This window comes from Dipodomys merriami, unplaced genomic scaffold (genome assembly GCF_024711535.1).
Source record: "Dipodomys merriami isolate MVZ:Mamm:240054 unplaced genomic scaffold, mDipMer1.0.p SCAF_15, whole genome shotgun sequence".
In the NCBI taxonomy this organism is placed as follows: domain Eukaryota; kingdom Metazoa; phylum Chordata; class Mammalia; order Rodentia; family Heteromyidae; genus Dipodomys; species Dipodomys merriami.
In genome coordinates, this window is record NW_027202826.1 from 3,124,042 (window position 1) to 3,196,130 (window position 72,089).

Below are 72,089 nucleotides of genomic sequence, written 5' to 3' on the forward strand. Positions count from 1 at the left end.
ATGGAAGGAACTGGAAGATTACAGAAGTAAACACTATTTAAACACCCATGTTAAACAGTACGGTTTACCACAAGTGATGCTGAAACTGAGCTTGTCTTGTTTGACAGTTGAGGATAAATAGCAATTAGAGTAAGTGCTAAGCATTATGTCAGTGTTGTTTGCTTTGACATCACCAGGTGACAAACTCTTAAAAGACTACTTTTATTATCAGTTCTTTATTATTCTCAGGTAATGGCAGGTAGAAAAGTCTAATTTTCAGTAATCATTACCTTGGCTCCCTCCCCTGGGAAATTCACTCAACAGGCTCAGATAAAATGTGCTCCTGGTGAACATTCTCAATCAATCTGGAGGGAGAGTGGAGCATGTCGCAGGAGGACTCTGGATAATGCAGGTGGTTTGGGGTGGGATTTGGGTTAGCTCGAGGTCCTCGCCAGGGTTGCGCAGCTGGGTCCCCTGACTCAGTTTCACATCTGGAAGAGTTGCACCGCGGCCATGTGACTTTGGGCCCCAAGAACCTCACACGTATCCTCCATCTCCTGCTCACTCCCCTCCGTGCACCCCAAGCTCACGAGAGCCTGGGTACCTCCAGATGAGAGGTCAAGGTAGCAGCTGGTATAGTGAGGTTGTAGTGTAGTGGCCGTGGACCCTGGGCCATGGTGTGGAGCTCTCCCCACGGGTCCTTCTGCCCACCTGCACACCAGGCAGGCTGCGAGGTTGGTATGGAGGGCTCCCAGAGGTGGGACTAGACTTCACCTCCTATGGCAGGCCCTGAGGGCTGAAGCTGTCAGAGAGAAGATAGTTCTGTCTCTTACCAGTCACTTCCTTAACTGGAAACAGGATTGGTTCAGTTCCCAGGTGAAAACAGTCTTCGACTTACCTGGAAGTTTTCAATGTCTCTCTAGAGCTACTCCATCTGCAGAAGCTCTCTTGTTACCAAAACGGTGGGTGAATATTTACATTGCTGGCCGACCCGACATCCAAAACAGTTTCCAAATTGTTAGAATGAGTCCTGCTAGGCCAGAAGGGTGCAGCTGGGCCTTCAGAGGAAGACACTGGTAAGATCATTTGAGAACTTCCCTAAGAAGTGAGCCAGACTTGGAGAGAAGTAGTAGTAGGAAAAGAAAAGGGGAAAGATCAATGCGTACTGTTACAAGCTTCCCAGTAAGCTATTACACAGGAAGTACAAAGTAATTGAATGTTAATACTCAAGAAACAGGTAATCATTACTCTCCTTAAATTATTCCAGAGCATAGTTTTCAATTTAAATTTTAAAGAATTTCTACATAAAGTATCAGGATCTCTAAATTTAATAAAATTGTAAATAAAACATTAAAATCCAAAATCTAATTAATGCTATAACGTGGCAATAATTTCAAAACTCAAGTAAGATATTCACAAGGTATAATTCATTTAGTTCCCATTGACCTCTCAAAATATATTTTGAGAGAGCAAGTTTTTATCCTTCACTTACTTCTATTTCTGTAAAGACAAATGCTACCCTTGATGAAAATAAAAACGGGGATTTGAATTACATGAACTTTGAATGACCTAATTATTATTTGTGTGACCGTAGAATACTATACTTGTCTAGGGATTTTATTTTCTTTTCTGTTTTGTTTTATACAGGCTTGCTCTGTAGCAAGACCACTCATGACCCCTCAGGTAGCCTGCCAGTAACCATAACGGAAGAGCTGCCCAGAATTAAGACTCAGAACTCTCCCTTAAGGAGTCTGAACTCCGAAAGGAAGAAGGGGAGCTCCAGGCACAGCTGCCTTCCTGCTTCTGGAGGCCAGGATCACCCGAAGACAGCAGCATCGAGATCGCTGAAAGACCGAGATGTTCTGTGCATTTAGGATTCTGCTCAGTTCTTAGAGTCTACGTCAGCAGTCCACTTTTGTACTACTTCCGGTCTACGCCTAATATAGAGTTGCAGACCACCAGTAAACACTTCAGCCTCCAGGACAGCCCTCCAGAACTGGGCAAGGTCTCCAGAAAAGGAGTGTGGCTGGAACCAAGGAGTTACATTGAGGAGGGACAAATGCTGCAGTGGCAGAATCTCTCGTTAAGGCAATTTATTCAGAGTGTCTGGGAACGCTTGTTGAAATTGGCTTTTGTGAAAATGGTAGGGGAAGAGTTAGTAGTCAAACATATATCTGGAATGGTCATTTATTTCACCTTTATCAATGCAAGTCACCAGCTGAGGGGGGGATTTGGTAGGTGAGGTTGGAAATGCGAAAATGGTAAAGCTATTTTTAAGTCATCTAGAAAAGTAAGTTAAAGAACTTGGACATATTCCTGAGGGGGGAGGAAGGTAAGAGAAAGAATGAGCGATAGAGAGAAGGAAATGAAGAACAAGAAAAACTTTGGCTTCTATCTCCAACTCACAATCTCATCTATTTAACTCTTTCCTTAAACTGACAAATCTATCTTCTATTAATAGATTGATATTGATAACCACCTAATTCTTCAAGCTTTCAGTCTCCTGTGATGGGATTGCGGAATCTTTGTAAGCACAATACTGCAGGAGCTGCCATTAGCAGTAAACACCGGGCTAATTCTAGAGGTCTAAGTAGGGGGAGGGGTGAGAACCCGACTGACCACTGACCGAGTTCCTACAGTGTGGCTGGGTGGGACAGCACATTTCTAACATAGTAAAGCCCTAGGCCCAGTGCTGGGACTCAAGAAAGAGGAAGGAAATGAAGTCAGGGAGGCTGAGCTGATGATAAAGAGGTAATTGTATAAGCAATCTTCCCCTTGCTAGGACCTGGAATAGTGAAATAACCTGGAGCACTCACAGCTCTATAGGTGCAGAGCTGCCAGGGAGCAGCAAGACAGTCCCTGAACACCTCCTACCAGCTGCTACACACGTGCCAGTGGATTCCTACAGACAAGAGGAAAGCTGCTTAGCTTTGAGGCATAATGGGAGAATGTGTCAGAAAGGATTCTCTGAAGTAAGATTGTGCTCAGGCCTGAGAGGCCACCAGAGGAAATCTGGATACAGGAAATCCAGACTACAGTTCCAGTGAGCATCTGGCTCCTGGTAATGACTGCTGACTTTCAAGATTTACTGATGATAGACAATGAGTTCTTTAGGTCAATGTAGAATTTCTTCTGTGTACCTGTGTCTCTCTCTGCATCTGTCTCTCTTTGTCCCTTTGTTTCTCTCTCTGTCTCTGTCTCTTTCTCTCTGTGTCTGTCTCTCTCAGTAACTCTCTCTGTCTTCTCTCTGAGGAAATGGAATTCAATGGCATTGTGATCTCTGTTGGTCACAGATGGTCCTCGAGCTATAAGTGTATCAGAATTGTGCCTGCTGGATAAATAAGAGCCTTGAGAACTTCTCATGTGCCAGATAAGCAGAAATGAAAGACACAATGGCACTGATCCTAATGATCCCAGAAAGTCAACTAGTGGCGGCACGCTGCGAACATCGTGGAGACCAAGAATTAGGAATGTTGCCAGCAGTTCTTAATTCCTGCTGAGGGAACAAAGAAAGAGAAAAACAAGAATAAAGCAGAATATGTATCCCCCAAGAAAACACAAATAATTCAGGAGAATTTTTAAAAAAGGGAAAAGGAAAATTTAAGAATATTCCCATTAGTATGCTTAGAGAGTTCTACAATTTCTCTTGTTATCTATTTAAACATATAGCTGGGTGCTCTGAAAAGGGAAAATTCACAGTCCAGAAGAGCGACTCAGCTGTTAAAACTGACTTCAACATTAAAAAATCTTTAGAAAAGTGTTATTAATAGCCTAGATGATTCAAATTTAATGAAAGTACAAAAATGGGGAAAAGAAAATCAAGAAAAGCTAAGCAAAGTAGAAAATCAACTGAAAATTGAAACGAAGTGATACATTAGACATACCCACATATGTGTATATTTATGTATATACATATAACTATATATTTTGTATGTGTATGTATATATGTATATACAAGAAGTTCAAGTTTACTGTGATGTAATAATTATGAAGCTTGTATTTATCCAGTAATAAAATATTTCTAATAAATAAGTACAGTATAAGAGTGAAAAGAGCCATCTGGACTTGGCATAACTTAGAATCTATCCTTTGTGACTGGTTACTACATACATCACTAAAATTCAGTTTTCTCATCTATAAAATGGGGCGAGGGGAGTTATAAAAACCTCAGGCTATCCATAACCATCACGAAAGATAAAATATCTGAAGTTTCTCTGTGAGTTCTAGATGCTAGCTAGTCTAATTTAATTTAATTAGCTAGAGGTCAGATTCTAGTGCACTTGACATCACATTCTTCCCCATGCCACTGAGAGTTAGGAAAAGTCACACACTAATCACAAGGTTATTATGAAAACTTGTTTATAATTCAAAAAAGGCAAATGTTAATCAGCCAAATTAAAAATGCCACACAAATTAAGAACACTTTCCTTCTGGTCTAAGGATTCAAGGCATGTAGAAATTCAGGGTTACATCCGTGATTTTAGTAGCAATGACTGATAATTAAATTAATCTAAGTTCTGTGCCATCATTTTCCCTCACTGTGTTTGTATATGTCTGTAAGAGCTCAGAACATAGTAGGAGATATAGGAATTTATTTATTTATTGTTTTATAAGAAGATTTGATACCAACTACCATCAAGAAATAAAACTTCATAGTTTTGGATAATTTTTTTCAAATATCATCAGAGAAATGAAAGCAAGAGCTTTTACATATTGCTAAATATAAAGTGCTTATAAAAGTGTTCTTTGTATTTAAAAAAAACCATTTCCTTATCTTCACAAAATTTGTGATAAAAGCCAAAGATGCTATTGTATGCAAGGGCTGATCCAATAGAAGCAAATATAACTAAATTATCAGTGTATGATTGGCTATCCTGGGTTGTCCACATGTTCTATCCACTAGAAGATGTAGGGTAAAGTGTTCACATGTAAAGCTGTCTTAAGTATAGCAAAGCAAATTGAATGCATTGATATTTTGTTAATTTCATTTCCACATATTATATTTGCATTCTCAGAATCCACATTTTTTTCTTTCAGTAATTCTATGTAGCTACTACAAATCTAACAACTAAGAACTCATCCTTTAAATGGGGTTGCAAACTTCAGATTTTCTACAATGTTAAAGCACACATACATTATCTCTGGTGGTAAATTGCATTGCAATTAATGAGTTGCACACAAAATTTGAAATTTTCCAATAGTCCAAAATAGCTTAAGCAAACTAGTCCGAGGATATGCTTAGAGATTTTGCATATTCATAGGTTTCAGGAAATAATAGAGGAAGCATGTGTGGGCAACACATGCAGTGGGTGTTACTGTGATAGTTCTGCATGTTCACACTACTTAAAATAGTTCTCAGTAGATGTATGAGCGCATGGAAACCATTCTGATCCTTCCACGATTCTGCAATGGTCAACGCCTTGGGATCACGCCTTCCTGTTTATACTCTGTGACCCCGACAGTGAGCACAGAACTTCCAGTGACTCCTGATTTGAGAGATGGACAATCGGCAGAGCCACACGAGGGGTCAAAGCCCAAGAGATACAAGTTTGCTTTGACCTCTTAGTCACCTTGTCATTTTCCGGAGGTAATATCAAATAAAAATGGATTTCAAAGTAAACTTTAATGGTGAAAGAGGTAGGAAAGTGAACAAAAGTGAACAAAAACACGAAGTGAACAAAAACTCCATTAAGAAGAAAAGTCTGAAGAAGTGACGCATACCTCTGATCCTAGCAAACTGGAGGGCAAAGTCAGGAGAAGCAGGCTGAGTCTACCCCAGGTAAACACGAGACTCCACCTGAAAATCAAACTAAAGCAGGAGTGGCTGTAGGTGTAGATTACTTGGTAGAGTTCTTATGTAGCAAATGGAAGGCCATGATTTCAAACGCCAGGATCACCAAAAGCAAGCAAGCAAGCAAAAAGAGCATGGGATTAGTAAATGAATAATAGCCTCTGAATTACCTTCACTTTCCCAGCTCACTTCTCTGATACCAGCTCCAGAGGTCAGGCGTTTAGTCCTCTGGAAAAGGTTGGTGAGCTCTCAGTAGACACATTCAAGCAGGGTTAAGACAAAGACCAGCCTTAGCTGCTTAATACAAGATCATGGACAGCTTACTTGTGATCGCCAATAAATGACATCATACTCTCATATTTCTATATTCATTTCAAGGAAATATAGACATGAATTTTAATATAAAAATGTGCAGCGTGAGACTGGGAGGGTGGCTGAGTGGTAGAGTGCTTGTCTAGCATGCATGACGCCCTGGGTTTGATTCTTCACTACCTAAACAGACAAAGTCAGAAGTGGCACTGTGGCTCAGGTGGCAGAGCACTTGCCTTGAGCACAGAGAGGCTCAAAGTTAGTGCCCAGGCCCTGAGTTCAAACCCCAGGACCAACCAAAAAAAATGTGCAGCATGACTTTAATCTTATGAGGATTTATACCAGTACTCTGTAGTCTATTAAATAAAAATACTAAGTAGTCATTCAAATGAGAGATGATAATATAGGAAGGTTAATCAATTCAAGTTTGAACCATTAAATATTAATGCACATTAAAAATAAGATTACGTGGTTATATTTATAAAGTAAGAATTTCTCATCATCTACTGCAGAAGGAGGAAGGCCCCAACAATCAGGTCCCCAATTTGTGCCAAGTACTGTTCTTAGTGTCGCTTGCTGGCTTTAGTTGGTTGCAGTAATGATATCAAGAGTATATTTTCTCTTTTATGCAGCCGAGAAGCTTTCTGTCTTCGAGCTGGAATGCAGGACCTGAGGCCATTCCATTGCCACTTGGTGTCTTTAGGCTTCATCTCTAACATGGGTAGCAGAAGGCTGTAAACAAAGCATCAAGAAAGCAGATACAGGCACAGAGGGCCTTGATTGCATTAATCTGCTGTGAAGAAAATTCCACTTGACACCGACTGGACAATTTAAATTTAGGCAATGTATAAAAATATTCAATCTCTGTTGGAAAAATTAAAGCAGTAAGTCCTCTTTCAAAGGGAAGTGACATACTAAGGCCTCCTCTGTGGGCTGCTGGCAATCTAAGCTGCCAATATGCAAATAGCCCCTTGTATAAATATAGGTAGCCTTCCATCTCTACACACGACTTCAGCTGAGATGATATATTAGGCATGTGGGACTCAGAGCTCCTGGGTGAAGATCTAATCACCTGTCACACCCAGACAGCAAATGAGAAGTGGGAGAGCTCGCGAGCGGCAGCGAGAGGAAGGTGCTTGCGAGTATCAGGATTTCTCTGACAGATGGCTTGATAGCTTATTTCTTTATATTCTGCGAATTCTCCAACCCAGCATAGTAAATGTATTTTAATAATGCCTCTTTGTGTCAAATTAATTTGTTGGAGTGATCAAGTGATAGAAGGTAGATTTATAAAAAGTTAAATATAGAACTGAAAAGGTGTTCTCCAGAGCCACGTACGAGACTGGAGTTCAGTGTTGAGAACACAAGGAATTCCTATCTGATCAGGCAATATACATGAGATTTGGGAGGAAAGGAAAGGTGACAGGAGAAGAATATGAAGGGCTGAGTGTGGTGGCTCAGGCCTTTAATTCCTGCTATACAGAAAACTTCTATCGCATCATCATGATTAGAGGCCAACCCAGCAACAGGTGAGGTTATATAGAAAAATTAATCACAGCATAAAAGAGGTGAAATCATGGCGAATAAAAGTAAAATACTTGCCAGCAAGCACAAATCTTTGATTTCAAACTCTAGCACTTTTCAAAAAAGAAAAGTGAGCTGCAGAGAATGACTAACAAGAAGACCCTAATGGTCAAACTGAATAGTTGAATAGCATGCCTGTCTGAGCACATTTGGATTACAACTCAATATGTAAGCAAATACACAGGAGCCCATACTGCTACAAATAGCTGAACTGAACACATACGCAGAGCCCAAAGCTCCTGTGCGGAATTGCAAATGATAGATCCAAATCTCCTCCCCTCCAGACGCAGTGTCCAGCTGCTGTCACCTGCTTTCTTCTCCAGGTGGTCTGCACTGAGTCACTTGCTTTCACAACTACAGCAGAGAAGGAAAACACTGTATCTTAGAAGCAAGACACTTGACACATATACCTTTGGAAAGGGGTGAATGCTGGGAGCCAGGGGCTCATGACTATACCACTAGTCACAAGGCTGAAACGTGAGGTTCGTGGTTCAAAGCCAGCCAGGAAGACAAGTATGAGACTCTTCAATTCATCAGCAAAATGGCAGAACTGGAGGTTGTCCTCAAATAACAGAACATCAGCTATGAGCAGAAGAAGCTGAGTTCAAGGCCCTGACTTCAAGCCTGATACTGGCACAAAAACAAAACAGAATAAAGAAACAGGAAGTGGTGAACGGGGAATGCCAGTCCCCCCTGGCTGGGTCTGGGGGCCTGGGCTGGGCTGGGATGGAAACTCACTAGAGGAAGTGTGTGGGTTACATCCTAATGTCCAGGAAAAATCACAGGTTCTTGAGATCCACACAGGAGAAGCATTTGAGGAGTCTCACCACAAAGAGAGTCTCCAATAGAGAAGAGAGAGAGACAGAGAGAGAGAGAGAGACAGAGAGAGAGAGAGAGAGACAGAGAGAGAGAGACAGAGAGAGAGAGAGAGAAAGAGATCCCCTCCTCCCATGCTTTGGTTTTTCGGTTATTACTTTCTGGCTTAATGAGTGAGTCTGGCCCCTCATTTATTTTTCTGTGCCCTCTTCTATGTATCCTGTCACAGAAAGAACTTCTCCTTCACAGTATTCTTTCCTCAGTCCTCCCAGAGCTAAGAACCTGGCTGGGCGGCCTTTTCCACCAGCTCAGCTCCCCTCCCGACTGTCAGGGTAATGAATGACAGGGCACACCTCCCCAGGGCTGCTGGCAGAGTGAGCTTCTAAATGCATATGGTGCCCTGGACCAGATCCTGAAACAGAAAAGGAACATGAGTTTAAAAAAGGAAAGGACACCTAGAGCAATTCAAATAATGACTGGTTGGCAGATAATAATAATGATAATCCTAGTTTACCAAGCTGAATAGTGATGATAGAAGAAATTAAACATGAGAAATGGTCAATAAGGGAAAACAATGAACAGTATTGAAAACTTTAAATGGATTTAAGTTATCCTAAAGTAATATTGTTAAAATGAGAAAAGTGGCCTATACCTTTTTTTCAAAAACAAAAATAGGTGTTAAAAAGTTTTACTTCATAAATATATCCTCATTATTTAAGTTTATGTGTATTCATATTTTATAGTTCAAACTTGAACCAGTTAATCTTGTGACCACCTCAAAAACCGCTAGTTCTTTCATGTTCCGGGAGGACCATCTATGGTTCATTCCATCCGAAGTTGGCCAATGGGAGAAGAGGATTTCAAGGTGGCCTTGGTACTGCTATACCAAAAGCCATTGTCTATTCACTGTCTGCCACTCCCTTCAAAGTCCCCCTCTCTAGATACTATTTTTCCACAGTTCTTTTCAAAAGACCTCTTTCTTCACAGAGGTGAAAATACAGTTTGTTGCTTTCTCTTAACAAAAGACACTGAAATACCTTCGTTTTCTCTCCTATATAATTTCCTACTAGATGCCTATGGTATAACATTTATCATTAGAGCAACATGAACGTACCTCAGAATTTTGTGAGTATAAAAGGATCAAATCTTTGCATTAATGACTTACATCAAAGGCAGTCATCTGAATCACAAGACATTAAAGGAAGAGCTACAGTGAAATAAAAAGCAACACTGTAATGATTGAAAATAAGAACAAAATGATGTTTGTGCAGAAAGAGAGGCTAATCAGAATTACTCAGATTCTCTTGCAGAAAGAAATGCTGAAGAGTGTGGAATGAATGAACAGCTCAATGAACAGGCAAACAAGAGTGATTAGGAAAACACATTCCCTCACACAAAAATAGAGCCGTGCCAAGTAAAGTGTACCGTTGGTACACATGCGTTGGTACACATCCCAGCATTTCTGCTGTTTTTGAGATCATCCTTTACAATGAGAACTTCCACATTGACCCGGTGAGCCCTTAATTGTCTCCTTTGCTGTTACAGATCAGTAGAAAATGCAGACCTTTGTACTCACCTCTACCTACAACTCCAGGGGGAAAGGCAAAGTAAATGAACACACATGCCCACCTTTCCACAGATAAGTCTCAATGTTTCATATATGTCATCTATTAAGAACTTATAAATCTTTCCCTCTTTCATTGCTCTTCTCTTCCCTTGTTTCTCTTTCCTTCTTGGTAACACTGGGTTTTAAGTGCACCCTCTTGAACTTGAGCTTGCTAGGAAAATTCTCTCCCACTTGAGGCCAACTGACAGGTTGAAGGTAGCTCCTCTGTACCACTACTCTAAGAAACATAGAAGTTGCCTATAAAGAGAGAGAGTTTCACTTTTGCCAAGAGTAGCCATGAACTGTCTACATTTAAATTCATGTCACTGTGTGGAAAAGTTGCTCATACTCCACAGTAAAATAGTATATAGAAAAATACATGGTTGTATTTCTCTTTTGAGTTTTGTCATTAAATTTTTTTGCTTGGAATCTATATATTGGCAGTCAATGCCCTGCACCCTGAAAAAAGTAAAGGAAGTGGGTGCTTGGAAGGCACAAATACACACACACACACACACACACACAGAAGCACTTTCCAGGTGCACTATTAGGAAGCAAGGGCAGTTTCAAAGATGTGTTTAAAACACTTAAGATGGGGATGTGGAAACAAAATCTTATATTACAGTCTCTTTTTGCACCTATAAAAGGGGCATTTAAAGGCCTCCTCCTATGTTAAGCTGTGCCTGTAACTTTATCTACCCAGAATGGTAAAATTCAGAGGCTCCTATTTGAAGACCAGCCCAGGCAAACAGGTAGTGAAATTTTCTGTTACTCAGGAATGGATTTGTGGAAGCTTTCATCTTGCCCCATGATGCTGATAAAGCCTACGTCCGAAGTCCTTGATAGGAAGCGGCCCCTGACCCCAGTCGCAGGAGGAGGTAGGATTGGAGAAACCTGCCCATCTGTCAGCTGAGCGCCCAACCCGTTCTCTCCCTGCGGAGAGGAGACCTGAAGACCTCCCCTCCACTCTACACAGTTGAGACTTCTTGTTGTCCCTCTTTTTGTGTTTTTGTTTTTGTTTCCTTTTTCCTGGAAAAATCTACTCTGAAGTCACTTAGGAGTTTCTGCTCACAGACATCTACAGGTCATCAGATCATGGACGAGTCTGGGCAGGGAGGCATGAGGATGCTGTGGACAAACAGAGAGGAGGGATCGGGGGACTCTGCTGATCATTTCTTTCCCTAATATTGGGACTCAGAGGTGTCCATGCTGAGAGAAATAATAAAGAGTCCAGTTAGAAAATTGTCAACACGGGCTGGGAAGGTGGCTCAGTGGTAGAGTGTTTGCCTCACATGCATGAGGCCCTGGGTTCAATTCCTCAGCACCACATAAGCAGAAAAAGCCAGAAGTGGTTCTGTGGCTTAAGTGGTAGAGTGTTAGCCTTGAGCTGAAGAGCTGAGGGACAGGCCCAGGCCCAGAATTCAGGTCCACAACCAACCAAAAAAATTTTTAAAAAGAAAAGAAAATTATCAACACCTCCAAGAGTAGCTTAGAAGGCTCAACACTTCAATGTAGCACAGCTCACACAGGGCTGTGTGTTTACAATCGGCTGCAATAAAGAACACCTGCTCTTTCTCACCACATTGGTCAAGTAGGTGTCGATTGTCTTTAATGTTTTAGGCAATGTTCTGTGGTTAAACGTAGGGAAGTGACTGAGACAAAATTTCTCTTCCCACTCTTTTCATCTGCTGTGTGTGTGTGTATTTCTGCATTTCTATCACTTATACAGACGCTAATATGATGAAGGAATGGACCCTTGTCTTTCCATACACTTTTTCCTCTACATGAAATGTCTTCTCTTCAGTTGGGACAGAGCCCAGTGGTAGAGTGACTGCCAACCACACAAGGAATTGGGTCTTATCACAGCACTGCAAAGAACCATTTTCAAAACTCCTTTCCATACTACAGAGACAAATCATATACTGTGTTCAATAGACTTTTGAATCAGTTCTCACACCTTTCATGAAAGAAAAGAATTAAATTAAATCCAAAATAATTTTTGATCAACACCAAAGGGACATTTGAAAAATTAAGTAATTTTTTAGGTTTACAGAGTGGAGATCCCAAATATTAATAAATCAGTAAACCCTGATGTGGTCAGGGTGTCATGGACATGGCTATAAACCTTTCCTTAAGTTACTAAAGTCTGTGGGATTTTACATTACATAGAGGTAGAATTCAGGAGAGTGGACACTTGACCCAACATTGCATTTAAACTTTAGCACTAGCATTTTGAGGGAATTGAGTACTGTTTAGTGAACACAAAGACAGAGGTTATGGAAAGAAGTAAAGGAAGAAACCATCAGCAAAAACACCCTGAGTTTGATGGTCTCTGATAGAACGAGTCACATTCCAAAATCTAACTCTCTCCAGGGTAACATGGAAGATTAAGAACTAATTTCAACTAATTTCTGCATTTCATTCTATTAATTTCAGACAAAGCAATGATGAATTAAAGGATACTTTTGCATACTTGACAATGTCACCACAGCCAACAGAAATAAATATATATGGATGTTTTATTGTTGCTGTTGGTTTATTATGTTCAGTTATTGTTACTGGATATATTAAATACTGAGTATGATATTCTTTCTGACGTTGCTCTGGCAGAAGCAGCAAATTGCAGGAGAGCTGAGACACCTAGCTCACAGAGTGTTTTTATTTTTTTCTCCTGAGAATTCTATCTCTGGTTTTCAGTCTCTCAAGGCTTCAATAATTAGTATAAATAGATAGCTTACATTTTAAGGAGCTTTGGAACTAAACGTTTTTTGAAGTTTTTGTTACGGATGATAAAAAGGAAAAGTGCATTTCTTTTTCTGCTTTTTAATGAGCCATTTAAATTTTTTTTTCTTTTTGAAAAAGAGAGTAGAGAAATGTGTACCTATAATGGCAAAGGTAAGTTATTTTAGGAAACACATGATGAAAGCAAGATTATTTACTGCATTTCGATTCCCTTCCATAATCAAAAGAGTATCTTTACAGAAATATGGAAATTGAAGCCCAGAGCTGAGGCATTTGTTTATGTAGGCTATTTTGCCAAATAAGCCATTCATTGTTTGCCAAACTGTCATAGGATGATAGATGGGTGGAAACGTACAGTGAAGTATTACTATTTATTTTCTGCTTTCTCCTCATTTTCATTTTTCCCCACTAGCTAACTTGCCTTGTCCTGTTCATTTCTGTTGTTTTCTTGTCCCTTCGTGTGGTAATTTCCTAGCATTCAGAAGGCGTTTTAAAGTAAGGTAACACTGTCCTAGTATGGTGAACTCCTCCTCAATGTAAAGTTAAAAACTTAGAAAATGGAATCTAAATACAATTATCCATCCTCCACATGACCAGTGCCAGGTAAGCATGACAGGTACCGGCCTTGTGGCCTTTGGTTACGGGTAACGTGTACCACAAGCATTGTGTCCTGCTGCCTGCCTGTCCAGAGCCCAGCGCCGCCATGAGGCACACATAGCCTGGTCTCCACCTCCCTGCACCTCTCCTCAGTTCTTGGCTTAGTGGTAGCTCCTCTCTTCCGTGCACCCTTCTTACTGCGCAACGGGTGGCGTTGAACCATTCCAGGTCTGAGAAGAAACTCTTTGGAGTGGCTGTGAGTGCTGAACCGACTTTTTAAGGGGCCCATTGCTGTGGTCCATGTTGAATGCTTGTTTTGCTTCCAAAACTCCTTGAAAAGGAAATCAAACAATAACTGGAACCTGGTAAATGGAAATATCTCTGCAGATCCTGCAAAAAGTCTGTCCATTTCAACATGTCAGAGACAATGAGAGCATCATGGAAAAATCTTCACTTTGCTTCTCTGGCCTGAGAGGAGCTACAAGAGTGAAAGCACCAGAGAATATATTGAGGCTTAGCCACAGAGCAATGAAAATGTATCCCAAATCACAGAAGACAAGAAAATGTAAATGACTGATAACTCCCAATGCAGTGTACATCATGCTTTCCATCTATCAAACTGGCCCCATCTTTCTCTATTGTTACTAGAGGAAGTGTCCCTTCGTTGCTTCTTTTTTTTTGACAAGCTGTTGCTCTTAGCAACAAGTCATAGTGATATTTTCTTTGATTATAACTAAAGAGCAATATCCATTCTTGTTACATGGGTGTAAAGTATAATTTAAAGCTCATTAAAAGTGTAGCAGGTGTTCACATATAAAGTGCAAAAAAATAGAGGAAAGAATTTCTCTGTGGCTGAGCTGTCAATGCTCGAGAAGCCCAATTTATTTTGCATAACCTTTTAGCAAATAGACATGATTATAATAGAGAGAAGAAAACGCAAACAATAGACGCTGGGAAGTAAAAGGACTTAGCCTTTTGATTTGACCTCGAATCCTCCCTTTTGAAAATATTACAGTCTTTTAACAATCGCAACTCTGACATAGAACATACTTTTCTTCCCAGGAGATAGAAGTTCCTCAGACATTTTCTTAGTACAAAGCTGCTGTAAAGTAGAAAATGAGTAGGTGCATAGACTGAAGTAGAGTCCATTTATGCTCATGGCAAAGCAGGGAATGGATGAATGTTCAATCAACCATTCCTTTTACTTTCTCCTTTTCTCATGGAGACGAGCTTCTCTCTGCAAAGAAAAAAATGCAGACTCAAATTCAAAAGTCAGCGAAAGTCTAGCTTTGAGACTATTGACCAACACCTTCCACTGTTGCTCCAAAATTGGGAAATGGTAGAAAAAAAAGATCCAAATCCATCAGGAATATAGATTCAAAATTGAAAAGAAATATTAAAATCTAAAGACCACTAGACCGCTGCACATTTTTGGCACCTCTTCCATAGAAATACTCACAGAAGCCTAGGATTTATTGTTCGTTGAGTTTTTAATATTCTCTTATTAATATTCTCATCCTATGGGAAAAGAAATATACATATGCTTGTTTTTCAGCTGGAAGGATGGGGAAGAAGTTATAATAATCAAAGAATTATTAATCCTCCATGAGATCATCATGAGAAATGATGATCTCATGGAGGATTAATAATTCCTATTGCTTTGGAAAGATGTGGCACATACAGCCTTCAAAAATGTCAAACAGTTATTGGAAACCTTTCTCCTAATTGAGCAGGGGTAGTAATGGTTCCTCGTGACACTTGGGGGCCATCAGAACTAAAGTTCACTTCTCCTGAACATTGTTGATTTTATTTGCTTTAACACACAATAAGCAACCCTTTACCACAATGTCACTAATAAGTAGGCTAAGAAAAATCAGTCTATACACAAGATATCACTGTAACTTAAAGGTTTCCTTAGATTTCACAGCAAAGACAGATTTAATTGCTTAGTAATACTGAATTTTTAATGTTACTGTTGCTGTAACTTAGTTTCAAAAATACCTATCTCCGTTATTCAATAGGAAATACATACTTATATGTATCTATACAGATATGGTTTAGGGAATTAAGATATTAATAAATAAATTCAAGATTTTATGGTAGGCAAAATGGCCTCAGAATTAAAAAAATTCTTTATTGGACCCCACTTTATATATATATATATATATATATATATATATATATATATATATATATATATATGTATATATGTCATGGAGCCTGAATCTGGGCTTGGGCGCTGTCCCTCAGCTCAAGGCTAGTGCTCTACCACTTGAGCCACAGCCCCATGTCCAGTTTTCTGGTGGTTAACTGGAAATAAGAGTCTCACAGACTTTCTTGCCCTGCTGGCTTTGAACCGTGATTCTCAGATCTCAGCCTCCTGAGTACCTAGGATGACAGCCGTGAGTCACCGGCACCCAGCTTTTAATATATTTTATAATAAGGAAATCAAAACTAAAATAACCTAATGGAAGAACCTCAAATATGTCTAAAAAGGAAGTATATTTACTTCACAGTTTTTTATTGCTGTAACAGAATACCGCAGACTTAGGAAAAGTTTGTGTTTTCTCTTTATATGCAAATCTGCACTTTCTATTCCATATTCCCTTCTGGCTTATTCTTTACTTGCATCTTGCTTACTATTAAGAAATAGTCTAGTGAATGTATGATTTTCCACAAAGATATAATACCACAATTACTCAACTCTTTCATTTGCTTAGTATTCAGCTAGTTTCCAAATTTTTGTTTTTATTGTTACAAATTTATGCAATTCATAGCTCTTTTTAAATAAAACTAGTTCTGTGTTTATGTTTAGAGTCAGATTTCTACTTAAACGATGACTGGGTCCACTGACACAATCCTTCTAAAGACTTATCCAAGACTTATTTGCAATGTCCACAGCAGCCTCTCCATGGTATTTTCCCTTACAACCACAAGGCGTAACTCAGGTTGGGACTTGTGTCATTTGTAATTTACCTGTCAGGTGATTGCTCCAAACAGTGATGCAGCCCTTTGCATCCTGACTTCTTCCTTTGGAGGTTCAGCCTCCTCGTCTCAGCTCTTTTGAGTTCTGGAGATGGTGCAAGCATGATCTTTCTCCTACCTGGTGAGTAGGTAGACTAAAGGCCTAGCTCTCACCTAGAGACCCTGAGAAAGCGACATTACCAGGTACTGAACACTGAGGAGAATATTCCGCCTCCTTTATCCTATTGATGGTGTCATGAGTCGGGCTCCAGGACTAACTGAAGTTTCTGGATAAGGAAACTAGGAACTTGGGTATTTTAGTAGATTAGTCTGGATTAGGTAGGGAATAATCAATCAGGATTTGGTCCCAGGTAAATCCGACTATGGACACTCTATGTACAGACTACCCAGGACAAATTGTTTACACCGAACAGGACAAAGCAATGCGTGTTCAAAGCTAGATGTCCAGAAAATTAAACTTGTGTGTAACCAGTGCACTTGGCAAACCCCAATTCTTTCTGTTCCTTTGGAACTCAACTGAGGGTGGCTGGCCTTCCATCAAGTCTCTGGTGCTAGTCAGTTATCTTCTTCTCTCTGGAAGATTCCCTATAAATGCCCAAAGAAAAGGAAATCAATGGCCCAACACATCACTGAGAATATTCAGGAAGAATCGAGTTATAGCACTTATGGAAGGCTTTTTTTTCTGAAAATGTCTTCATATTCTCCATTCTGCTATTTTTTATTTCAGATGTTACATTTTATTACTTTCCTTTAGGAAATATTTCAGTGAATGTATGACATTTCACCAAGAGGAAATATTAGCGTTTACTCAACTCTCTTCACATCGCTTGGTATTTAGGTTGTTACTATATTCTGCTTCTATTTCTATACACTTATGTAATTAATAGCTCATATTTATAAAACCATTCTGTGTTTAGGTTTAGAGTCCAATTTCTAATTAAAAAATGATGAGGTCAATTGAACCATTTTAAGGATTCACCACACATTAAAATATTCTTGTTGCTGAGAATTTATGTTATTTTCCCCAGTTAAAAAGACATACTCAATAATTATAGTCATTAAAGATGAGTCAAAATTAGAAAAATAAAAGTACAGTATGAAAGTCCTTGAAATTAAATGATGAGTAAGATGTTAGGTACACAAGTCTTTACGTGATAAACACCCCAGATTCTGAGAAAGAATTGAGTTCACCTTCGTCACTGGCATTTCTCTTCATATTTAAGCAGATAGGTTATCTATGAGCAACTAGATTGTTTGTTTTTGTTTGTTTTTAAATTTGAAATTCACATGCAATGCTTCTGGCCCATAGTTGTGCTTTAAAACAGTAAGTGATATCCAGATTTAAAGGCACCATTGCATGTCAAGAACATAGCTGACCCTCACTGATTGTCAGCAGCCTGCACCATTGCATGTCAAGAACATAGCTGACCCTCACTGATTGTCAGCAGCCTGCAGCAAAGGCCGGCAAGCATGGCTGAGCTTCTGTGCTCTGCAGATCGACTATCTGAATTTGAATCCCAGACCCACTGGGAACCAGCTGTGCACATTGAGACCAACTATTTAAACTACCTCTTCCTCTGTTTCTACGGGTATGGAAGGAGAAATAACCATGGCACTGGCTCTCCCATGTCCTTCTACCAGGTAAGATGGCACAGCCCAAACCGTTTCCGAAGCACAAGGATCAGCAGTCCAAGAGTGCAACAGAGAAAATTGTCTCCAAAAAGAAGAGTTAAAAAATGCCATTGTATTCTATGAGTGTGTAGAAAAACACAATAGAGTCTGGCTTACCATGAACATTGAGTGGATTTATTTTGGTTAGCAGAGATGACCAGGGAGGTCCCATAATATTCCACTCTGTTTTTAGTGTCAAGTCTCTTCATTATCTAAAAAGAGATGAATGAACAGTTGTCACACACACACACACACACACACACACACACACACACACACACACACACACACACAGAGAGAGAGAGAGAGAGAGAGAGAGAGAGAGAGAGAGAGAGAGAGAGAGTTAGGTACTTCAATATTAAAGTATACATGCATTTTCTTTTAAGTACAAATTACCAAGGCCCAAGGCAGTCCCAAGTCTTCACATTCTGCGTTTGGACACAGATACTCTCCTACCGTGCCGGGGTCTCTAGAGCCCAGCACAAAGGTGATGGTGAATGTAAGATTCCATCCTCAACACAAAATTTTAAATGTAAACATCTCATTCTGGCCTTTATTACTTTCAGTTATCTTCCTTCTCTGAAGTCTGTTCAGGAATGCTGCGGGGTACGGCAGCCCTACATCCTGCTCCTTTGTGTGTCTGTGAATTTCATGGATTTCTCACACTGCCACCCCCTGGTTGAGTCCTTTTTCTTTTCGAGGGTACAGGTGGCCCCTGGGCTCCATCCCAGTAGGACCTGGGGGGGGGTGGCCTTGGACCACTGCCATTTCCTTCATTAATTCCTCTGTTCTCCTTTCTAAAGCTAAAACCCACGCGTGCCAAATCAAACCACGACAAATGCACCTGGACTCACGATCCCCTTTAACCAGAACTGGTGCCTGAACTCTGCCCCTTGTGCCTCCTCGCCCAGCCCTCCCTGCAAGGTACTGATGAATGGGAGATGGCATCTTGCAGACTTTTCTGCCCGATCTGCCTTTGAACCACTATAATATAGGTTTCTGCCTCTTGAGTAGCTAGAATTATAGGCATGAGCCACCAGTGCCCAGCTAAATTTACTGTTCTTAAACAAATCAAGAAAAAGAAATAAAATTCCAGAGCATTTAACTTCTCAGTGTGGGTAGGCTCTCCTGCCACTTTGAATTAGCCTATCCCAGCCTCACATCCTTAACTCTGAAGCACAGACCCTGCCTTTCCTCTCAGGGTGCTTTTCTTTCCAACACAGAGATAGGGGCTCCATGGAGAGGAGTGCTCTGGGTTTTCTTTAGATAACTCCCAATTTTGCTCTGAAACATGATAGGCTTTACAGACTGATGCGAGAAGAAAGACCAACGTGGAACTGGAGAAATGGTAGAAATTCAGATAATAGAACAACTCCACTTGGCACTGGTGGTGGAAGGTAATGAAGTGAATTTTCCAAATAATGGCAGGACTGGTTTTTTGGGTTCTTTTTAATACAATGGAAGGAGATAAAGAAGATAGTCTTTGGATTTTCTTCCATGTCTCCCTACATCCACTTCGAGTACAAAGGTATCCTACATAATGCTATCATGCAACTCTGACTTCATAAAAGGTGGCAGGTCCACCATTGTGTGGAGGAGAAACTTTTATTTAGGTTTTGAGATGGATTTGAGATAGGTGGTGTTTTACATGCAAGAGAATCACAGCACAAATATGACAAGTTGTAGGATTGAATTCTATTGATTTTATTTTGGGCTAAGAAGCACATTAGCTCATAGATTTTTTTTCTAAATATTATATTCACTTTAAGATGTATGTGTGTTAGAGACCATTCATACCCCAAAGGCCCAGCTTTGTTTATTATTTGAAACCTTCCCACGATGGTATTTATCTATCTTTATGCAACATGAGGACCCCCAGGAGAAACTCCTGAAAAGTATTCAATACTTGTCCTCTCAAAGGTATCATATCCAATCTACTTATCTGTTCTTCAGCCATTTCTAGAATGTTTACAAATATTCCTTTCTCCTATATTAACAATACTTTAGTGTAATTATCAGTGGTAGATCCTTGCAATCATGTGATCTGCTGCCTGGCTTCAAGCAAACCTGCAGGTTTGATTTCTCTGCTAAAACCTGGTACTGTACCTCAGCCCTAAAATATATCAGTGATTATAAATTTTCATTCAAACCATAAACTTACTTTTCCAGTAGTAACACAGTATATTATAGCATGTCTTACTTTAAATGACAACTATGAGCTGCTTCAAAAGAAGGAAAAACACCTTATAGTCGGTGTCTTCTTCCATAGATCACCACCATCATGGGTTGGATCTAAAGCTCGCTCAATGGCTCATGAGTTGCAAATCATTCTTCAGCGCCAGGGGCTTAGCGCTGGGGACTGAGAGCAGGACCGAGCCATGAGGCTCTGTCTGCGCCACACCGGGGAACGAATCCTTTTATGATGACTCAAGGGGAGAGTGTTTTGGAGGGTGTGGGCCTCCAGACTGGAGAGCCAGTGGAGGCCAGGTGGGTTGGGGAGGGCTGCCCCCCGGTGCTGCCTGCCTCTCTTTACCTCGCTCCACTTCGTGGCTGTGACAAGGTGAACAGACCCTGCCACAAACCCCCCAAACCCCCACCGCCGTGCCTCCTGCCTCGCCTCAGGCCCAGACCCACGCACACACCCAGACTCCCCCGGAACCGTGAGGAGTTGGTATGGGTGAAGGAGGGTCCAACACAACATCGTCTTCTTGTGTCCCACTTTTAGCTGTGCACATATACCTTATTCTAGATACTCTTCCCATCCCACATCATTGGAATGATAAATGCCTACCAGGGGATCCACGGATAAAGCAAACACCTGCGCATACGCGCAGGGAACACCACCCAGCTTTGAAGAATGGATTGCTACACTCGTGTGAGGATGGAGAGAACCAGTCAAACCGAACGAGGCAAGTACAGCCTGTTGTCTGTCCCGTGTGGAATATGGATCATTAAAAACCTTGAAATAGGAGGGGAGGAGAGCTATTGGAGGATGGCTATTTGGGACGAAGTGGACCAGGAGCATGGGCAGGGAGGACGGGGAGGGGGACGAGGAGTGAAGACACTTCAGTCCATTCCATACCCTGATAAGAATGTCATAATAAAGCTAACTACCTTGCCTGATTAATAAAAGTTTGTAAAAGTGAAAAAAAGAGAAAGTCAGAGGAAGAATGGCTGGCTGAGGTCCCAAAAATCCCTCTTGTGAGCATGCAATGAGCGATGCACTTCTGTTCCTCCCCTGGAGTCCCGTGGCCTCCACAAAGTACCGGGCTAAGGGCTTCCCAAGAACCCAGCCTCGGGATTGTTCCGCGTCCTACCATGGCAGTCCTCACTTGGTCTAAGTGAAGTACACTGACCCATTAAGGGTTGATGAGTACAGCCAAGGGATAGACTGCTACTGCAGGGTATAAAATTATCCAAACAGGAGGAAGACGACATCTGAAAAAGGACTCTAGAAATTATGAACATGTTTGAGTTGATTAGTAGCAGTAAACTTTACAGATACAGAATATTCTGGTTTAGTATGATGTTTCTTCTGTCTTTCTGCCAGGCTGGAAATACAAGAAGGAACTTAAAACTGATTCACAAGCTAGAGACAAAATATACTGGGAAAATGAATGAGACTGGAGAATGGAAAAGGAAATCCTTTAACTTTATAAAGAGGAGATAATAAAGAATAAATGAAGTTACTGAAGTTACAATATCTTGTGAGAGATAAATTTCTCCCTTGGTTTCTTTGTGTGTGTGTGTGTGTGTGTGTGTGTGTGTGTGTGTGTGTGTGTGTGTGTGTGTGTGTGTGTGTGTGTGTGTGTGTGTGTGTGTGTGTATCTATGGGCAGACTAAAGGTTGAACTGAAAACTTTACACTTACTAGGCAGGCACTTTCTACTTGAGCCACACTTCCAACCCAATATTTTGCTCTTTCAATGACAGTCAGTTCATTTAGGAAATGGTTAATTATTTCAAATTATTAATACCATACACAGGGAATTATACACTTTCAAATAACATTCATCTTTTAATTCTCTTCACAACTAAGCAAGTCCATCTACAGTCCTGAGGCATACACCAAGGTTAATGACTTAACCTCCATTTTACATAAGCAAATTGCAAAGATTCTAACTAACACAGATCACACGCTTTATAATTATTGTCTCACTAAGCATTGCTATTAAGACCTTATCCTCATACTCAATGTATAAATGGAGTTTGTTATTACATGCCATTTAGGGTCAATCTAAAGCCTAATTTCCTGATGGTTTGGAGCAGTCCGAAATATTAACGCAGATCTTTAGGTGATATTTTATGCTTGAATGTAGTTACCAGGGATAATATGTAAATGAAGTATTGGTGCAAAGGACTTAACTGCAAATGTACACTTTTAGCAATGGAAAAACACAATGAAAAAGAACCTCAAGTTTCAGGGTGCCAAAAGAGTGAGATTAAAGAGTGGGTGAAATGTGAAGAGCTGTGGGAGGGGAAGGAGGGATATCTCAGAAATAAAAGTTGCTTGAACCCGATGTAAAGGCAAGGCGTTAGTCACTGAAAATATCACTTATTTATCAAGTACATGCTATACTATTTGCAGGGGAATGCAACTCTCCATCAATATTTCCCAATGTTAGAGGTCATTCTTATTTTTAAAAAGTGTTTATTGAAGCTGTATGTGGATATTTATCCACAAATAGAACTGTCTCAATCATTTTTCCATATTTTATTTTGGATGAAATGCAGTTTTCATCAATAACTTCCATAAATGTTAATTTTATTGTAAGTGACTGGACTTAGAGGCTCAGGCCCTACCGCGTGAGCTGCTACCATTTCAGACCACAATGGAATAAATAGTTATGCCGCAGCCACGGCTTTCGCTCACTGAAACACAGAGCCCACCTGTGCACAGCTCGCGTTTCAAAGGCATCATTGGAATTCTCTGAGGATGAAGTATGGACCGCATTGTCCAATCCCGTTTTGACATGCCCCATAACACTGGTCATGCTAAAGCAACTATCCAAACAGCTGGGAGTCAGGGGATGCACTGTCCTCTTAAACCGACATGCTACATGGTAACCCCCTCATACAACTACTTCAAAACAATTCAAAAAATATGCTCTAAAGAAGAAAAATATACTTCTCTAATTATAAGCAACATGAACAAAAAAGTAAAAGTTAACAGCAAGAATGCCCAAACGCCTTGGGCCTGCATTTAAAATCATCCAAGTGATGTGCTAGTTACATGAAGCCCACAATTGGTTCCAACACTTGCCTCAGACGTCAGCCAAGAGAGGGTGACTTCAAGGATTCACTGATCATGATGTTGTTTGGAAAGTGTGAAGGAGTGTGTGTGTAAATTCCAACACATACAGGGTTCCCAGTAGAAGGGAGCCATTCTTGACAATTAAGACAAGCATATTACAAAATGCTGCTTTCCATTTAGAATGCCCTGAATATCATTGATAATAAATTCTCTTTCTTTCTCTCTCTTTCTCTCTCTCTCTTTCTCCCTCTCTCTCTCTCTCTTTCTCTCTCACACACACACTATGACTAAAGAACAAAAGAAATAAGGTCATATATACCATAAATGATGTGTCACATAAAGAAAAAATACAGCAAAATAAAAATATAGCAACCCTACGGTTTACAGTGTGTTTTGGAATTGTCTAAAACCCTCCTGGCAAGTATCATCCTGGCAAATTTCAGCCTCTGGAACTCTTTGTGATTAATTGCCAAACCCAGAAATTTCTATTAATTCTCCATATTGAAAATTATAAGATCAGATACTGCACTTGATCTTCTCCAAAAGGCCATGAGCCAATTATTCTCCACATATTCCAGTGACATAAGTACACTTGAAGCATAAATATTCCAATGTAGGCTTTTCCTCTGTGGTTATCTGCTCTAGCAATTTCAATAAAACCTTTGGACATGGATAACAGAACTAATAGAGCCACATTTACAGACCAACCACACTTTGAAGTACTTGAAAAAATAGTCTATTATTGATCACAGATTTTCTTCCTTGTCCCTACTCCCTGAGCCATACATTTGACCAATCATTACATAACAGTGATATTCTAAGTAGCATCATTGGTAATTGATGGTAATTTAAGGCATACGGGAGATGTGTGTCAAAGAATGTAAATGCAATGGCCACTGCTTAGAAAGGTGCTGCACCTCCATGATTTTGCTATTCAGAGTCCTGGGCCCAGTACCCTTGAGATTCGTGAAGAGTGACTGCATATCCTCAGATTTCTACAACAACAAGAAGCAATGTGATAAGATGATTTCTTTGTTGCTTTGTATGTCCCTCCCCCGCGGTATAACCCCTGCTTTCACTGTATTAATGTTGGTATAGTTTGTGGAGGGGAAGGGAAAAAAACAAATCGTTTAAATAGGGATACATTGCAACAATGAGATGTACAAGTCATTACGATGAAAAACGAACTTTACAACTTTGGGGGGGGGATGGGAAGGGATGGGAAGAGGAAACAAAGGACAAAGGAGGAGGCAGCAATGCTTGGTAAGAAATGTACTCATTATCTTGCCCGTGTAATTGTAACCCCTCTGTACAGTATTTTCACAATAAAAAAAAGAAACTGAAAAAAAATAAAAAAAGAAGCAATGTTCTAACAAGGAGAGCTAAGTGTGACCCTACGTTACCATTTTCAGTAGAAGCTTCATTTCTTTCACATGCCTGATTCGGATGTGTAAATCATTCTGGTCAAGTGTAAACTGGCTTGTAAGGTCCTATGGTTGGTTTTCAGATCTTTTGCTATCACAGAAATTAAACATGATGCACTTTGAGTCACTTTGACCTACATAAATAGAATACTGAGTACAACAATTATTCCAAAAATTCCAACAGCTTTGTAACGAAGTTTCTAACAACAGAAGCCTGGGAACACTATGGATTTGGTAGGAGGGGAAGGCATTATTCTGCACTACTGGACTCTGTGAGAGCAGTCCAGCTGGCAGGATGCTACCACTGTCCTTCAGGTATGAATTATGTCTCTGTTACATTTATCACCATTTCCTGCTCAAAAAAAAGAGCGTAGGAAGGAAATGGAGAGGCATCCCCTTCCTGGCAAGCACATGGTTTACAGTCCTCTGTGGACCACCTGCTGAGCAGCCAAAGCTCAGGCTGGGACAGCCAGGAGGCCTTGGGGGCAACCGCCAGGTGATGCGGTGACTTTGGCTCCCAGAAATATGTCCTCTGTGGAAACACCATTCTCTCTCTCTTTCCTCGTAGATTTGACACCAAGAGTTGAAATTTGTAATTTTCATCTCTCCCTGTGTATTCATGCATGCTCCTTTATATTGGTATTTTAATCTGTTCCTGGAAATGGGTTTTCTTGGCTGTCTTTCTGTGGGAGTGCTTCCCCAAACAACTCTAGAAAAGGAAAAGTTTGGGTAGAAGTCACAGTTGGTCTCTGGTGCAGTGCAATACTTCAGTCTCCTAGTAAAGCCCGACTCTAAGATGGCCCTTCAAGGTTGTCTTAAATAGGACAAGGGGTTGCCAACTTGTGGCCTGAACGACCTGAAGATGGGATGTGGAAAAAACCTACGGAGGCCTTATCACATGCTTTATCATCTAGGCATAAGATTAATGCTGGAGAAGGCTGGGTCTTGAGCTGCCAGCTCTGAACCATGCCAAGTGGTAGACTTTATTCTCATATAATAGATCAACACCTATTTTATGGTTCAAAAAAATCATTTAACATCCCACAATTCTGCAGCTTAGGAGAACAGACTGGCTCCGATGGTTCTGTTCCAGTGTCGTGCATGACTAAGATCAGAATCTCACTCAGAATTCCCCAGAAGAGTCACAGCAAGAGTCCTGTAGCTGTGGTATGGACGCGCCCTCCTGGCAGCTCCAGGCTATGGTACTAGAGGCTGTTCACATTTACTGGCATTTGGTCCTTTCCATCCTCAAGTCAACAGTAGCGAGTCTCATCACAAAGAAACCTTCCATGTTGGATAGGTAACTAGCCACACTAAATTACCTGCCTCTGAAATGTTTGTGTGATTCAGTTAAAGACATTCTGGCTGTGACATTAATCACATTTTCAAAGTCCCTGCCAAGGAATGTAACATATTCACCAGCATAATACTGAAGAGTAGAGTTCAGGCATTTGCCATCCGATTCTGACTACCACAGTCCAGAAGGGCTCACCAGGGCAGTGCCACCAAAACATGCATAACAACAAGACAGTAAATTCTTACGAAAATAATCACGTCAAACAACATGCTGCCCACTAAATAGGGAGGATTCTTAACTGTGTTTTCATGCATGACTTCTTCCCAACTCATCAACACCTCCAAGTTTAATTAAATCTAATTAGCTTTCTTTCCTTCACTTGTGCGCATTACTTTTTAACACAATAGCATATGTAAGTCCCCAAATCGTAAGTATAAAATGTATTGCATTTTTCCATATTGTTTTTATTTCATGTCCCAAGTTTTGCTCTTTAAGAAATAAAGACACATAATATGTGTATTTTTTCCTGGAACTCAACAAGGTATAAATACTTACCTAAACTATGTTGCATAATAAAATACATTATGAATTACTAACCAGGTCTCCTATTAAGATTAAAGACAGTGATCATCTCCATGTTTTACAGAGGTGGAGATACCTTTATAAAACTCACAAATATTCATGCTGGCAATGGTATGGGCAATAAAAATATAATCTGATATACACATCCGGGGAAATGTACTCTGTGTTTAGAGGAGCAACCTGTGACCCCAATCAGACTAGTTAAGGATGACAATGGTGAGAAGAGTCAAGTCTACCATGCTGGAATGGGCATAGTGACCACCCAACTCACACAGACAGTGAAGGAGCAAGCCCTGTCCATGGTCTGCATGGAAGAAGGAGAAAGAACAAATGCGATCTTAGGAGGACACATTTGGGACAACCAAAACCTCTATGAGCACCTGCCAATAGTTTCTCTCATTCCCAGGAAGGACATAATTTAAATAGGGCCATAGAGAAGATTGATCCATACATCTTTTTCAGGAAGTTGAAGGACCCAGGAAAATATGTATATGTTGGGCTCATGCTGAGCCTTTCCAAGAAATTTACATTTGTACAGGTAAAGCAAAGATGACTGGTACCCAGAATTTCCCATCCATCAAAATTTCTGTGTTTTTCAATAAAAGTATCTTTGCTTTGTTTTCTCCTACATTGTTCTAATGAATAATACTTCCATTCATTTTCACTGTGCCCAGTATGACTGGAAATGATCTCATCTCTTGGAAAGACAATCTTTCTTGCATTGTCATTTAGAATCAATCTTATAATTGAAAAATCCATGAGATTTTATTGTATATCTAAGACTATCTTCAGGAATAGCAATAATGTTTTTGCTGCTTCAATAATTGGCAATATAACCCTGGAAATAATGGCTGGTGTGTTATTCTTAAAGATTTCTATCACTCTCCTTCCTACTAGCATTAAAATTTTGTGAAATAGTATATATAACTATGAAAAGACATAAATTATACTTCCAAAAGAAAGAAAATTAGATATGTTAGAGATCCTTGTTGTCAGAATAATTAAGGAAAAATTGCCCTGATCTTCTAATGTCTCATCATTCTAAGAGATCCACATTGATTTATAATTCATTGAAGCAATTCAGTTCTCTGCCATCTTGAAAACTATAGGACAATTGAATGTCAGCAGTGCAGCCTGGCTTTGGTGAAGCCCTAGGCTTCACCAAATGGCTATAGACCATTTTCTGACATTCCTTCCTGAAATTCCTATCATCACTGGGTTCAATCAAAAAACCTCAATACCCTGACAAATTGCCCTGTGAAGAAGCACTAACAGAGCCATCCATCAGAAGCACGTTTTCCTCTTACAGAGAAAATTGGATAAAGACATGTTTCCATATTAAAATCCACAATGAAATGATGCTAAAATATATGCTTTAAAATTAAAATCTAAGTAGAGTATAGCTAATATAGATGGGAATTAGTATCAATTACGCAGCTGAGAAAATAATATTGTTTGGTATGTGTAAATTTCCTAAGCTATATGCTGTAACATGTATGCTATAACATTCAGGAAGAAAATATCATGATGTCCATTACTGTGCCACAATGCATCAGTCAAAAGAATTCTTTGAGCAATGAGGCAAATGTAAATATATAAACACTTGTTTTCTTGGCATAGGTATAGGTATGCTCTCTGAGACTCTGAATAATAATATGCTACTAAATAGAAGCAGCATGGACATTCATTTCTGTGCAATCCTTCTGCATCCATAAATCTATTAATGGAAAGAAAGCCAGAGACAATGGCAGAACTATGTGTCCAGAGAGCCTCTTAACCATCTTGGGGGATCTTTCCAATATTGCAAAACTTCTCAATAAAATTCTGGCTAACTAAATTCAACAACTAATGAAAATAATCATATACTATGATCAGGTATAATTCATCCCAGGGATCCAATACAAACACATCAACAGAAGCCAGGAAAAGAACTGCATGATCATCTCACTACATGCAGAAAAAGCTTTTTGACAAGCCTATCACCTCATTATGCTAAAAGCTGTAGAGAAGCTAGGAATACATAGAACATCCTTCAATATAATAAAGGTCATATATGACAAACCTACAACCAACATTATATTTAATTGTTAAAATTTAAAACCATTTCCTCTAAACTCTGCAAGAGACAAGAATGCCCACTAATCTTCAATATAGTACTGGAAAGCCTAGCAAGAGCAATTGGTCAAGAGAAAAAATAAAGGGAGTCCAAATAAATAACTAAGAAATGAAACTATCCCTTTTTGAAGATGACACGATCCTGTATTTAAAGAACCCTAAAGATTCCTCCCCCAAGTTACTATAGCTAATCCTATGTGTTGGCAATGTAGCAGGATACAAAATCAACCCACCAAAAGCAGTAGCTTGTCTACATGTCAACAATTAGAAGAATGATCCATTCATCTAATGAGGGGCATCTGGGTTGGTTCCATATCTTAGCTATGGTGAATAATGCTGCCATAAACATAGTTGTGCTGGTAGCTTTAGTATGGTCTTTTTTGTGAACATTTGGGTAAATGCCCAAAAGTAGGATTGCTGTTTCATGGGGGAGCTCTAGTGTAGTCTTTTGAGGAACCTCCATATTGCTTTCTAAAGCAGTTGACCAAGTTTACACTCCCACCAACACTGCACTAAGTTTCCCTTCTGTCCACATCTCCTCCAGCACCTGTTGTTATTAGAGTTCTTGATTATAGCCATTCTAACTGGGGTGAGGTCAAATCTCAATGTTGTTTTGATTTGCATTTCTTTTATAGCCAAAGAAATTGAATATTTCTTCATGTGTGTATTGGCCATTCTTATTTCCTCTTCAGAGAAGTCTCTCCTTAAGTCTTTAGCCCATTTATTAATGGGTTAGTTGTTGCTTTGAGGATTTGTTTTTGGAGGATTTAAGTGGTATATATATATATATATATATATATATATATATATATATATATATATATATATATATGTATATATATATATGTACATATATGTGGTATATATATTATATAATGGAATTCTATGCCTCCATCAGAAAGAATGACACCTTCCCATTTTTTAGGAAACAGAAAGACTTGGAAAAAAATTATATTAAGTGAAGTAAGCCAGACCCAAAGAAACATGGATCCAATGGTTTCCCTTATCTACAATAACTAGTATATGTCAAGGACAAGCAGAAGAGGTCAAAAGCTATGTACATATGACCATATAAGATGATGTTAAGCGAAATGAACCCTAATGAACATACTATGTGATTTTTTTGGTTCTTTTGTATGTTCTTCCCCCATGGTATAACCCCTGTTATCACTGAATTTGATTCCAGTGCTCTGCATCTTGTATATACATTTTTGTAATTTTGGAAGAGGAAGGGAAATAACAAAATGCTGAAATAAGGATACAAGATGACCCATGTAACAACAAGATGTACAAGATACTATATTGGAAATGAACTTTATAATTTTGGGGGGGAGGGGGAGTTGGGAAGGTGAGGAGGATGAACTTTACAACTTTGTTTGGAGGAGTTGGGGAGGTGGGGAGGGAAGGGATAGTAGGGAAAAACAAAGGAGGGGGTAACAATGCTCGATAGGAAATGTACTCATTACCTTGCTCATGTAACTGTAACCCCTCTGTACAGTATCTTTACAAGAAAATACATATCAAAAAATTAGAAGAATGACATTGAAATCAGTAAAGCAACCCCATTTGTAATAGCCTCAAAACAGCAACAACAAAAACAACAACAATAACAACAAAACCGTAGGAATTAACCAAAGATGTGAAGGACCAATTTTATGACTACTTTAAAAATCTGAAAAAAGAAATTGAAGGCTATTTAGGGAAATGGAAAGATTTTCATGGTCCTGGATTAGAAGAATTAACATTGTGAAAATGGAAATACTGCCCAAAGCAATTTACAAATGCAATGAAGTACTCATTAAAATCACAATAACATCCTTCAATGAAGTAGAAAAAGCAATACAAAAATTAATATGGAAGAACAAAATAATAATAATCCTATATCACATAAACAATCCTTATCAGGATGAATAGTGTTGGAACCTTAGTAATAAGAACAGCTTTGTAGGTTCTTTTATGTTCTGTTTTGATCAGTCATGGGGCTTGAACTCTGGGCCTAGTCACTGTCCCTCAGCTCTTCAGCTCAAGGCTAGTGCTCTACCACCTGAGCCACATTGCCACTTCCGGTTTTCTTGTGGTTTATTGGACATAAGAATCTCATGGACTTTTTTGCCCAGGCTGCCTTTGAACCATGATCTTCAGATCTCAGTCTCCTGAGTAACTAGGATTGCAGTCCTGAGCCACTGGCAATCCAGCTATAAGTTCTTTTTAACCTATACCTACAACAAGATCAATTTTTCATTCACTCCAGTTCCCTGAAGTATCTATTATTTGGTATCATTGTATTCTATTCCTATTCCAATCTGTCCCTTGAATACAATTGTTATATACACATGTGATATACGTTTGCAATATCACAAGTCTAATCATCATGAATTATAGTACTTTGGGGAAATAGATAGGATGCACATTATCATAATTGCCCACTTATAATTATGTCACAATTTTCATGTAGAATACTTGAACTTTTCTAATCTGAAGTCCTGTGGAGGCTACAAAAGAAATTCAATCTTGTCTTATAACTTAAGACACTTATAATATTTTAAGAATAATAAAGTTCTCTTTCTCTGGTGAGTCACTGTCTGGTTTGGGGATGAATGTTATGCTGGCTTCATGATCTTTCCCTTTCAATTTCATTAAAGAGTTTGAGGAACTTTGGAGTGAATCCTCCATTGAAGGCCTTATAAAATTCAGCTGTAAACCCATCGGGTCCTCAGCTTTTCTTGGATGGGAGGTTTTTATTGCCAGTTTTATTTCCTTACTTGTCATGGATCTACTTGGATTAAATCTTCTTGATTTGGTTTGGGTATACCAATATTCTCTAGGAATTCTGCCATTTCTTCCAGATACTCCAATTTGTTAGCATAATGGTTTGCAAAATATTCATTTCTAATGTTCTGAATCTTGTTTTATGTTCTGTTGTGATATTCCCATTTACATCTATAGTTTTATTTATTTGGAGGTTTTTTCTTCTTTTGTTGTAACCCCTCTGTTTATCATGTTAGCAATAAAAAGAAGACTAACAAAAAAACTACACATGCATTTGCATGCATAAAATCTTAGCAAGGTTATGAAATAATGTGCAAATATGTGAAATAAGTATTATCTTTAACAGTCACTTAAATATAATTAAATAATCATCAAAATAATTATAAAGAAATTTGGCATCTGGAAAATAATCTTGTAATTATTGCTTTGCTATTTTACATAATATAGGGCAGAAATGAAGTTAGGGACTGGTCCAAGGAGTTGCCGATTATTCAAATTTAGTTCAACATAAATTATACCATCATTATAAGAAAATCTATGAACAAAAATCCATAGGTTTGAATGAACTCTTTCTTTGAAACCAAAGTAATAGCATGTGTTAAATGGCAAGAGTCATTTTCCTCTTTAAAAGCCTTGCCACTTTCATTGTGATACAAATACTGTAATTCCAATTCTGCAGCCAGAATAAAGGAGGCGGAGAAAAAAAATAATTTGAAAAAAAAAGTTTTAATAGATATTTTGCCTTCTTCAACAGAAAACTAAATAAAAAGCAATGAATTCATTGGGAAATAAAGGTTTCTAAAACAGAGGTTCTTCTTGACCATGATTAATAATGACTCTAAATAGATGAGAATAACTTTCCATCATTTTTTTTTCTGTTTCAGCTCTTTTGTTCTCCATATGAAGTGGCTTCTTTGTAAGATTTAATATGTCAGCCATAGCCTGCTCCATTGCACAAAGATGCCTGGTTACTTGAAAGACTTGATGCATCTTTGCAATTTCTAGTGTGCTGACATATGTCTACTGGTACCAAAGAACCTACTTCAAGCCTGAGCACCACTCATATCAGTAATTGGTATTCCAGCCTTCTAGTTCAGATGGATTATTGTTAGTGTGATAGGCAGCTAACATTAATGTCAAATTAGCATAAACTATAAAGATGACAGTATTCGGGAATTTGCATAATTTTCATCAGAATCTAAGGGCTTTTGGAACTGATTCTCAAGGACTAATAAAGACATATTAGTTTGCTTACTGTAACATTTTGGGGATGTTATTTAAAATGTCACATTCTAATTTTAAGTCAGTGATGTGCAACTTAGGATAATGGACAATATATGAATTTTAGACACCAACTAAATAATTCATGTGAAAATATGGTTCCTCACAGCTATTAATAAGCTTTTGTGTGGACAAAAGAGAAGAGTGTTTACTTTTTAAAAAACAACTCTTCTCAAATCACATCCCTTGTTAATTTCATTCTAGGATTACTGTGTATATCCTCAGGTGTTGTAAGATCTCAGGTGTCTTAATACAGGTGCTGTTTAAAGATTGCAAGTAGAATGCTAATGGCTCTATTCCAAAGTGCTCAAAAACCTGCCACATCTGGGATTTAATTTTCAGAGAAGCACTCTGACAATATCCTTAATGTTTATATATCTGTATTTTATTTTTAATGTGTGTGTGTGTACATGTGTGTATACCAATACTGGGCCTTGAATTCAGGGCCTGGGTGCTGTTCCTTAGCATTTTGCTCAAGGCTAGTGCATTACCTGTCTTTTGGGTGGTTAATTGGAAATAAGAACCTCATAGTCTTTTCTGCCAGGCTGACAAATCTCAGCCTTCAGAGTGGCTAGGATTACAGGTATGAGGCACCAGTGCCCAAATTGTCCATATACAATTAATCTTTGTTTTGGGAAATAAGGCAAGTAGGCAATGAAGTTTCTATTCCAGCCTATGTAGTGTTGGGGTTGTCTCTTAGTAACTGTTATGTCTGCTGTTAAATGGAAGTGTGAGCTTATGGAAACACAGACTTGGTTTTCTTTGTTTGAACCAGATTGTGTTCTACTTCCTCTTGCAGTCACCAGTGATCTGTTCTGCTCATTCAGTCATCAGGTTATCATCAAATGACTGTTATTCAAAGCATTCTTGGACTCAACTCCAGTACTGGTTTGTTCATGTTTCCTCTTTGATTCTCCTCCTGTTTTCTTCAGCAATCTCCTGCAACCATATCATGGTCACTTAAAATGAGGATGAGAATGGGGCTTTCCACAACATGACTATCTAAGACTATCTACGATGTCTTCCACTAAATATATATGTGCTATGTGTGGCCAACAAGAGCTTCTATTCTCTGATTTACACACATTTCAGACCTGTTAGGACAACTGGAAAAAAATCTTCATTGGCATTGAAAAGTTAGATAATAATCTAGAGCTCATTTCATTGGCAGTGATTTGTCCTCACAAAGACTCATGTATTCTTATTAATCAAAGATGTTGGGCTCATATTGGTAGAACCAAGGGTCAGTTTTATCTACTCAGAGCGCTTTCTGGGCCAATTTGGCTACAGAGAAATATATACTTCCCTTTATTATGATTCCTATGCATGCTCAAGCAATCATTTTTCCTTTGATTGTTCATTGTTAAAATAAAATAAGAAATATTAGTGCTTTTTGATGTTAAGAATTATTGGAGTCTTCTGGCCAGAAAGTATTTTTTGTTCTTCATACAAATATCAAATGAATACTCTTTACTTAGAATGGGAAAAGGAAACATTACTTCACACACAAAAAAAGAAATAACTACAGATCATCAGATAATGGTAAACACTAGCAAAGGTATCTACTTTGAAGGTGATCTGGGTTGGTTCCATATCTTAGCTACGGTGAATAATGCTGTGATAAACATAGTTGTGCTGGTAGCTTGAGTATGGTCTTGTTTGTGATCATTTGGGTAAATACGCAAAAGTGGGATTGCTGGGTCATAGGGGAGCTCTATGCGGAGTCTTTTGAGGAAACTTCCTGCTGCTTTCCAGTGAGGTCAACCAAGATTACACTCCCACCAACAATGCCATATCCCCTCCAGCACCTGTTGTTATTCGATTTCTTGATTACAGCCATTCTAACTGGGGTGAGGCGGAATCTCAATGTTGTTTTGATTTGCATTTCTTTTATGACATTTCTTCATGTGTCTATTGGCCAGTCTTATTTCCTCTTCAAAGAAGTTTCTCTTTAAGTCTTTAGCCCACTTATTAATGGAGTTGTTTCTTTGAGGATTTGTTTTTAGAGGATTTAATTTTCTGAGTTCTAAGTATATTTTAGATATGAGGCCCTTGTCTGTTGTATAGCTAGTAAAGATCTTCTGAAGGTGAGGAAAGCCAACTTGAGGACAAAATGTATATTGGGTTGTTTGAGTTGTACACACTGTCCTAAAGAAGGAGAGTAGAAGAGAGGACACAAAAGTTTTATAATTTGTCACCAAATTTGTGTGGTTATTTCTGATCTAGAATGATCATAGAGCCAATAATTGATACAGGTATTTCACTGGAGGTTGATCAGTGCACTGAAAATAGCTGTGCAGCTTCTGTTATTCTTACAAATACTTCCTTAAGGCAGAGGACACATTACTAAATATCCTGAAATGGACGTTTTCCTTGCCAAACAAATGAAGGCAGCAATAATGATTACCTGACAGCTATGGTATGACTTAAATGTGATAATATAACAAACAGTTCAACAGAGCAGTTGACACACAGCAAATGTTAAATGGATTTCACTTATATTCCCAATTTTCAAGTAAATTGTAAATGGTTTTGCATAATTTCAAACTTTTATACTGCCCTTCACATTAAAATTGTGTGACATAAACAACAAGGCATGTGTGCTTTTTATAATTGAATGCTTAAAAGTACCTAGGGGAATGGGAGAGCAAGCTCTGTAGAACACTAATTTTCTCAAGGGCAAAGATGGAGATTCACTCAACTATTTCATCTCCATCCCTTGCATATGCACTGCCAGATTGTAGTGCTTAGTAAATGCGTGTTGGATTGAACCTGTGCATAGTATCTCAGGAGGACTTTAAGTGTCATTCCCACTCCACTCTGGTGGGAGATATAATTAATGTACACTAAAAATTAACATTAATTAAATAACCACATTACCTTCCACACAGTGGCCACTCACTAAGCATTTGTTGAATCGACTATGAAATCAAATAGAAACACATACAAAGGTCATGGAAATCAGGTAATTAGTTTTCGAGAGGTGAATAGGGCACAATGAATTATTCAACATGGATTCTGCACTTCTAAATAATTGTTGTTACATGATTTAAGGAATGTTAGCAAAGAAAGGCTATTTAAATATGAAAGAAATACTATAACACAGTAATCTCAAGTTGAGGATAATTTGAAGATTAAAAAGATATTGCAATATATGCTGTATTTTCAGTTTTATCAGGAGCAAAGCCCAGGGTTTACTGAATTGTTCCCTCTTCTGATGCCAGGCATTATACAAGACGATAGAGAAAGGAAAGGAATAAGAAAAATCATTGCATTGGGAGAAGGCAGGACTCACACACAGAGAGAGAAACATAACCTAAAATAATTATATTCCTCCCCAAATAGGTGTTTGCATGAGATGAGCATATGATACCAAAAAGGTACACATTGACTGGGTGAAGTTTGTTATGGAGGTTGGAGGGTGAGACATTGCTTGTTTTATTCTTGAGAATTACAATGAGTCACATAGAAAGAGCAAAGTATAACAATGGCATTATGCACTAACAAATACACTTGGAGATAATTAGTGACTTTCATGCATGAATACAATTTAGGGAGGAAACTCATTACTTTTGTGGGGGAGGGGGGTCCAGTTGTGGGGCCTGAACTCTGGGCCTGGGCACTGTCCCTCAGCTCTTCAGCTCAAGGCTAGCACTCTACCAGTTGAGCCACAGCGCCACTTCCGGGTTTTTTTTTTTCTGCTTATGTGGTGCCGAGGAATCGAACCCAGGGCTTCATGCATGCAAGGCAAGCTCTCTACCACTGAGCTGCCTTCCCAGCCCTCATTACTTTTATAATACAAAAATATGGGAACTAAAACATATATTTGTTCAATGAAAGAGAATTTAATTCAATAGCAACAATTTCAGAGACTCTTCGTTGGTATGTATTTGTTGAGCAAAGAAGACTGCTACTATGACATTTCCTTACATGCAAAACCTGTAGCTCAAACAAAGACATCTCTCTCTCCTTCCCCTAGCCTGCCTTCGTAAAGTAATTTTACAGGTTCATTGTCTTATTTTCATACCTGTACATAAAATTCTCCAACCATACTCATTTCATTTACCCTTCCCCTCCCTTCCGTTCCCACTGACACCTGCCCCTCCATGAAGCACGTTTTACGCTGACTTTTTCATTTTTAGCATATAGTAGTTGCATAAAAGGATTTCTGCGTGACAATCCACACAGGGAAGTATTTTAATAGAATCAAATCAACCTGGTGTGTTTTGTTTTGTTTTGTTTTGTTTACAATTTCTATAACTAACACATTTCAATCTCCCTAGGAAGACCATGTGCATCATGACAGAAAGTTGGGAATGAGAAGATACAGAGTACACAGGAGCTGTGGAAGGATGGAAACCCTGGAAAGGATAAATAAAGGCAAGTTCTGATCCTAACCACGTTGACATTTTCTTCTGGAAGGGTCAGAGAATGATGAAGGTATTGTTGGGTCTGTATAATCTGCTTCTACACTACACAGAACTTCTGATGGAGACATAGTAGAAGAAGGAAACTCAGGAGACAGGTATGGGAGGTACCAACATGATAAGTAATAGTTCACAGGTGAGAATGGAAGTCTTGAAATGTTTGTGGATTGAAAGAGAAAGGGATAGAATTGAAAGCTATTTTCTGATAAGGCAGTAATATTTGCACAGCAAGAGCTGACCAAGATGGGCTGTGCAGTGACACTTTGTCACTATTAAGGGAAACACTGAGTACAGGAGAAAAACGAATCTGTAGAAAAGACTAGGAATTCATATAGGACATTTAGGACCGACTAGTCAAATTAGCCTCATTTATGGATCCCGCTACAATTAGTACAAAATGCAGCTTTGATTCAGATATGTATGCTAAATATTTTACCTTAGTTCACCACCACACACAGCAGGAAAAAAAAATCATAAGCTAGAGAGTTGAAAACCTGTAAAACAAAGCAAAACAAACACCAACAGGGGTAATAAAAGTATTCCATCAGGAAAGGAAGCTAAAAACTGAAATATAATCCATAAAAGGCTTCATTTGTCTACCTACTACTGATAACTCAGGAATGTTCAAAACACATTCTTGGCAGTTTAGGATTACCCATGCAGCGAAAGGTCCAAATGCAGAAAGTGTGAAGTTTTTCAAAGGTTGGGCAATTAGAGCAGCCGATAGCATTAAGCAGCATTGCACCTGCAAACACTTCTGCTGCTGTTGTTTTGTAATACAGCCCATTTTTTAAAATTTCATTTAATCAGCTAAAGGGAGGATGTTAAGCCTGAGGAATATTCTTAGAAAACAAGTAGCTAATGAAATTATATTCTTCATGTTGGAATAGCAAGGTATTTTACATGTCATTAAAAGAAAATAATAATATTTTTGTATCCTGAATGCAGGTCATGATAAAGCAAAAGGATAACATCCTTGTATATTCGTGAATCAATCTACCCCTCTCCCCAAAGAAAACATGCAATTTGAAAGCTTTAATTCCATGGTCTCAAAAACTTGTCTGCAAGTATCTCTGAAATGTCATATACATTAGTCTGTAAATGACAAGCCAGTTGACATGGGGAATGGTGTTACTGATGCAGAAATAATTGTTTGGAATTGTTTTGAATGTTGAGAAGTCAAAGGACAAAGAGGACAACATATTAAAATAAATTCCTGAAAATCTAATGAAGGGATGAGAAATATTTATCAAAAGCAACCAAGAAGGATCAGTGTGTTTGACTATTACAATTCTGTATAGTATCTCAAACAAAGAACGAGGAGCCAAGAGTGGGATTTAAAATTCCACTTCATATAAGAGTTGGACTATATTTTACAGTTGCAGATATAAATGCATGTGAAATGTTTAAAGTATTCTGAAAAGTTGTTTTTTGTTTGTTTGGTTTTTGTTTGCCAATTCTGGGGCTTCAACTCAGGGCCTGGGCACTGTCCCTGAGCTTCTCTGTGCTCAAGGATAACATTCTATGACTTGAGCCACAGCACCACTTCTGGAAACAAGAGTCTCTCAAAATTTTCTGCTCTGGCTGGCTTTGAGCTGTGATCCTCAAATCTCAGCCTTCTGAGTAGCTAGGATGACAGGTGTGAACCACTGGCTCCAGGCTCAAAAGTTATTTTTTTAAAAAAATGAAAATGAAACTGAAGAAAATAAACTGTAAGGGCTGAGAAAGTGGCTCAGTGTAGAGTGCTTGCCTTGCATGCATGAGGCCCTGGGTTCGATTCCTCAGCACCACATAAGCAAAAAAGAAAAAAGCCAGAAATGGAACTGTGGCTCAAGTGTTAGAGCGCTAGCCTTGAGCTGAAGTGCTGAGGGACAGTGTCCAGGCCCAGGCCCAGAGTTTAGGCCCCATGACCAGACCCCCCCCCAAAAAAAATAAACTGTACAGTTTATTGCATTAACTTCTACTAGCCAGTCTACATGCACTATCTATATAAACAGAAGATCTGCTAAGCTGAGTAAAAGATGTACATTTCCAGAGGGCTCTGGTAGCTTATGACTGTAATTAAAACACTTGGGAGACTGCGAAAAGAGGGCTGCAAATTTGAGGCCAGCTTAAGCTATATAGTAAAACAGCAGAGAGAGACAGAGAGAGAGACAGAGAGAGAGACACACATACACACAGAGAAAGAGAGAGAGAGAGAGAGAGAGAGAGAGAGAGAGAGAGAGAGAGAGCGCAAGAAACAAAGAAAGAAAAAGGATTTTTTCCCCAAGCTAACGCCTTAGATAATGGCTTCAACAATATGGCAATATTTTTTAAGCGAAGACATTACAACAGTTTCCATTTTAATGGAAAGAAACAATATACGTAATATCACAGGCTCATGCTGAAACTAAGAGACCTAAAATTAATTGGCAGTAATCTGCTCTCATAGTTTATCTGGCCATATAACTAGCACAGTTCTAGACAAAGCAGAATCCCAGACACATAATGAAAGACGCACCTGTGGCATCTGCTATCCTAATATTCATACTCCCCAAACTGGAAGAAAGGTAAAATTCAAAAGTGAAAGACAGGAACATTGACTTTGGGATCTTAATATTTAATTCTATACTTTTTTTTCAGTTGCCACATGAAAATACTAAAATCTTTCCTTGGAATAGGACTTTCCATTTCTCTCATATAGACTCAGCGGGAAATTTAAATGGACAAATATCACAAAAATGTAAGGATCAGCCCCTGAGGTCACATTTCGGCGATTTTAAGGTACGTGTCCTGTTGAGCCCCTTCCATCACTAGATCAGGGAGAGAGGACTAAAAATGTCCCATATGAATTAATCCACAGTCAATTTGAAAATCATTACCATAAGAGAGAACAGTTTCGGTGTGAAAAATTGGCAAGAAAGCGTGACGTGAGGTTTGTATTCCCTCCTCCAGGGAAGCCTGGACTCCCATGAAATCCCCGCTCCCTTCCGAGGTGCCCACGTGGACACAGGAGTGCCGAGACTGGCCAGTCCAGCCTGTGAAGGAAGGGAATCCCCAGGGACAGGGGGAGAGGAGCAGGGCCTCTCTTCTTTCTTAAACACGGGAGAATAAAGATAAGAAAGTGAAAAGATGATAAAAAATTTAAAAGTAAAATGAAAAATAGATAAGGTAAAAAAGAAATAATTAAGGCGAAGCCTAAGGTGATAAGAAGTAGGTAAATAGGTAAGAGAAGAAGAAAGTAAACCTGAGATAATGGAAGTCTCAACCCCAGTAAGAAAAGATAAATCAGCTAAGAACAATTAACAGCCAGATTGTAAAACAATAGGCCTAAAAGATTCAAAGGAGAACATAACTAGGTAAAAGAATAAATGAGTTCAAGTAATGCAAGAACCAACTAGGGCATAAAATGGTAGCTAGATAACAAGAAAGAAGATCTATAGCACAGAGCCAAAATCAGTCCGGGCCGCTGGGCAGAGGCCTCTGGTTCCAGGTGTGACTTCGACCATTGCACACACAGCTGTCCTCTTGGAAGGAGGTGCCTGAACCAGCTGCAGGTCCTCCTGGGCCTCCCTCCGCAGCCCAGCCCAGCCCAGCGCAGCGGCACTAACCGGCCCTCTAGTTGTTTCCTCAGCCTGTCTCCAGTCCCAGCTTCCAGGAACACCCGTGAGTGTTAGCACTCTGCCATTTAACTGAGAAACACAACACAGTGCCCCCTGGCTCCCAAGTGTTGGAAGTTCACTGGTTTGCTGGCGTTCTTACAGTTCACTTCTGGAAAACACAGCCTCTGGAAGCATGCCCTCACAGATGGGTCTTATAGAGAAGAAAAGGAAATAAAGGTAGAACAGGACAGGGCGGTGATCTGGGTGTTCATCGAAGTGCTCTTCTGTCCTGTACGCCCCTCACTGTCTGTTGCCTCTCAATTTGGGCACCAAACTAAACTCAAAGCAGGCCTTAAAACATCTGGCCTTTCGGTATGTCACAGCTCTGCCCTGGCTAATGTTGCACTCAGAGGCCAATGCAAAGCCATCCAGGTGGCTAGGAGGATTTGATCTCTGTGGCTGGTTGGGTTGAGATACCCCACCTGGGCAGCTTTGTGCTCACCCGTCAGATTCTGGACTCTCATCTCAATATCTTTTCACTTTTTGAGGTTAGTCTTCACGGATGCTGTGAATTTCTTTCCCTGTAAAATCTGGGACTATTCCCTGATTAGCATTCTACGCTATTTCTCTGCATTCTTCAAATAGCTCCTCTGTCTCTCGGTCCTAAGTGGGGCACTGCCCATAGGAATACCCCCCTCCCACTGCCATTTTGAAAGCAGATTCCTGTAGAATCCAGAACAGGAAGGCGCCCAGGGATCGTAAGACGGAGCACATTCTCAAAGACTCCCCCGCCTTCTCAGTCTGCTGAGTTTTAAGTGGAGGTCTGATTGTCTACATTTCCCACAATTTTTTTAAGAGCCAAATGTGTTATTCCCTCCCTTGGATTTTGCATACTCTATCCTAAAGCACTGTGATCACACACACACACACACACACACACACACACACACACACACACACACACACACACACACACACACACACACACACACACTCCAGCACCACGGCCTTCGACACCTTGAACGTTTCCTGAGTCTCTTCAGGTCTGTCCCATTGCACTGCCTATAACCTTCAGCAGCAGCACCTGGATTGTGGTCTCATCCTCCACAGTCACCAATTAGATTAATGGTCTCCCTCTGTCAAGTATGCTTCCCTCAGAAACCATTTTTGAACTGTTACCAGCTCTGTCCCTTTGATGTTTACAAATAATCCCGACGCATCCATGAAGACAGACTATAAAATAGATAGAGAATGTATGTAGAATATACACGGCTGAGCGCCCTGTGAGCTCCCGTGCAGGGGCTCACCTTGAGCTGGCCACTCTGGGTGGGCATCGCTGCCTGATGGTTCCTCCTCCCGTCACTGCAGCCCTGCCTCTTGGGCTGCGTTCTGCAGTAAGCTCTTTCTGTTACCTTTTTGTTTTTCTTGTCCTAGCCCTGGGGCTTAAACTCAGGACCTGAACACAGTGTCTGAGATTTTTTTTCCTCAAGGTTAGAATTCTACAACTTGAGCCACAGCTCCACTTCCAGCTTTTGTGGTAGTTAATGGGAGGTTACAGCCTCTGAGACTTTCTTTAGACCTGGCTTCATGAAGTATGTCTCCTCAGTTCCCTATGAAGGTGCTACTGGCAATGCTGTCAAAGAACAGATCCTACATCCATGTAGCAAAATCCTCAACTTACCTTCCCCAATTACAGCATCAACCATAGTAAGTCAAGGACTTCATTATTGTTTCCACTCTGCAGTACAATCTGACACACACCAAATAACTTCACAAGTGGGAAATTTCATATAGGTATGTAAAAAAAATTACTGGAAGAGTAAATCTAAGCTATCCATTTCAATAATTACCTTTGAAGTGAACTTTGAATTGTTTCCTAAATGAAATATTTAAATAAGAATTGAAACAATTAACATTCAAACATATTCACTCAAATATTTTTAGAAAACTTAACTGCCATGGTTGTGTACATTTAAAATTGGAACTCTTGAAGACTAGCAACCATGAGATTTCTATAATAACAAATTAATGAATTATGCTTGGTTGATAGAGTATTTTTCTTCTAATGAGATAAGGCAAGAGTAATTTGAGAAGTTCTACTAAACAAATAATAATTATAGCCATTTTCATGTCATTTTAATGGACAAATAAGCAAATCAATTATTTATAGCTTCAAAATGTTTGAATTCTAAATTTTATTTCTCATTTAAAAAGTATTCATTTTACTTTTTTCTACTTGATTTTGTTAGCATGTAAGTAAAATTATTGTGCTTTCTGAAGTATTTTCCTTTAGACTCTCATTGACAGCTAGTAAACACATGTGTTAAAAAAATTATGAAAGTGAACGTTCAGTAGCCTAAAACAAATTCACTTAATTTACTCATCAAAAGGTCAGAATCATGTACTCTGCAATTAAAGATATATTGGTCTGATTTTTATACATCAGTTAATAATATTTACTAAATGATTTTAATTCTCCCAGTTAAATTTCTTCCTTCCTTCCTTCCTTCCTTCCTTCCTTCCTTCCTTCCTTCCTTCCTTCCTTCCTTCCTCCCTCCCTCCCTCCTTTCTTCCCTCTTTTCCTCCCTTCCTCCTTCTCTCCCCTCTCTTTTCCCTTCTCCCCTCCCTCCTTACTTCCTTCTCTGATGTTTCCTGAGATGTGTGTGTTCTCAAGTCCTGCTGCATGCCTGCAGATACAACTCGGGTTCACTCCTGTGAGCATGGCAAGAAAGGGAGGGTCCAGACTCTGAATGCTCTGAAGAAGAAAAGAAACTGTTGTGTACCTAGTGGTGAATCGAAGGCGATGGGATAAAGCATTCAACACGGAGACACCACGTCTGGATGCCATGGATTGTGGAGGGCGCACTCCGGGCAAAGCCTGGGCAAGCCTCCACCTCGGGCTGTGCGCCCCCGGCAGGGCCTGGGCTCCAGGCGGTGGGAAGGCAGTGCCAAGGCCGGGTCTTTACCGACTCCCTCGGCTATGGCAAAGGAATTCTATTTTCCTGTTTAGAATGTTGACAGGACATGGAGACCTAATCCAATTATGGAGAGGGTACACCATGGAAATTCCTTGACAGGACTGATTGTCTTGCCTTTATATCTGCCAATATTGTTTTAATTTATTGATTTTTTTCCCATAAGGTTTTGCAAAGCACATTCCCTCTCTGAGAGGGCTGTGTAAGTTGAACTTGGGAAAACAAGGCCAGCTCTGGGAATGAGCCTAAAGTCAGTACAGCAAAGCGTGTTGCTATGGCTGAGTCCTGACATTTGGACTGCAGGGGTGGGTGGGAGGCGGGCTGTGCTTACTGCCTAGTTTGCCTCCTCTTTCTGCCTGCGTTTTCGTAGGTATTTTTATTATCCCTATAGTTAAAAAACTAACTTCCTGGACATCAATTTAATGGTACTCATGTTCCTTAGAGAGTTGTTGTAATTTTTTAAAATTATTTTTCACGCTCACCTTGATTATTGCTAAAAGTTCTGGTTGTCTTTCTTGCTCGGTAGTAATTTTCTTGGGCCATTTGTCCCCTGGCGCCCATGTGTGGGTCCTGCCCCTGCCCCTGCCCTGCCCTGTCCTGTCCTGCCCTGCTCTGCCCTGCTCTACCCCTGCCCCTGCCCCTCCCCTGCCCCTGCTCAGCACAGGCCAGGCAGACCGCCCTCTCCAAGGTCAGCGCATGGGTCTGCCCCACGTCCATCCTGGCCCAGCTACCGCTCCGACCCGAGGGCTGCGCCCCCAGCGTCTCTCTGCTTGCACACGCATGGCGCGGGCCTGTGCATCTGGTGAGAAGCTCCTGCTGTCTGGCGAGGTCAGCGGCCTCCCTCGGTCATCGCGGACACCGCCCCGAGCTCGCGGCTCCCGCCCGGCGTCCGCGGAGCCCATTACCACACCAGTGGGTTTCCAAAGCACGGCTGATACTTTTCCTTCCACTTCCAAGACCCGCTTCTCCTGGATCTGCCGGTGAGTATTTCTAGGGTCCTCGAGTGTTTTCTCACTCGTTATTCATCCTCTCAGGGGAACCTATGCGTCTAAAATCAGATCCGCTGTCCGGGCTCTGCAGGCCGCCCAGCTCCTGCCCCGCGCTCGGTGCCCCGCGCTCGGTGCACCGCGCTCCTGCCCCGCGCCCCTGCCCCGCGCTCCTGCCCCGCGCTTCTGTCTTCTGTCCCGCACCCCTGCCCGGCGCCCCTGCCCCGCGCCCCTGCCCCGCGCTCCTGCCCCGCGCTCCTGCCCCGCGCCCCTGCCCCGCGCCCCTTCCCCGCGCCCCTGCCCCGCGCCCCTGCCCCGCGCCCCTGCCCCGCGCCCCTGCCCCGCGCTTCTGTCTTCTGTCCCGCACTCCTGCCCTGCGCTCCTGCCCCACTCGCCTCCCTCACAACCGCAGTCCTCCTTTTCCATCTTTCTGTTGCCATCAACTTTTTTACCCTTTTTTTATTCTACGTGCTTTTCTTTTCTTTGTCCTGGGACTTGAACTCAGGGCCTGGGCGCTGCCGTCAGCACCCTACGACTTGAGCCACAGTGCCACTTCCGGTTTCCTGGTGTTTCATTGGAAGTAAGGGTCTCACAGACTTCCCGACCCTGCTGGCTGTGAGCCTCGATCCTCAGATCTCAGCCTCCTGAGTGGCTAAGATGACAGGCATGAGCCACCAGTACTAGGCCTCTATTATTGTTGTTGTTGTTATTGTTATTATTATTATTATTATTATTATTTCTGTTGCAATTTTCCAACACACTTGGAAAGATTCAGCTCTAGTCATCAGATACTCTTACCAGGAGCTAACAAATTTTAGTGGCAGAGTTTGAAGTTTAGCCATTTCTTTTTTCCAGTTGTTTCAAGTGCAATGCTGTATCATTTCATTTGCAACATCTGTTTTCCAAATGTGGTCCTTACTCTTTGAGAGAGTAGTGTGAGACAAGATCCCATTACATTGTTCTGAGAATGCTCGCGCAGATCTTCACCTAGCCCAGGCTGGCTGCGAACACTGAAGCTCTGGTCCTGCTCACCCCTCAGAGCCTGGGGAGAGAGGCAGGCCCCTCTGCCTGGGAGGTACCACCCTCCTGGCATCAAATGTGCCATTTTATTTCTTAAGGAAAGTGAAAAAAGAACCCATAGAATAAAGAGTAAGCCAACAGGATGAAAAAGAAGTCAATGGACTAAAGTTGTTATTATTAGAACCGTATTGAAGGAAAACTTTAAAAAAATACTGAACAATTCAATATTAGTTTATTGACAGAAACTAGGGGAGTAATTTCTTAATGATTTATTTAGTTTTGAATTTTCAAAGACAATCTTCAAGCGGAATAACTTGACAATCTCTTTCCATGGATTACAAAGGACCCTTCTTTTTTTTCCTGTTAAGTAGTTACCTTTTTAATATACCATATTTATGCACTACCAAAACAAAACCATTGGGATCATGTTATAATGTTGCTTTGTGTCCTGTGTGATCACTGGAAAATAATAACAACCAAGAAATCAACTTGCTTCTAAGACCTCATGATACAGGGCACATGTATGATTCTTAGAAATATATTACTTGTAGCAATCTGCAAGTAATTTAATGTTACACAGCAATATGAAGAGAAATCAGGTAAAACTTGATGTAAGAAAAGGTGTTAGCTTATCCTCTAGAAAAGTACACAGACAAGCTTTTGATTTAGTTTTATCTATTTTGCCTTAGTTGTTGTTTTAATTATCATGCATCCGCTCCAGAGGGGGAATTTCGTGGTGACATTTCCACGCGTGTGTATGATGCATTCCAGTCAGTCTCTCGCCCTTTATCGCTCTCCCTAACCACTCTTCTCTTTTGATTTAGTTTTTTCAACACACATTATAGGAGCCTTCCCTGATGTGATTTAAAGTTAGACTCTAGAGGAATTCGCTTCATCTCCTTTTGTACACCTCGTGCTCAGGTAGAGTGATGGGCATGCAAATTCATTCATTGAATGAGAGTTTTGGAATCAAGGCCCAGGAGACATTAACGTGCTTTGCAACATTTGAAAATGAAATCCAAGCCTTTTCAGTGCTCAAGATACAAAATAAATCCTTTAATGATTCATGCCTTATATTCTAAGAAGCCCTCCTAGGTTTTGAGGCAATCAGACACATACAGAAATTCTAAAGCAGTTTTGCATTTTTTAGATCATAAAAAAGCTGTAGGCAGTTGGAAATGAATACTATATAAAGCCTGAATGGTGACAATAATGAAAGCTGTTAATATGCAGATTCAATTCAGAATGACAATTTATTTTTTTGATAAAGCATAACTCTTTCTGCTTCCCCCAAATTAATTGTTCTTATTTAGGATCTATGTAGGAGGACTGTGCAGGTCCACGTCAAATGTGTTACATTGTCATGAATGTGACATACACGCTGATAGTGTTTCATGAAGTGAAAATCAATCATATGTCTATCCAGTTGATGATTCTTAACTAAAATTCAGCAAAACACTTTATTTTTTAACTTTAGCTGAATGTATTTTTTTAAAAAATAATATTAATCAAGTAGCACTTTCTCAATCACTCATTCTATGATGCTTCTGAGTAAATCATGGTTCAGTGAGTTTTGAGTCATGTTGTTAGTCAGAAATAACTTAAGTGGATCATTATCTAGTCTAATCAGGTAAAAACACTATTTTTAATCTCTCCATTTTTCTACTCACTGAAGACACGTAAAAGGGTTTTAGTAAAAGGAAAAAGACTCATGGCAGTGAGGATAAGAGTTGGGGGTCACCTTGTGGGTTGGAAGAAGTCAGAAGTCAGAAATTTTCCCCTTCTCTTTGGGTATTTGTATTTATAGAAATGCTACCTATAAAAATGGGCTGCTTGGCAGGGGAATTACAGATCGCCTGCAAAACCATTCTCAAGTTGCACAGACAGGACCTACCTGGCCGTGCGTTGTCAACCTCACCTCCACAGAGCACAGTGCAACGATTTCCACTTCTGAAGTTGGTTATTGCAATTAGGGCTAGATATTAATCTGCACAGCAGCAATTAACTTGGACCGTTAAGATGACAATGCTATCAATCCCTGAATACATAATGGGACTTAACTGTATTTACATTTGCAGGAAGAAATGATGAGCAGATATGTCACCCTATATCACGCTTTGAATACATATGTGTGTGTTGTGTATATACAACATACTATAATATTATACATATTTTTATAATCTGAAAGTCATATATGAACAAAGTTATGATACAGTTACAAGTAATAATGCTAAATGCTTCCATTTTAACGGTGCTGCTCATCTGAGCCATGTTCCCTTTTGCTGCGCCTGTGTGTTCCTAGCGTTTCAGTCTGGCTGTACACCGCATGATCTCACTGCACAGGCTTGTCTACCGCAGGCATCATCACGTTTCGTTCTCTTCATAACTGAACAATGCGTTGGGCATTTTTTCCTCTGACTGATTTTTTTCCCATGAATCCCTGTGAAGGGTGAACACTCCTGGTCGCTGTAAGTACAGCATCTTCCTGACCTAAGGAAGCGGCCCTTGCCCAAAGCAGGGCTCAGCACAGACTTCCTTCTGGTGGTTGGTAACTAGGACAGTGAGAGCATCTGCCTGTGCAGTGGGAGCCACACAGCTCTCCAGCTCTAGACCATTGCTATAGACTATTACTCCATGTTGAAGAATGGGAGGAAGAAAGCATCACTGGTGGGACAGGAAGGAGAAAGTTCCAGTTCCTCCTCATCTCCTTGTTCTTGGCTTAATGTAACCCTTATAATCCTCTTTCTGGTTAGAACTTGTTTCCTTACTCAACGTCGTCAAATAACTCTGATGCCACATGCCCAGAGTCCCCTTGTGAAGCTGCAAGTTTTACCCTTGAGAGGATGAGTTTGCAGAACAGCTGCAAGGTACCTCTCTGAAGATCCATGCTACTTTATACAATACATATCTGTGGGGGAAAAACATCCGGTAAAAGATTCTATAGTCTGCTAATCCTTCCTACTGGATAATTTCCATTGCTCTCGGTGTAACTTTCCATGTGCTCACCCTCAGGACACGGTGCACAGTCTTCTGAGTTTCAACCTGGAGATTTTTCATTTTCTTTAAATACTTCCTTAGATTCTTGAAAACTATTTTTTTTAAGTTTCAGAATTTAATTTTTTAATTTTTATTAATACTTTTAGTTTGGGAATTATTTACGTATGTAGCGAAAGAAGGCTGGGTGGAGCTTGGGAAGTCTGCAGCAATCTTCCATGTGTCTTCGTGGTACCACTCCCACTGTTCCGCTGCAAGGTGTCTTCTGTAGGAAGCTCAAAGCCAGAAGACAGGGCAAGAGCTTTGACAAAATCTCTGTCCACCCCGACACGCTGGAGCAGCCAGCATGCCTACCCACGTAATGGTGGTGGGTTTATGATTTACATTTGTAGGCCCTCCAGGTGTGGAACATGGCGGTCAAATCAGAAAAAATAAAGGACAAGACTTGAGGGGTTTTGTTTCATTTGATCTATGTATTGTTTAACTCACTTTTCAGACATCGAGAGTCTGTTATAAATATTACTTGTGCTTTCCTATAAGATACTTGTATCAACTCATCTGATCATCAAAACAATGACAAAATATTTTGGGTTATTCCTATCTTAGGAATGAAGAAATCTGTTTGCAAAAACCTCTAACTTGTAGATAACAAACCTGTGCCGAAGTTATCTAAAGGTGTATTAAGTAGTATGTAGAAAATGAAGGAGACTGTGAGAAGAATAAAAATGCAGATTTTCTAATGAACAGAATATACCTTTACCCATATTTATTAATAAATTCTGTAAGATCTTCAAAACCAATAAAAAGTTTCAGACTTTTAAGAACTTTGAAGTGACCTTTAAAGACCTTACATAATCTATTTTCTTTAATTCATGTATTTTTCTAAAAATCACAGTCCTTAGGAAAGTATTGTGGAAAAAGAACACCAATTATGATAATTTTAGAGGAATGGTTTAAATGTTGAATTAAACATGACAGGCTTGTGCGTATCAACTCTTTTTTTTTCCACTCCCCATGATATAGCAAGTAGTCACAGATATTTATACACCAAACGTAAAAGTAAGAAATAGTGGACATTGCTATGCATCATTCTAATATAAAGGAATGTATCTCCTGTATATTTCAATGTGTCTCAATCTCTCCTGAATCTCTGGGCTATAGAATTCTCCTATAGTTTCTATTTTTAATGGCCTTATATAATTATTGTTCCTGTAGCAATCCAGGGAAATATTCAGATTTGTAATGTGTATGTTCAGGGGAAGTAAAACCATATGACCATGTGAGCACACTTGATTTTACTTCTCCATTTACTTCCAATATAAGAAAATTGAGAAATTTAACTTTGGAATGAATATATTCTAATGCAAATTTTACTCTGCTTCACATTACAAATTTCTGACCAAGGAAGTAGCATAGTGAGATAGTCCTACTCAATATCACCTGTAAACCATTATTAGTAATTACTAACACCATTTGCAAATGGTGTCAGGAACAGACACGGTTTCTAGAATGGCCCTCAGTGTTACATAAAGGACATCTTCATGTCCTCATTCTTATTATTAGCTTGTGGCGGGAGAGAGCTGTTTCTCCACACTAAGGCTTTTTTCGGTTTATGAGTCTCCACAGTCTTCTGTGGGTGAAACTTGCACTTTTGCTGGAAAATGTTTTCATGTTTTTGAGACAGTGACTCACTGTATCTCCCAGTCTGACCCTTAAGCAGCCTCTCCAATGCCAGGATTGTAAGAATATGCCACCAGTCCCAGTTCTGGGGCAGAAATTATAATGACATATATTTCAACAATAACAGAATTTAATAGACATTGAAAGATTCTATAACTCTAAAATGATTATATACTATAAACCCCTTTATTTACTAAGAAAAGGAAGGGAGCAATCACTAGCTCTCTATCACAATACAATGATTTTGCATATAATACTTGAAATCGCCTCCTTAATATAGAAAATTAAGTATCACCTTCAAAGCAGCATTTATTTGGCCTTTCTTCCCTTGTCATTTGTTGTAATGAGCCCAGGTATTTGATAATAAGGGTGAGATTTGAGCTCATGTCTTTGATTTGCTCTGATGTTGCTCAGGCAGGAAACATTTTCAAATCACCTTCTGTATGCAATCTGAATGCTGGTACAGAATTCCTCAACTTGTCAGGATGCTAATTAAATGCAATAATAATTTGTGTTACCTGCTGTGATACTAAAGTGGCTAATGGCTCTCACTTGGGTTTCCAAAAAGAAGGGTTTGTTTTTATGCACATGTCTAATTTAAGAACTCCACTATTTTATTATCACACAATACTGCCATTTCCTTGGAATAATAGAAAGCTAAGCGTTTGCTGATTATTTCTTAATAATTTATAGTTTCTTGCAAAACCAGCATTCTATGTCTAAGGTATGGAAAATTGATATTACATGATCATTTAAAATTAAAGGAGGAGGCTGGGCACCCATGGCTCATGCCTGTCATCCTAGCTACTCAGGAGGCTGAGATCTGAGGATTGAGGTTCAAAGCCAGCCTAGGCAGAGAAGCCCATGAGACTCTTATCTCCAGAAAAAAAGCCAGAAGTGGTGCAATGGCTGGAGTGGTAGAGAGTTAGCCTTGAGCAGAGAGGAAGAGACATTGAGATGGTGCGCTCGTTAAATGGTAGAGCACTGGCCTTGAGCAGAAGGGAGGAGACTTTGAGACAGGCAGCAAACCCAAGGCCCTTAGTTACCAGACAATGGATAAGGCTGCTGGAGTCCTGGATGAGACAGGATCCACCCAGGAGACACTCCTTCCCTGGCTGTCTAAAAAGATCTGAGGTTGGCAAAGTGCTTATGAAGTGACCCTTCAAACAAATCCCACGAAAAGAAAACCATTGAAGATGTTGGTAACATTCATGAAGACAGAGGCCCTGGTGCTAGTCCTGGTAAACAAGGGGTGTGTCTGTCCAGTGAAGCCCCAACTTCAGTGCATGGGTCCAGGGTAAGAGTGATGACACCACCCCCTCCTCCTGTCCCTGTAGTGCCTGGGACCTGGGTTCGAGACTGTTCCGTCTCCATAGGAAGGGGTCTCAGAGCAGCCACAGCAAATCTGGGCATGCACAGATGCACATTGGTTACATAAACTGCACCAGCAGTCAAGCTACCCACCAGAGTTCTTGCCAAAGAACCACTCACACCGAATCCCGTCAGAATAACACCCCGGGGCCACCGACGTGGCCGCTCAGCCTCGCTTGATCCCGCTGCACCTTACAACTGCCTTCTTACTTTCACTTGAATACACTTTTTCGGCCGTTCTCACAATGCATCATGTCTTACTTGAGTGTGTCTCTTGCCAGACACGAAGAACTAAGGTAGAGGCCGTACTGACTGTGTGGTAACAATCTGAAGCAGGAGAAATATTTGACGCTCTGACCCTGATAGCTTGAACATTGAACGGATGACTTTCCGAGAGACCTTGTCACCCCTGGCTGAACACCATCAGAAAGCAGGCAGCTCCAACCCGAGCCACAGCAAAAGGACTTGGCGAATCATGAACACATGAGTGGTGGATTGCTCCCCAGATGTCCTGCCATGAGACCCGGAGCAGACAACCCACGTGACTGACTCCAGACCTACACAACGGAGAGACAGAAAGCAGATGTGGTTTTAAGCTGCTAAGTTTGTCTTGTACAACAGAAAAACAATAAAAGAGCATGCCCCCGCCCCGAAAAAAATAACCTCACCAAGAATCAAAGGCACTTTATCACTGCCCAGTTTGTGTAAATGCATTATTGGAGCAAGAGAAAATTAAAGTAGAATGTGTGCTCTTGCTCTTGCTCTGCTGAAAAGTCTTGTGATTTTTCCCTGTCAGTTTTGCCAGGGGACAAAATTCCCTTTCATATGACACTTTGATAAACAGGCAATGGCTTAACTGTTACTGCTATGAATTAAAACCTGATTTTTTACTTAGAACGTAGACCCTATTTGGAGAAGAATCTAGAATATTTTGCCATCTGTCTTTCCATTTCTGCTCTCTTCTACTCCCTTCTCCCAAGTCTAGTGTGCTAACCCTTGATCGCCTTTCTCTTGCTTTTTCCCCACTAATTTCCCTTCGGTTCAGTCGGTGGGTGTCCCTGGTGTTCATTGGTGGGAACCTGGAGGCCAGAAATTTGAGCAAACCGAGGTAAGCATTTCTGCCCCTGGCGATGGCCACAGCACAGGCTCTCGCTGGCAATGGTAGCAACTCCTGCATGAACCCCCAACTCTGCTCAGCTCCTACCAGTGTCCAGGCTCTGTGTCATATTCCTCTGTCACCCTGCCCTATGCTGCCTCCCCTTCCACTTCTCCCCACACCTCTAGAATCTGTTTCATACCTTGTCTTCTTATCAAGAGTGTTTCCCCAAAACAGACCTTTACGTTGACATTCTGGTATTGTGTTACGTTCCTATTTAAGCTAAAACATAGATGAGATTTCATTGCCTATGAGAGTGTAAAAAATAACATCAAAAATACCTGACTTGAAGTCAGCTAATCCGTAGGTGAATATCTAGTATAGATTGTTCTTTGAAACCAGAGCTGATGAAGATGGTATAAAATTCATCGTCAGCGCTATGATGCAGCAACTCCAGTTGGGATCTTACAAGTGAGAAGCTTGTACTTGGACGGAAACTATTAGTTTGAAATAGGGAGCTTCTAATGGAGTCCTGAAATAATATCCTATAATTTATAGCTACAGGGCCGACATGACTAACAATTAAACTCTAAATGTTCTCATGTAGTCCAGGGAATACTGGTGGAAATTGAATGAATGCCTTCCTTTCTTAAAGTAAAAGACACTGGAAAGTCACTCTGAGATTTACATTATAGACAATGAGTTCTTGGCAAAAGGGTCTTTAAGTATACTTTTCCAGAGAAAGCTGATCCCGCAGTGGACGAAAGCTCACAAAGATCTCTGCCTATGTAAAGACTCTGTACCAAACCTCACCCTACAATGGGATTTCAGTTCTCTACAACTATTATCTTTTTCATTCTTCTGCCCCAGGCCAATTTCCACATGGGCCTATGGAGTCATCTGACCTAAAATTAATGGCAAGATTTGATCATTTACATTGGTCAGACCTGCAGGACCTGAGAGGAAACAGAGCAGATATGTACTGGACATTCTGTAGCATGCATTGCCTGCCATCTCATGTCCATTTTCCTGGGGGGTGGAGGTGTCTGCTCCTGGGGGAGTTTGAGCTATTTACTAGAGAACCCAGTGTTAGTCGGGGCCAAGGATTCCTGCATAACTAAGTTGTCAAAATTTCACCCTATATGAATAAACCCAGCACCTACAAACTACAACGCAATGAATTTGCTGCCAATTCTAGGAAACGGTTACACTATACAACTCTCCCAGTGCCCTTTGCACACAGTGGGAATCTCATCCGTGGACATTTCTCTCCTGATGTTTAAAAATCCTGAGGTGCTGTGTGTGTGTGTGTGTGTGTGTGTGTGTGTGTGTGTGTGTGTGTGTGTGTGAGTGTGTCTGTGTCTGTGTGTGTGTGTGAGTGTGTCTGTGTCTGTGTCTGTGTCTGTGTGTATCTGTGTCTCTATGTGTGAAGGAGCCTGGATAGACTCTTCACAATCTGAAATTTGCACATTACAGCTGTAAAAACCCTTCTTGCATCATGAAATACAATTAAAAAGTTCTGCATAAAACACTTGCTGCACAGAAAATGACCTTTGTTACTCCTCACAGTGAAAAAAAAACAATATAAAAACAACACAAAGAAACATCTGCTCATCAGACTATCTTTCTGCTCCATTTGCCTAAAGATGTCTAATGGCAGTGGCCTTCTGTGGAGAAATGTATGTTTCATTTCAGAAGAGGAAAAGAAAAATAGTCCTAGAGGTAGGGCATTGTTGAGCCCAAACTGTTGCCAGTTAATTCTCAACCTTCTTGAAAAAATTATGTGAACATTCCTTGACCATCCAGCAAAAGACATACTTCAGAGACCTCCAAAGCACATGTTTGCCAAGCAAAAAGCTGAGCACCTATTTCATTTAAAATGAAGATCAAATGGGGACAGTCAGCATTATTAATTATTTTTTTATTTTTTGGGGGAGGAGGTGTTTTGTTTTCACTTTATTTGTTGAGCATAGAAAGACTTAAAGGAATAAGATAAAGAAAGGTTGTAAAACAAGGAGCAGCCTCTTTGAGAACTATATGTGGTACTATTTCTTAGTAAGAATGTCAGTAATTATTTCTATAATTCAATTGTGTAATACATCTTGCTTAAGTGTTTACAGAGGTTGAGAAATTTATAGGTATGAAATCTCTGCACTTTTGTTTCTTGTGTCAAACAACTAATCAAAATAATTACAGTTAAGTCATTAAAATGTGACCACCTCTGCTTGGTATTAAAAATATACCACGCCAAGTCAATTGCAGGACAATTACTCCACTTGAGATCTCCTTAAATCTACCTTATTTCAGTTAATACATTTGCATACCATGTGTTTGTAAGCTAAATCTAGCTCCTACATAGAAGGAAAAACATGCTTGCTTTCACCACATTTTGTTTTGTAATTACTTGAGAACAGAGACTGATTTCACTTTCTACTATAAAGTCATAATCTAAGGCTTAAAATACACTTAAATTTATAATTGGTAACACAATTTCCTCTAACACCTATGATTTTATAAAACATTTAAATTCAATGATTGGTTTGCTTTTACTTAAAAATCAAGCAATCTTGATCTTTGACCCCTTTTTTTCAAAATCACTTCTGCATCAAAAATAAGAAGGTAAATACTCTTGTGATTTCTTGAGTCATAAAGCTATGTTGTTTTGTTTTCTGAAAATGTTTTTCCCATCCACTGTTTCCTTGGCCAAACTTGAATTATCATTTAGTAGAAGTATTAGAGCAAAGGCTTTACCACAATTAAGCATTCCATTTTCTACTTCTAATTCTTAAAGGCATCAGCATCAAGTATTTGAACCAAGATACACGTGTGCACTTCCTGAAGAAATGGTCTCTCTTGAAAGTATTTTTTCACCTCGTTAAACAAAGTACATGCCATTTCCAACTAGTGATATTATTTTGACAAAAAAATATTCAGAAGTCTTTCATCCTGATTATTATTACGGCGTTTAAAAATAGATCCTGACACTTCACACACTTATCTACATTTTCTCACACTTGTGTAATCCTCTTGTAATCTTCACTGCCTAATAGCTGGTTTCCTTCTCTTCCTTTCGTTTCCGCAAATCCTAATTTACCCCACTCTCTCCTCCTCATTCTGAGGAGTGCTGAGTCTCTCTTCTCCTCTACCCCATCCATACCACCTTCCCACCCCAGCCCGACGACCATTTCTCACAGTATAACTCCCCATGTCCTCAAGTTTCCAGAACTTGAAGTGGTTTATCCTGATGTTGAAAGACTCACGCTATGGGTGACAGCTCATGAAATTAAACATTAAAAGTGGCTGTTTCCATAATTATATACTACAACGCTCTGTGAAAACAACTGTTTATAAGGGACACTTTACCGTCTGTTATGTGAATTCTTTTTCCCTGCTTTTAAGGCCTGCTATTATTTGATACCTAATAATTTTGTTGCGTCCCCAAATTTTTAAAGATCCAGCCTGCAGGTTTCTGGAGTCTACCCGTTTTGGCATGATGATCAAACACGCATATACTGTTACAGACAGGAAATGGTGTAATTACAAAACAGAATCCCTAATGAGAAGGAGCAAGTGCACACAGTTCAAAGGGAGCTAGTGGAAATGAATACTCCTTCTTTAATTAATATTAATAACTATGCATTTTGCCTGTGGTAGTCTCAGACTAAGATTTACAACGTACACCTGATAGGTAACTGGGATAAGAGTTTGCTGAGCTAAGACCTGGCTAACTACTAGCCTGAGGTACCCAGCAACTTCAGCCCTCTCGCTGGCTGTTTCCGGAGCAGGTGGGATTCCAGGCTTGAGTCTCCAGGCAGGCCCTCCAGTGACCTCTTGGAAGAGCAGGAGGCAGCAAGTTCCTCTTCCTTCCTCCACCTCCACAGAAACGGCCCTGGCAGGATGTGCCTGGTGTTCCTGCCTTGTAAGTTGAGTCTGTAAGTTCCCGGGGAAGCCCCGGATGGTTGATTGCAGTAAATTACAATCAGTTTTGACTTTCAGCCCAGTAGCAGCTTGAAAGGAAATGAAAACACAGCATAGAAAACTGATGAAACATAGCAACAAACCCCGCGAAGGAGAGATTTCTAACTATGAAATGCTTAATTGAAAGAAGAAACAAGTTCAAGTCAACAATGTAACAGCATAAGAAACTAACAAAAGATAAACAAACCATATTCAAAACCTACGTGAAAGAATGGCTTTTTGTGGGTTGGATCTGAACAATTTCCATACTACTTTTTTTCCTGATTTTTTTATTGTTGGATAATAAACCTAGTACGGAATTTAGCTTGAACATGTATTAGCCCAGTGCGGGAAGAGCCACTGGCCTCGCTGCACAGCCCCTTCAACTTCCACGCCCCAAACTCTTCATCTAATAAAGCACAACTTCATGCCTTTAAGCAGTAGTCTCCATGCTCCTGTCCCCTGGAAACAGGTACTGAAAAGCTGGTTTTGCAGACAAACACGGGCACTTTCTCTGGACGGACACAGGGATGAGTGAAGCGTGGGGCCCATGACCAGGCTCCACTCGGTGTCCTGCTGAGCAGCCTCTCCTGCAGCCGGGCAGGGGTGCCCTCTTCCTCTCCCTATTCTAGGCCCTGCGTAAACACGTTCTTCATTTCCAGAAAGCCTGGAAATCTTCTCTCCCTCCTTCACCCCATCCCGTCTGACTAGTAAAACTCTGTTCAGCTAAGACAGAAAGCCAGTAAACCAAAAGAGAAGAACCAAGGCCCACACCTGGCCTGGGATGAGCACCTTCATGCATTCTCTGTGTGGAACCTGGGTTCTTAAGTTCAATTCCTAAGCTGTGGTTTGAAGTAGTAGCCCACAGAGCCCCCATTCTGCCTGCCACAATTAATACACCAATACACCTTCCCTGTCTTGGTCGCAAAGCCCTGCTCTCGTTTATTGAACTGACATTGCATTCAGAATATCCAGTAACACCAGAGCCGCCGCCACCCACCTTTCTACCTTTTGTCTCTTTGATTCTGACTCAGTGCCTGACACAATTAGAGTCACGGAAGGTTTCTTTTCCACACCTCAACATCTCAGGGAGCCTGGCTTCTGCCCTGGGGACCACCGATGTGGCTTCACCTTTCAGGGCCCTCCGGTGCCCAGTGGTGAGTGGTACCCATGCCAGGCGCGGTGATGGCTGGAAATTGGAGTCCTCTCCAGGGAAACGCCCAGCCATGCACTTGGCATAGTTTATCTGAATTGTCATAAAAATGGAAACAGTGTTTTCATCGGGGAAGTAGGTGGAACTTTAGGAGATGATTGTGAAATGTTTCAGAGACTTTAGATCCCTCAACAGATGTTTGATTTGCAAATGTTGTCTCTTACAGGCTAGCGGCCTCAGGACCCTGGCTTTGCCCAGTCACAGAGGCAGAGGGTCTATCCGCACATGAACCCCCAGTTTCCTCGCATGAACCCCCAGCCTGCCGCAGGTAAGTCTTTGAAGGAAGCAAAGCTGCCACAGCTGACCTGAGACCACTGAAGCCGGCAGAGACGTCTCAACACAAATGTGCATCCATCGATGTCTAAGGAGCACCACAACTTCCTAACTACTGTGCAGGCCTCAGCTTGCCTTTGCCCTGCGCTCAACCCCGACACTTGTGATTGATACATACGTCTGTCTAGCTATATGGCTTCAGTCATCTGAACGTCAGAGAAAGACCACTTACCTTTCAGTGTTCTCATTCTAGCTTAGATATGTCACGCACTCCTGTTTACTCATGGAGTTTGCCCTCACCCTTTTAAACAAAACCATCATATTCCAACCCCCTCCCTTGCCTTCCAGATTTCTCTTTTGAATGCAGTGTTATCGCATGTCTAGAAGCAAAGCCTCACCCTTTGTACTCTGCTTGCATGAATTAAGGAAGTTATATTCTTTTATATTCTCCTAGCACTGCTCCCCAGACCCTTCATTTCACTCAGTACCTCAAAACTAGTCACTGGGAAAACGGAATCCAGTTTCTTGACAATTAGTAAACACCTTATGATGAGTTCATTCTAACACTTGCAGCAACGCTGGCAGACGCAGAGGTCTCGGAGCCCTGCCTTCACAGAGGAGCGTGGTGCACGGTAGGCTCCTATTGGTCCTCCGAGTTTGAAGATCAAGTCAGTGTCCACCTCTCCAGGGCTTAATCAGAACCAGCTCATTTGGTACTCAGCATGGTCAGAGTACAGCAAGCAGAGCCGAAGCCGTGCCCTTCCTGGCTGAGGTTGCAGGTCCTAAGACAGAGGGCATAAGCAGACATTGCAACTATTTAAGCTTGGAGGAGCGGTGACCTCTGTCTTATCTTTTGTTCCACACTGGTGGAAAAGACGGCCTTGCCGTGGACAGTGTGCCACCGTCGGACACAGGAGCCCAGGCCCCAGCTGCCAGCCGTAATAGAGAGACAGTGGTTGTCTTTTCTCAAGAGTTTTACTGCAGTCCTCGGGTGCACTCGGGATGGGCAGGGTCATGAGGTGCATCCCTTCCATCCTATGAAGGTTTCGTTCATGGGAAAACATAACCTTACCTGCTCTCTTGCTTCAAAGTCATATGCATGTCTCTTCTGTCTTCCTCGTGATTCCCAGGTTGCTGGCCGGGCAGGCTAGCTCACCAAAGCCACCAGCCCAGGTTTCATGGAGGCTTTTCCAATACAGCTCTGTTCCACCTGCTCTTTGCCACCTTATCTGGTACTGGCCTCGAGTCCAGAGTGGAATAAACTGACCACAGTGCATAGCCACCCTGCACGTCCCCTGAGTTTCCGGACTTCATTATGAGCAACCTTGTGGACTGTATTTTTAATTATACTTCTACTCCTTGCCATTGATTACTACTGTGCTGTGGGTGTAATTTAATTTTATCAAAGATCTTACTTCATCTAAGTAGATGAACTTCTTTTCCCTTTATTTTATTGATGTGAATAATGATTGTGATGATTAAATCAGTTTTGCCAAAGTTTAAACCGATTTGGCTCAGAAGTCTAGTTCTTTTTATTTATATTTTGGCTCATATTTGATTAAAACTTTTTCATCTATGCTCAACGATTGCTCTCAATATGTCACATATGATTATCTAAAAGTGTAAGAAATATAATTATACAATCATTACATTCAAAATATTCTATAGTTTTGATGTTTTTTTCCTTTGACTCTTAGATTGCTTTGAAGTCTATTATTAATTCCTTATATGGGAGAAATTTTAACCTGTATGAGTTATTTCTGTTTTTCCTGTAAAAAGAGAATTTCTCTGAATGCATTGGGTTATTTGAAGTGTAGATACTTCACAGGCAAATCTCTGTGAAGTTTTCTTATTTTTCAGTTTGAAGATATTGTGTCTTTTACTCTGTTTTCTTATAATTCTATCAAATTTGATTCTCAGTAGTTTTACACTGCTCTGCTGGCATGAATTCATTGTATTTATTTTCCTTGTTTCATGGGGTTTCTTGAAATCCATGGCTTCAGGTGTTTAAGCAGCTTTGGCCATTCCTGCCTTCATCTCTTCAAATGCTGCATTGACCACTTCTGTCTTATTACACTGGGATGCCAGTACTGGCTTTCTTAATTTTTCTCTCTGCCACCCGCACATACCCCATATTCCTTTTGATTCTATTCCTCATTCTGAATATTAGCAAGGGACCAACCTCTTTGCAGGTTCTGTTTTTATGTTTTCTGAAAATGCTACTGATCCCATCCACTAAGCTCTTTATTGAGTTATGGTTTCCAGTTCAAAAATTTCTGTTTGAGCTGGAAGTGTACACTTGTATTTCTAGGTAATCAAGAGTAGGAAATCTGAGGATAATGGTTCAAAGCCAGCCCAAGCAGAAAAGTCTGTGATACTTTTTTATCTTCAATTCACCACCAAAATGCCAGAAGTGGAGCTATGACTCAAGTGGTAGAGTACCAGCATTGAATGACAAAGCTAAGCAACCTCACTCAAACTACAGTTTTTAGAAGAATTGTTGTTTGACTATTTTTTATGTTTGAGTTCATTGAATAAATTCTATATCCTGTTACCTATCTAAATGTATTCTTCAAAACCAATTTAAAAACCTAATTCTAATCACTCCACTATCCACAGCACCCTTCACCTATTTGTTTATCCTTCTTTCCTTTTATTTATTGACCCAGTTTAAATGAGTAGCTGGTATTTTAATGTGATAGATTTAGGCTAGTCTCTTCTAGACAAGCATAGATCTTTACAATTCAGACATAAAATGTTCCAAAATTCTCCAGTCCTCTTAGTCCACCCAGATTTGTACTCAGTCCTGGGTTTATGCCTCCTGTTAACGTCAACACAGAGCCACAAATGGCACAAATCCCTTCTGCTCAGCCCAGAGAATTTCTTCTTTTCTTTTCCGGGGTCAGAAGCCTGATTATTACTGGGTTATGGTTCTGAGCCACATTCCCATAGACCGTGTTCTCCAGCAATAGGTGGCTCAGACAGGGCAAAGCATGTTAGGCTCCATTTAATGAGCTTGTCTGCGATTTTGGCTCCTCAGGCTTTGCCTTGGCAGTTCTCCAATGCCTTCAAACATAATTCATTTCCATTTTCACGTTGGCTTCCTAATTGGTGAGAGCATTGAGTTTCTGTTAGCTATTCCATCATAGCCATAAATGGAAATCCCCAAAGTGTTATAAAATTTGCAGATTAAAAAAAAACACAGTTCACAATAATAGTTCTACAAGTGCCTTCCATAGGGCCACTTTTGTTTCTTTGACCCTACTGTCATTTATTTCCCTACGTTGATTTTTCTAAAACATGAATCTGAGACTAGACTTTACTGTTCAACATCTCACTGAAGAGCTGACTTATACATCGGAGAAACTTCTCCAGAAGATGGTCACAGAGCCCAGATATCTTAAGCACTTTATCATTTAATGAAATGTTGTTATCTCAGTAGGGAATGCTGCTTTTATCACTCTAAGTGTGCTATCTCACTAAGCCAACTGCAAATCAACACTGAGGTATGTTATATACAGACCTTATGCTAAAATATGAAAACATATTAATTTTTCATATAATAGAGAATGGATTTCAAAGTTGGTGTAAAATCCTGAGCCTTAGGAATGCTTCATTATGGTTTGTCCTTTGCACCCCATGTAAGTTTATGACCCTGTGTTTCATTCACCCATCATCCTGCCCTTACTACTGCTTTGTATTCATGAAACTACTGGGCGAACATGGAAGCTTACTGTTATTCCTCTGTGTTCATGTAGCTCTTATTGTTGTATCTGTAGTGCAGAAATAGATGGTGTTCTGTGGCCAGCATTACAGTAGCCTGTGTCCCTCAGTGGTCTTCCAGTTATCCTCTTCATCTGAATCTATTACTTATATTACATAAGACATTGTAGGCAAAAGGGTGATACCAGTTGAGGTGCATTGTACTTACAAACTGAGTGGTTGCATGGTAAACTTTTGCCCAACTTCTCGAAGATAATAAGTAGGTATTTTAAAAACTATAGTATGTATAGTATGTATATTTCTGGTATCTATGAAATGCATTGAATTTATTTGTTTACATTTTTCTATTTCTATTTTCCTTCCATCTTCTAGAGATAGATCAATAATTATGTATAAAATGATATAACACATAGTGGATGTTTAATAAATGCTCTGGGATTTTTTCAATAGAATACATAGGATTTACACAGATTTCAATAAGGAGTTGAACACTTGCACAAGGCATCTGTGAGTGCATTGGGAAACAGAAGTGTTTTTCTGTGTGAACAGAACTCATGTTATCTACAAAGACAGTACAATTGATACAGACAGAGATGTGATGGCATGGTTTATCAAATGCTTTTACATGTAAGGCAAAAGAATTGTAAGTCCTGTGTGGCTGTTTATTAAATATTTTTCTAAAGGAAGAACATATCTAGGCTGTATCTAAGAGGACCTATGTGTTACATGAGTCATGTGGGAATCGCCAGTGACCTTCAAAGGCTGAAGGCAATAGGAATGAGAATATGCTACCCAAAATGACAGAAGAAGGTGCACTTTATCGAAGTGTGGCATGCAAAAGAAACTATTTTTGTGTGTCAACACCGAGGTTTACACTCAGAATCTCACACTTGCTAGGCGGGCACTCTACTTCTTGAGCCACATCTTTAGCTCATTTGGGTTTTCCCATAGAATCTTTTGCTTTTAGCTCCTGCCTGGACTCAGACTGGATCTTGCCACAAATGCCACCTGGGTAGCTAAGCTTGCAGGAGAGGGTCATCTGTACATATGGCGCGATTTACACTAGAACAAAATGACAACATCATACCTAGTATTATAAAATACAACTGTGTGTATAGCACGGCTGCTTGTTATTTTTCAGAACAAATTTAGTACGTTTTATTTATAAGTTTTTATTTTTGTAGCATTCATAGTATGTAGTGACTCCAAAGTAAGCCATCTCAAATTCTTTTCCACTGCCAACAAGAATTTGAATTTTTTCATGTTTTAATTTTGAAAGTTTTTTGCATGTGTTAGATATGTGTGTATGTGTATGATAGAGTTTGTGTGCATGAGCATGTGTGTGGTGTGTGTGTGTACACCTTAGATTTATCAAACCACTATATGGCAAAGTAGAAAGTTTAAGCAAAAATGTTATTTCCTCATAGCTCTTGGTGCTGGGAAATACAAGGCCAAGGTACTGGTGAACTCATTAACTGGTGATGATTCTCTTCCTAGTCTACTCCTCCCATTGGGTGCATAGAGAAAGGAAGGGTGATGAAGATGTGAGCTACGTGGTGAGTCTTTCCACAGGAACACAGATCGCTTCATAGAGCCACTCCAGGACCTGTTAACCTACTTGGCCTGCAAAGCTCCCACTCCAAATGCAAGCACCTTAGTGGTTTGGATTTCTACAGATCTTATATAAATGTTGGGGGCACAATCTAGATTATATATAGAGTGTTCATATGGGAAGGCTTTCTTAGATTTCTGGTAGAAAAGCATTGATACATTCCAGCCAAAAGTGTATGAACTATCTGAGCTTGTTGTAGACAGCCTCTGCCTCCCGGGGTCAGGAGGAGGCTCTGCTAAACACACCTGGAGCAGCCATGCCTACTTAGGTGCGGGAACCTGCCAGCCTTTCCTCACAGGTCTCCTGACGCAGAGGTTGGAGAGGAGATCTGGGGGATGCGGGCGGTGGGGGCACAGGAGGCAATATCAGCCACTCTCTGTAAGTTTTCTGGCTTAGACTCAGTCAGCAGCTTTGTAAATGCCAGCGTATTGTGGCTTTAAGGTTTAATTAAAGGGATTGACATAACAAATCCAGGACAAACGTAACCATATTACACAGCTTTGGGTTTACCAATAAAACATACAAGTAATTAAGATGATTTGATTTTCTGCCTTTGGCGATATTTTCTTAGGCTGAGTCTAAACAATGCCCAAGAACTCCTGGTGCAGAGAGACCAGTGTTCGGGATGTGTTCTGTACAAGAGCCACGTGCCAGTGAAACAGCAAATCACCAAGCGCATCGGACACTGCTCACAGGAGTTATTTAGGTGTGTGTCTTAAGGCACGTGGAGTGGGAAAATGTGCCCTGGGAGAGTTTCCTTTTCCACCAAGATTCACACCCACTATTTAAGCTCAGCTGTGGGAGTGGGCGGAATCCAAGCCTGTTAGCATCAGGGCGCATGCTGCACGACGGTAACTGTGCCCAAAAGTACCTGCAGGAACAACTTGCACATTCAAAGCTGGTCCTTCAGGACCACATACTGCGCCAACCCACAGATGAGTTCACTATGGAGTGCTCTAGGCAGAGGTTCTGATAGACAGTTATCGAGAGGTGATCTGAGATTTGGGCGGAACTTATCTCCCTTGCTTCAACCCCGGCATCTAATCTCATACTGGAATACACATGGGACAGGCAAGTCATGAACATTTCTTTTTTTCCGGCTTTCTTTTGTTTTATTTCAATACAGTCAAATCTTCATTTATTGTACTTTTTATAAATTTGACAATAGAACATGCCAGAAGCTGGTATTTTTATCATTTCCATTCAGAAACAGATAGTGTTCCACAGTTCCAATAGCGATAGAAAACACTAAAATTGTCCCCAATTAGTAGGATTAAAGATTCAGAAAACAAGCAAGTGGTCCCGGCCACCGAACCAGTCATTTCCGTGTCCCTTCCTCTCTCCTGCATCTCTTCTGAAAAAATTATATTCTCAATATAATTATTGAGGAAAAAGTAAGTCTTGAAGGAAACAATACTCGTGTGTAGAACCATACAGCACAATGCTGGATGCTCCATGTTCCCATGGAGATTATCCCAATCCCAGCTGATGATAAAGGGATAAGCCTGACCTTGAGCCTGCCCCAGCCACATGAATGCTGCTCTCAAGACTGCTTGCAATTCATTGTGCACTAGAATAAAACAGTTTAGGTCTAGGATTACAACAGCAAAAATATTACCAAGAGTTTGGAGAGATTGGTCATTTGTTAGCATCTGTCCATTCTACTGACATGAAGTGTCTGCCCTTGACTAATCAGGAAGCAGTCCATCCACCATGCACTTATGAAAAAATGATCATTGTGTTAGCTTCTAAACAAGGCAATGCTGAATGACAGAGATATTTGGAGACAGAAACCAAGGTAGAGGCAATACAAAAACAGAACAAAACCCTGTCAGTGCCATTTTAGGGAAATTCATGTATGTGTTCCATTTCATAATTAACTTCATTATGAATTAGGTAAAACATGTCTCATTGAAGATTACAAATTCTTGACTATAGGAATTTGATCATGAAGAGCAGGAAGAAGAGCCTGGTAGACCTGAAAGAAAAAGGGAATTATTGGCTCTACAGTGGTCTTGGCAAAGCTTTGTCTGTATTTAAATAGTGTCAACCTCTCCTTACTTCCTGATTTCATTCCCTAAAGATTGTTGCCACGGGGTGAAATCCTTCCTTATTTCATCAGAGTTATCAGCCATTCCTCAGCAAGGTACTTCCTAACTTATTAGTGGTTCCACTGGAAAGACTGTATTTGTTCTCACAGACATTGAGAAAAAGATTGAGAGGAGATTGGTCTAGGCTGTGTTCAAGAATCTCAAAAAGAAGCAGCAAGCAAAGCCAATATTAAATACAGCCATTGTGTTCTCATACACAAACTCTGTCACAATTACAGGGAGGGATGGCATCCCCAAGAGATCTTCAAGTATCTCCCAATATATGCGGTTGGCCTGGGGAATTGCATACTTGTCATCCTACCTTGCCATGGTCAAGAAGTAAAAACAAAAACTACAATTTGTAGAGCAAGAAGTGATTGTATTCAGTTTTGTTCCCTGGAGTTGCCACTTCAAACAACTTCTCATTTACCTCGCACTGTAAGTCAGGGAGGAAGCCGCCCACTGCTGAATTCAAAGTCGAAGGAGCCTAAGATGAAATTTTAGATGAAAAAGTTCTCACCAGCTCTCTTGTCCAGAGAATGAATTTTCTGGATGAAATCCCAACCTAATTGTTTTTCATTTTGCTTATTTTGTAGTGTTTTTAATTGGCATATACTATTGACACAGAACACACATTTCATTGAGACATTTTCATTCATGCATAAAACATACTTTGAAAAATTAAAGTTGTTTTTTTTCCCTTCTCTTCTTGACCCTTCCCCTCCCCACACTCTTGGCCCTCTTCTTCCTGAATAGCTTGTGCTTTTACTTTCATGTCCCATCTTCATTTTTGCTCTTACATTCCTTATGGGAGAAAATAGTCCATACTTGCCTTTCTAAATTTGGCTTACATTGCTAAACATAATTTCCAGTTCCATCCATTCTACTAATGGCTTGATTCCATTCTTCTTTGTGGCTGAATTGTGGTTGAACCATACAGTTTCATTGTATATACGTATGGGTGTCTGTGTGAATTCATGTGTGTGTTTGTACATGTGTGTGTATCACATCCTCTTTATCCATTTACCCACTAATAACAAGTACCACCTCAAATCTATGACCTTGTCTTCACCTCACTAGACAAATATCCTTTAAAGGATATTTAAACCTTCTTGCTATCCGAAGTCAAAAATGCCATACAACAAAACCCAATTCTAAGAACTAAACTTGTGTATATGGACACTCAAGAGAGCAGGCCATCTTTGGGGAAATCCTGGAATTCTGCTTAACACATTTATCTAATTACATTTGGCCTAATAATTTATAGTTTAAGCAAGTTCTTCAAATTTCTCCACTTTATGAGAGGATTTTTCAATTATCCTGCCAGGTACATTTTTTTTTTCGATACAATAATTATTACTCATGTTAAGCAATTTGGGACTTTGAAATTTAAAGTGACTAAGCTGATAAATGACTTTTACTGAATTTAGAATTTGATGATTCAACCTAGGCTGGGCAGCATTTGAACTCATATTAACACATGACACACTTCCCAAGGTGCTTAATTCTAGCTTCAGTTTCCTTCACTTCATAATCTTCCACCCAAATCCAACCCTTCTAGTGTGCTATGTTCTAAAAGGTCACTGAAACACATGGGTAGAATGTAAAAGCTTCTGTTGGGAAGGATTTCTAGGCCTCTGAGAACAGGAAGAAACAGAAACACTTAAGGTTTTTAGTGTAGGCATCTGTGATGATGAAGACCAAAACCCTGTCAATACCCTGAAATTAACCTTTCCCTCCCCCTTGTGGCTAACACTACTGCAGTGAGGATTTTAATGAACATAGTTATGAAAAATAAACCCATCATTCTCCTGTAATCACAGGGGATTTTTAACATGAGAACAATTTCCAGTTTGTGATGAGGCTTCCCTTTCCCTGGTCCCTTTCTTTGATTTCTACACCTCCATTTCTCCTCATATTTAATAAGGACAGTGTGAATCCTTTCAAAAACCAGATGCGATCCATTAGCCTTTGCACCGCAGAAATGAGCATCCACACCTAAACACATTCTGCCTGAACTTTCACACCCAACCCGCTCCATTCCAAAGTGCAAAGCTTTGCTGTTGACCTTTCTAGGCCAGGTGATCTTTGCAGGCTCGGACTGCTCTCCGTAGGCAGTGTTTTCCACTCGCTTCCTGACATTTCATCCCAGCTCCTTTCAGACAGGACTGAGTTCATGCTCACTTCCAATGCAGGAAAAGTTTAAACAGTTTTTTTTTCTTTGAATCTCAGGGAAAAAAAACTCTTTTGATGTATTTGTTTACTCAAAGTCTCTCTGTTAGAGCTCCTTCCTCTCAACTAGTTTACAAAGTTCCTCTTCATCCTTTACCTCAACCCAGTGCTTCGTTCCCTTCGCTAATTACTAGCCATGGAAATTGCTAGAGCAACTGTTTTCCTGGCTGCAAACAAATCCTGTGACTTACTTCTAAGTAAAATGAACGTTGCCTGGCTGCCTGTGGGTCTTTCTTCACTGTGACTTCACAGACGCCCAGTGCCCACCCCATCTTCGTGTATGCTCCCTGTAATGCATTAGTTCTCAAGTGGGCACATGGTGTTTGATGTCGATCTCAAAGAACATTTACTCAGCTCATTTCCCAAGCAAAATCAGAGGCGAAAGCACAGTGCAGGTGCTTAGCTTAGTCCTGCTCCCTCTACCTTTATTCTGCTTCCACTTCTAATTAATGGCACTACGTTGGTATCTGTAAAAGCACAGGCAAATATGCAATTAAATAGCTAAACACTCCGAGTAAACAAGCATGCCAAAGAGTTACGTTCTCACATTTTGTCAAAAAGAGGGAGTCTAATCTTAGGGAATTTAAGATCATTTCAGATACAGTTTTTCTTCTCTGAAAACAATCACATAATGGGATCCATTTCAATAGGGGTTAGAGGTGAATTTTCAAATGAAAGTATTCATTGAGGAAGAATTCCAAGACATCAGCTCCAGCCAGAAAGTAAAATGTTGACCCTACTTTGTGTCCAGATGCTGTGGTTTGGTTATAACTTAGAGGAAGCAAAATGAATTAGGAATGGTGAGTCACTTCAGTGTCTTTCAGGGAAAAGAGACAAGCCCTGGTATGCAAAGGCCCCAGGCCAAACCTAGGCTGTGACTGAAGACAGGGAGAAGAGGGAGCGCATCCCGGTGCTGAGGTGAGCGTCCTGGGTTTACCTGCATGCGTGTCAGCCTGACCCCTAGGGAGCGCCCTGGGTTCACCTGCATGCATGTCAGCCCTGACCCCTAGAGAGCACCCTGGGTTCACCTGCATGCATGTCAGCCCTGACCCCTAGGGAGCGTTTTGGGTTCACCTGCATGCATGTCAGCCCTGACCTCTAGGGGGCGCCCTGGGTTTACCTGCATGCATGTCAGCCTGACCCCTAGGGGGCGTTCTGGATTTACCTGCATGCATGTCAGCCTGACCTCTAGGGGGCATTCTGGGTTTACCTGCATGCATGTCAGCCTGACCCCTAGGGGGCGCCCTGGGTTTACCTGCATGCATGTCAGCCTGACCCCTAGGGGGCGCTCTGGGTTTACCTGCATGCATGTCAGCCCTGACCTCTAGGGAGCGTCCTGGGTTCACCTGCATGCATGTCAGCCTGACCCCTAAGGAGCATCCTGGGTTTACCTGCATGCATGTCAGCCCTGACCCCTAGGGGGCGCCTTGGGTTTACCTGCATGCATGTCAGCCCTGACCCCTAGGGGGCGCCCTGGGTTTACCTGCATGCATGTCAGCCTGACCCCTAGGGGGCGCCCTGGGTTTACCTGCATGCATGTCAGCCCTGACCCCTAGGGGGCGCCCTGGGTTTACCTGCATGCATGTCAGCCTGACCCCTAGGGGGCGCCCTGGGTTTACCTGCATGCATGTCAGCCTGACCCCTAGGGGGCGCCTTGGGTTCACCTGCATGCATGTCAGCCTGACCTCTAGGGAGCGTCCTGGGTTCACCTGCATGCATGTCAGCCTGACCCCTAAGGAGCATCCTGGGTTTACCTGCATGCATGTCAGCCCTGACCCCTAGGGGGCGTCCTGGGTTTACCTGCATGCATGTCAGCCTGACCTCTAGGGGGCGCTCTGGGTTCACCTGCATGCATGTCAGCCTGACCCCTAGGGGGCGCCCTGGGTTTACCTGCATGCATGTCAGCCCTGACCCTTAGGGAGGTTCCCAGGTGCCAGACGCAGACCAGAACTCCCAGCAGCCATCTGGCCAAGGCTCCCTTGAACATAAGATGGAGGAAAGTGATTTGCTGTGGTGCCCAGCAACTCCGTATTACCAGGCAGCCCATCAGACTCTCTCAGAGACATCTGCACCATCAACCAATCCACAGGATTCTATGTCAGGACAGGAAAATAAAAATACCTGCCGTGGCTGGGCGTGGGTGGCTCATGCCTGTCATCCTAGCTACTCTGGAGGTTGAGATAATGGTTCAAAGCCAGCCCAGGCAGGAAATGGACTACTATTTACCCCTCCCCTAATTACTCAGGGAAGAGATGCTTTGCAGAGTAGAGAGAAACACACAGCCATCATGGCTTATTTGCTCCCCTTCTCTTACTGGTGTGGTTTTGTTGAGATGTGTGAGACAAGGTCCATTCTTGGTCCTGGGCAGGGCTTGGTGTCCCTTCCCCGGCCACCTCTTTGGATTAAGCCCAAATTCTTTGTCTGTCAGAGGAGAAGTAGAAAGTCATCGTGTTCAATCCAGAGGATTTAAGATGGTAACAACAACACTGTGATCTCCTTATTTCAGAGGACTGCCGCAGATTTTACAGTTCCACATCTTGGTAGGCAAAGTATAAACTTTACCCAAATCAATAGGGAAATTTTAGGCTGGTGCTCTGCTTTCATTGCTTCAGTTAAGGATGGAATTTGGTTCTCGAGTCAACGTCTACAATTTAATATCAGTAAGATCTTGTCAACAGAAACCTAGGAACCCAATTGTATCTATTAAATGGAGACTAAAAATTTCTATCTCTCAGGGTTGTAATGAAGCTTAAGTGAGAAAATGAGGTGAAATCTTCTTATAGCTGCACAGAAAAAGCACAAATTCTCGCTGTATGATTGGTGCCATTAATGAAGTACAATACAGGCAAATGGAGCAGTAAACACAGAAATCAACGAGAGGAGAAGCAGGAGACGCCAAAGCACAGCTCTAAAGCAGGAGTGTTTGCAAGTCAAAGGCACATGAGGGATTAAAAATCAGAATAACACTTAGCGTGAATTCCTGTCATTTTTAGAAGATTATTACATTAAATGCTGTGTTTCATAACTTGGAGTTTTGCGAACAGTGCCAGGCTTACCTCAGTTTTTGTGATTCTGCATTAACCAAGACATCCTGACCGACCAGCACTCAGTGGCAGTGGTGCCATTTTCTGAAGCCCCCAAAAGTAAACAGGAGGTTTTGTAGTTTGTGAGATGCACACACAGCTCAGGCAATGTGACTAAGACCATCTCTACTCTCATTGATTAAAAAAGAAAAAGGAGGAGGAGGAGGAGGAGGAGACAACTAGACTCTGAGAAGATGATGACTAGGCTCTAATTTGCAATGTGCCTTTTTATTACTACATATTTTATATTACTTTTTAAGACATTCTACTTCCCTAATGTTAATCTCCATAGTTGAAGATTTTATCGAAGGCCCAGCCTTCTGGAACAAAACTTTTCATCTACTCAATTAGTTGTGTTAGGTATTTTGTTAGCGTAACACAGACAGATGGGCAGGGTGACTTTCTAGAGATCTTTCTACACCAAACAAAGCCACAACCACTTTCCAAGGGGTGGAGATGAGAGTGCTCACCCCCAGCCCTGCACCTCGGGAGTTAGCTATGGATCTGGGACATCCAGGGCTCTTTTATTCTTTCTAGATTGTTCCATACATTCACATACTGCAGGAAAGGAGATATCCTCCCTGTCTGTTCAGGCTGGTAGAATGACAATCCTAAAAGCGGAGTAGAGTATACCAAAGAAAGCCTGATTTCTCACTGCTCTGAGTTCGCAAAATTCAAGATCAAGAGTCCATGTTCTCTAGGCTTGGTGACAGCAATTTCAGTGTCCTTGTGCTACCATGGAGGATCCAGGCCTGTCTTCTTCTCAAAGAATAGACAGCTTGCAAAAGAGGGAGGGAGAGAGAGAGACGGGGGGGAGAGAGGGAGGGAGAGAGAGAGAGAGGGAGAGAGAGAGAGAGGGAGAAAGAAAGAGGGAGGGAGGGAGGGAGGGAGGGAGAGACAGAGACAGACAGAGGAGAGAGAGAGACAGAGACAGAGAGACAGAGAGACAGAGAGAGACAGAGAGAGGCAGAGAGA

At 40.7% G+C, this 72,089-nt stretch overlaps 1 long non-coding RNA gene across 1 annotated transcript; it reads right to left on the minus strand.

Annotated features, from left to right (window-relative positions):
- Positions 1–14,376: 14,376 nt before the first annotated feature.
- Positions 14,377–24,859, minus strand: LOC138826752 (uncharacterized). The gene is made up of 3 exons (XR_011371834.1): positions 24,737–24,859; positions 18,198–18,292; positions 14,377–14,661 (listed from the first exon to the last, which is right to left on the minus strand). It is a non-coding gene; the product is annotated as an uncharacterized lncRNA (long non-coding RNA).
- Positions 24,860–72,089: the final 47,230 nt, after the last annotated feature.